The 72,089-nt window shown below is 38.3% G+C and overlaps 5 protein-coding genes across 5 annotated transcripts; 3 read left to right on the plus strand and 2 right to left on the minus strand.

Annotated features, from left to right (window-relative positions):
* Positions 1-6,617: 6,617 nt before the first annotated feature.
* Positions 6,618-7,638, minus strand: LOC121785923 (zinc-finger homeodomain protein 1-like). The gene has a single exon (XM_042184407.1). The coding sequence runs from the start codon at positions 7,570-7,572 to the stop codon at positions 6,862-6,864; it is 711 nt and encodes a 236-aa protein (XP_042040341.1). The 5' UTR covers positions 7,573-7,638; the 3' UTR covers positions 6,618-6,861.
* A 9,098-nt stretch (positions 7,639-16,736) lies between these two features.
* LOC121785938 (putative GEM-like protein 3) lies at positions 16,737-20,779 on the minus strand. The gene is made up of 4 exons (XM_042184423.1): positions 20,206-20,779; positions 19,712-19,813; positions 18,494-18,765; positions 16,737-17,259 (listed from the first exon to the last, which is right to left on the minus strand). Exons 1-4 carry the CDS (start codon positions 20,585-20,587, stop codon positions 17,071-17,073), a joined length of 945 nt encoding a protein of 314 aa, XP_042040357.1. The 5' UTR covers positions 20,588-20,779; the 3' UTR covers positions 16,737-17,070.
* Positions 20,780-25,625: 4,846 nt separating this feature from the next.
* Positions 25,626-25,979, plus strand: LOC121787843 (classical arabinogalactan protein 2-like). The gene has a single exon (XM_042186683.1). It carries the CDS (start codon positions 25,626-25,628, stop codon positions 25,977-25,979), a length of 354 nt encoding a protein of 117 aa, XP_042042617.1.
* A 15,768-nt stretch (positions 25,980-41,747) lies between these two features.
* LOC121787652 (protein DETOXIFICATION 27-like) lies at positions 41,748-45,801 on the plus strand. The gene is made up of 8 exons (XM_042186455.1): positions 41,748-42,140; positions 42,498-43,039; positions 43,128-43,214; positions 43,659-43,715; positions 44,325-44,563; positions 44,838-44,956; positions 45,226-45,315; positions 45,618-45,801. Exons 1-8 carry the CDS (start codon positions 41,844-41,846, stop codon positions 45,672-45,674), a joined length of 1,488 nt encoding a protein of 495 aa, XP_042042389.1. The 5' UTR covers positions 41,748-41,843; the 3' UTR covers positions 45,675-45,801.
* A 13,598-nt stretch (positions 45,802-59,399) lies between these two features.
* On the plus strand, positions 59,400-60,542 carry LOC121787844 (transcription factor bHLH96-like). The gene is made up of 3 exons (XM_042186684.1): positions 59,400-59,675; positions 59,953-60,282; positions 60,444-60,542. The coding sequence occupies exons 1-3, from the start codon at positions 59,400-59,402 to the stop codon at positions 60,540-60,542; spliced, it is 705 nt and encodes a 234-aa protein (XP_042042618.1).
* The last annotated feature ends 11,547 nt before the right edge of the window (positions 60,543-72,089 follow it).

Here is a 72,089-nt window from a genome sequence, read left to right on the forward strand (position 1 = left end):
CTTAGAAGTAAAGCACACTGACAAAACATGAAACACAATGCACATTAATTATATTCTTCCTAAAAACAAGAGGGCCATCATTTGTGAACATAATAGTCATTTGTGGGGTGAGACATTTGACACCCAAATCTCAATCAGTTAACTGTATTAACGACAATAACCGTCGTTAGTTTATAATGTTGAACGTCGGCGTCATTACAACTAGGGAGACAGGTGATTGGTCGATAATCCCATCAGTCCTTGTCATCGTCGTGCTCGAATCTATATAAAAACTTTGTCGATCGCATGAAAGAAAAAAGGCATAACTTGAAAGAGTTGTACGTGAAACTCTAGTGTCTTTCTAGCAAAAGTGAAAGTGATTATTCTCTTGTGTTGTCTCTACCAAAGCTATTCGACTCGACTCGACTCGACTCGAACACTCGTGAGTTTACTCCATTTCTGTTGTATGTTCGTTAGTTATGTTCGTTAGTTCGCTTTTTTGTTTTTGTAGGTGTTCTGTAACTGTAATTGCTTTCGAATTTCAGTTTTAAATCATTTCTATTTGTGTATTGTAGATGGTAAAACTTTTACAATTAATGAGTTTAAAGTTCAGAATTCATTAATTCATACTCCCTTTGTCCCACTATAGATGATACATTTCTTTTCGACCATTATTTTACGACGATGATAATAAATAATTAAAGCGAAGAGAAAGTAAAGTAAGAGAGAGAATAATATAGAAGAGAGACGCATTTTACATTATTTTTTTACTTACTTTACTTTCTCTCCACTCTAACTATTTATTATCATTTTCTTGTACATTAAAGTTGTAATTAAACACTAGTAATATATACTAGAGCCACATAATGTGGCTCTTAAACTTGAATTTCTTTTTTTTAATAAATAGAATTATAAGTTTAATATCTTCTAAAGACAGAAATAATTATTGTAAACATAACCACCTTAATCTTCAAACATTAGAATTTTCATTCTTTGTAAAGCTATAAACATGACCATAATTACTATCTTTTTTTAGGGTGGCGAAATTCTCAATTGTGCCAAAAATGTCGTTGAAGGAGAGGAAGATTCGAGAAGAGCTAGAGAGAGAAGTGGAAAATAATTTGGAGAGAGAAATTAAAGAGGGTATACATGACTTAGCAATGAAATTGCACAATTTGCACCTACACCGAAGTCATACTACAACAATAAGACAATCATCCAATCAAAAAAGTAAAAAATTAACAAAGAAAGCAAGAAAAGGATTAGTGACTGAGGTGAACATTAACATAAAAATGGAGGGTGGAATCACAATCGAGATTAAGGAAAGCAAGAAAGAAGATTGTGGGATTAATCCTAATTATTACACTAATCCTAAACAACCTCGTAGAGTCAAGTTCGATTGGACACAAAGTCTTCGATCAGGGTCCCAAAAATATAGCCATGAATCGAAAATTGAGGGTAGGACTGCAATGTTGGAGCTTGGTTGGAAATATTAATTTGAGTTATTTAAGTAAATTTATGATTGTGTTTATATGTGTGATAATTAAATTATTGTTGTGAGAGGTGTGTAATATATTTGGAATTGGTTTATATATTGGTTTTGTAACATAGAGATGGTTCTTTTGTCCCTTATAAAAGTTTCAGTCGATTTCGGTATGAATGTATTGTGAGTGAAGAAGATGACGGTCAAACCGGAGGTTCGCAAGACTCAAGTGGGCTGATGGATCAAATGATGAGAATTTGGTCCAAATCCTCACGCTATGGGTTTTGGGCCCTTGATTTTTTGAACTATAAGCCCATTTTCAGAAAATTGTGTTCGTACATTTTATTACTGTATAGAATTATGTAATGGGCTTGTAGCATTAGCCCTTATATATATTTACAAAATGCTCATGGTTTTATTTCAGTTGAGATTAGCACCTTTTATCTTATTGTTGTATTTATATACTATACATTAAAAGTCCAATAAAGTATTTGACTTAAACAAAGTAATTTTGTCTTTTATATAAACTAATTTGAGACATACTAACTACTTATAAGTTAGAAGGTGTAAACCCTAAATTGCAGAATAATTATAATTATAGAGTAGTTTCCTATAATTATTTCAAATAATTTTTTATTGGATAATATAAGTGGGCCTCTCTGTCATCTGAAGATATAAGTTGTGATTTTAGATTTGAGGATGGACCACTTTAGCATGGACCAAGCTAAAATAATTAATTTCTAGGATAATACGTTACATTTCACTCTGTCAAGTTAATAATACATTTGTTGTCCTTTACAAAAACAACTTACTTAATAAGTAGTAATATTCTTACTAGCTATTAGAATGATTGTACTCCCTCCGTCCCTCTGTATCTAAGTCGTATTCCTTTTTAGGTTGTCCCACTGTAGTTGAGTCGTTTCCTTTTTTTGGCAAAAAGCAACAATTTTTTTTTCTCTCATATTTCACTCTCTCTTACTTTATTCTTTCTTCATCTCTCTACATTTTTCCTTTTCTACTTTATATTCATTTACTTAACTCATTTAACATAATTTTTTTTAAATCCCGTACCGAAAAGAAACGCTTCAACTATAGAGGGACGGAGGGGGTACTATTTAACAATATTTTAAAGGCAAATAACAAATAGAGTACTGACCTATTTAGAATATAAATCTATAGAATAGTAGTAGTTGTTTTAAGCATGAATTATTTTTCCAAAGGACACATGATAATGACATCCATCATGTTTTTTTTTTCATGTACAGATATTATATGTCATTGTCAGCCTTAATACACTGTAAATCTATAGTTTAGTATCAAATAGTACAATTGTACAAATCATGTATGAAATTCACTGTGAATCTATAGTTCCTATTCAAATTTAATAAAATTATATGATTTAAAATTTCATCATCTTCTTGGATCACCCCACTTTCTTAGGTTAAAAAAACTAGAATTATTGATAATAATCAATGCCTAAGCACGTGAAGAATATTGCAATATTTAATTATTCCTATTTATAGTATGATTTTATTATGTTTAGAAAATCCCCAAAAAAAAGTACATACACATCCAAATTCGGATTTGGTCCCAACCATATATGGACCATTATAATTTTAATAGATGTATTCAAAATTAATAAATAATTACTATTTGACTTCAGTTTGTTTCTTATTTCTTCACTAACATTATTATTTGTTCGTGCAATATTGGATCTGAAAAATTGATCGTTCTATAACTTTTAATCGGCTTCATTAATTATTCAAAATAAATATAAAAAAGTATACTAAGTTAAACCAAAATTTGATTTGGTCAACCCATTTTTCAATGATTAACCATATTAACCATAAAATGATGAAAAACACAAAAACTTTTGCACATATATCCAGTAGAATAAGAGTCTTACTACATGAAACAATTAGTAAATAGAGTAAAAACAAATTTTTATAAAATACTTACATAAAATTAGATAGGGTACCTGAACTTTCCAAAACAATTTATTTTAGTTTAACAGGGTATTTTATAGATTGATCAAAATTCGAAGTTGAGCCAATAAATACATTGCGACTAACTAACTCGCACTTTTGGGTGGTTTTAGATTTTTGATTTATTTAAAAAAAAATGTCATCATTGCTTGAATTTATTGGGGTATGTTGCTGATCTCGCTAGTTTAAATTAGTGAGTAAGTTGAGGTATGACAATATCTTGATTAGGTCCTCTTAGCTTTTGAATTACTCAGTTGTTAGAAACCTTTTTCATGTTTAAGTAGGGAGCATCTAACTTTTTTAGTCCGTGATATTATGTTTGGGTGGGCGGTGCTCAATTTAGGATTTGGTTTAATTGAATATTGAAGATACGATTCTCTTATGCGCCCTACAACAAAGTGTGCGGAATCTTAGAATTGAAAGCACACAATGCACGTAATTTGAATTTGCTTCTTTAAAGCATACTCCATTAATCATATAAGTCTTCATCAAATGTATATATTTGGGGAAGTAGTCTTTACTACTCTTTTTTATATATCCAACATTATAGTTTAAAAGAAAATACCCACAAGTATTTATACATAATCTTTTGGTAAAAGGACTTCGCTAATTAAAAGCCAAAAAAGGCGCACACACACGCACAAAAAAAGAAGGAAAAAACATGAAGATGGGAAGAAGAAAATTGATGAAAAAATTTCAAACAAAAATGATAGAATTATTTAACAAAAATAAGGGTTATGATGTAGACCACAATTATGATTTATCATATAGATAAGCAGCTTTAAGTGATATACAGAATCATCACCCAGAACAGCAAATTTGCAGTTGGCAGGTAAAAGCATGGGCTACACCACATATTTCAAATTATTTAATTTGAATTTCCCATCTCCAAACAAAGGATGAACACAACATGACAAATTCTTACACAACTTACTTTCTTTAGCCATATATTTCAAAAGTAGAGGACATTCCATTACTATCCACAACTAGTGATGCATAATTAATCCAATTTCACATACTTGGTCTAGTTAAGGTTCCAAAAAATTTGAACCCAAATTGGCGGTTAATCGACGGTTTTGGCTCAAAATTGGATGCAGTCTGGGAAATCGTGGAAATATAGGTAAAAACAGTGGGTTTTGAATCGAAAATTGGTAGTTACAAGATCAACATCGGAATCGTGAATTTACTTGCCGGGACGGTCACAATTCCAATTTCACTAACTAGTAACCGGGATGAAAATTGTATCACATATCACTTGTTATGAGTTATGAATATAATATATGTACATATAATTTCATAAAAAAATTACGAAATGATTAGAAATTTAGGATATAAAGTTCCGTGTAAAGGATTTTTCAAGTAATTTATAATATAAGTGAAATGATAAAATATTTGGGTGAGAAATCATTATCTACTATTCATAAAATTTACTGATATTATTTTATTTTATGTTACTTTATATGAGAAATTAACATTAGATGCACTAAAAAAAGGGCAATAAAATTTTTAATATACTAAATACAGATATAACTTTTACATATCTTAATACTACTACTACTCTTATCATTTAAACTCTCGAGACCAGTTCAACTGTTGCCACCATTATCATCAGACATAAATATAAACACATAAACTCAAACAAAAAAAGAAATGTAAACACCCTCATCAAGATTCTTGCATATTTTAAAAAAATTGGTACCCAAAAATAGGGGGTGGGTGGAGAGTGCAGTTTTAGAGCAACATAACATATGATTGAACTTCATCTCATAACTAAAACAACTCAAAAATAAGATATGTAACGCATCGTAAAACATCGCACGATATAGAAACGAATAAATCAACATTTGATTTTGAATTTTTTAAAAATTTGACGACATTAATTAGGGCTGGCAAAATATACCGAAATATCGAAATACCGCATTTACCGTATCGAAAAATACCGAATTTTCGGTATGCCGCACTTTTCGGTACGATATGATATCTTACCGACTGATTTAGGTACGACAAATGTATGAATTTTGTATATACCGAAGTATACCGCATTATAAAGCAATTACGGTATATACCGCAAAATTAACGGTATATACCGCAAAGTTACGATATACCGCAGCACGGTACGGTATACTGAAATGTCGGTACGGTAACGGTTTTCATATTTTCATATACCGAATTTTCGGTATACCGAAAAATCGGTATCGTGTTTGCTCATACCGTACTTTTCGGTACGATATACGGTATGCTCATTTCGGTACGATATACTGTACCGATCCAACCCTAACATTAATAATGATTTTTAAAGTAGAACCAAACGAGGACGGAATGCAAACGATGCTCACGGATAATGCTCAAATAAACATGTTATTTAATAACAATGACATTGATATGGCTGTATATGCGTATGTTGGTGAATATTGAAGCATTGGTGCTCCATTTCAAGTGCCCACATGTTCCCCTTACAACATCACAACCACAACAAAAGTCGGAATATTAAAAAGAAGAGATTTGTAAGAAAATTTTTAGATGGAACAAAGCCTTGGATTCATCGAACATCAACCTTCCAATTGTAGCACACACACTCATACACATGTATACACACTTGGGCAGTACTACTTGAGTAGAGATAACACTATTTGGAGAGAAGAGAGGAGAGAGAAAGTGTTACAAAAGGAGAAGAAGACAATGGTGGTAAAGAAAACAAGTCATGGAAAGAAATACACCATCTACATGTTTCGTCTCTCTTTTGATTTCCTTCCCAATGTGCACACCCTTCTATGATCAAATCAAACACTTTTGGTTCCTAGCTACCTTCTTCATTTATTTTTCCAATATGCATGCACAAGTTGTTACTATCTCTCAATTTAATTTATACACACTACATTTCATTCACCATCATAGAAATTCATTGAAGAAGAGCACATGAAATCAGATGTGCAACAGTGAGTTTGAATCCAATTCAATGCCTCAAAAACAAAAAATGGAACCTAACCCAGAAAGGAAATTATCAAATTAACCACAAACAGATAACATAAGATAGAGATAGACATTGTGTGTGTGTGTGTGTGAGAGACTGGAAACTTTGAAACCCTATACCCAATCATAATGTACATCAAATAACTCACTTCCAATTCCTCATATGACTGAAATTGAAGATAAATTGTAATCAAAATCAATTAAACAAACCCATAATTCACCAATTAAAGCAACAAGCAAGAGACATTTTAGCCCAAAATGGGGAAAAGAAAACCCTAGTTGGAAACTCATGGATCATCATCATAACATTAGCTAAGCAAGAATGTTGAGGAATTGAAACACAATTTCCATACCCTAATATTACAAATTTAGCAAAGACAAACACCTAGACACACATATATAGAGACTGATGATTAAACAAAAAGAGGATGAATTAAAAATTGACTAGGTTTTCTTACCAAGAGTGTGCTTGTTGTTATGCATCCAAACCTTAAGCACATGTCTCTTGATCCCCAATTCATCACAGAAATGCTGCACAATCTCCTCATCCTGCTTCTGAATCTTCCACCCCAACCTCTCTGCAAAGCTCAGCATCCTCTCCTTCTGCTCCTGGCTGAATTTCGTCCGAAACCGCTTCTTTTGGGACCCTCCCCCGCCTCCCCCGGGCCCCGAGTAATAATTATACTCGTCCGCCTCCTCCCTAGATCCCCCACCCCCTGAGCTAGAGGGCAGCGCCAGCAGCGCTGCCTTCTGCTGGGGCACGTGAAGGTACCCGCCGCCAGTCTCTGCTGCGCGGTACCCAAAGTGCCCATGGTGGGCCAGCACCAGCTGATGATGATGCTGATGCTGGTGGTGCTGGAAGGGGAAGAACGCTGCGCCGCCGGCGCTTCCGTCCGCGACCTCCTTGCGGTGGAAGTTGCGGTGGCAGGAGCAGGCAGCGCAGCGGAGGGACTCGAGGGAGCCGTCCTCGCCGTCGGCGATGAACTCGCCGCAGCCGTCGACGGCGTGGCCGCCGATGCCGACGGCGTGGTTCTTGAGGCACTCCTTGTAGCGGGACTTGCGGAGGGGGGGCGGCGCCGCCGAGGGGGGGGAGGCGGCGCGGGTTGACTCGTCGTAACTCGGGATCTCGCCCTCTTGCTCCTCTTCATATTCCATCTTTTTTCTTTTTTCTTTCTTCTTTACTTTTTCTTTTTCTTAACTTTTAAAATTCACCAACTTAATCATCATCTGTCTCCTATATATAATGACTAACAATTTTTGTCAGATTTTTATTAATATTTGTTTATTTATTTATTTTTTAATTTCGAGCAGTACTTAGGTTGACTGTGATGGAAAATGGGAAATGAGTGAGAGAGTTAATTATAATTTGATGTGATTTTTGAATGGAATTTTTATTGAAAAAATATTTAATTAAGAGTAGTTTTGGTACTAGGTTTTACTTTTTGAAGTAAAGTGAGTTACTTTCATGTATTTGTATATATATGACGTCACTGTGTAATTACTAGTTAGATCAATTATGGTATATGTATATAGGTATATGTGCATACCTCATTTTATTAGCTTCACATGTCTACCTATCTTGTTAAGGATAAGTACGACATATTATTTTATGTAGTTATAAGATATATCAAACATATTTAAATGATTATTTATGTAGCTTGTGTATTGTGTGAGCATTATTTTCTATTAATGTATGGTATTATTGTTTATTTATTTATACACTACTTAGTTTAATTTTAATTCATTAAAAAGTGTTAATTATATTTTTTATTTTACAAACTACACAAATTTAAAGTTCCATTCGTTATGAGGGTATGAGGCAGTTTAGCTTATGGGAAGTGATTTTATACTACAAAGCTAAATATTTGGGCTAGGATGTTGGCACATTTGGAAAGAGTTGTGGTTTTATCATTACAAGGATTAGGAAGAGCCCAAAAGGTGTAATGGCACAGATCAAGAATTATAAGCAGACCACACAGTGAAGATATAAGTGGGGCAAGTAACAGTATAATTGTGTTGAGTGAATTCAATCGCAGCAAAAAGACGATTCCGTCGTCTTGGCGGCCCCCACACTCCGGCTCAACATCATGTGAGTGGGTTCAATCAGGGTACGCAGTAGTCCGTTGAGGGGGAGGCCTTAACCCACTGGCTGCCAGAAGCCCATCTTCCAAGGGCTCACACTTGTGCCTGAGAGATGGAAGCAACTGCACGACAGCAGTGGGATTCGAACCCAAGCTCATTGCAGAAAGATCTGTCCCTCCGTTGCCAACTGTGCTACGTCCCTGCGGGATGTGTGGAGTGAATTCAAGTTACGCAGTTTGGAAACTGGTTTTACGTGTTACAGTGGATTATCTGAATTTGTACTTCATAAATTTGATAAACAAGTTATGTGTATTAAATTCCATATTTTTATAGTATTAGTTTTATAAATAATTAAATTCAGTGGGTCCAAGTGAAAAAGTTGAAAATAGATCGTAATATCGTATAAGTAGTTGGAAATTTAATTATTCCAAGTTAGTGAAGTGTTAAATGTATTTTGTGTTATTTATTTATTATATGTTGCTAACAATTATGGGTTGTTATATCAATATATGAAGCGATTTTATTTAATTATTTTTGTTTGGAGGAAGTGAAATTTTATTCCTTTAAATTAAGAACTATACGGCATCTTTTTCAGTTATTAATTTGTCTTCAACAAAAAAACAAACCACAAAACTCCAAACACATCCATCCCAACATGGTCGAATTTTGCAGATCCCCTTGAGAAAAGTGAATTTTTTTAATTAGTTTTGGTTTCCCTTTGGTAAAACAGAGTAATAAAATATGCTATTTATGATCTATGGTGGCTCACAGTATTATACTCCTATATAATACTTGTATTTATTAATTTGACCTAATTAAATTATCCATATGAATTGATTATCAATTCAATTCTAATTTCGGCCGACATTGAAATTTGGCCCGACAAAGTCGCAGGTGAAAAATGTCACCTCGAAAACTACTTTATGTTTGCATTTGTTATCTTTTTTTTTTGAAAAAATGTTGCATGGGTCCAACCCTGTAATTTCAAGTTTAAACTATCGTGTTTAAGTTGCGATTAAGTTGAGCTTTTAATTTCAATTATCATATAGTACTAATTTGTTGGACTTACGAGTTGATAGTTCGAGACTTCGAGTTTAATGAAATCTACAACGAGTTTAATAAAATTGGATCCATGTTTAAAAATCAATTATTATATTCTGAAATATTGACTACTTTTATTTTAAAATAACATAAAACATATGCATCGAATCATAACAAATATTACTAATTACTATATAATTAATTACAAATGACAATATAATATACTCCATAAATATAAATTGTAATATCTAGTTAATTGCTCAATTTTAATAAAGTCATTTAGAGAACTTCCTCATTACCTACACCTAATTGGATACAATCAATTTCAAATAATTCAATCAAATTTTGGTTCTTCCAACAATTTTAAAAACTGACTAGCAAATCATAGATTTAAATGTTTAAATTTTTTTTCCGAGTATAACTTGAATAAAACTATATCTGATGTGACATTCAAGAAATTTAACAAGAGCGAGACCGTTAGTTAATTTTATATTTTTTCAAATACACTTAGTAAACAACTCAAACATGTTATTAATTTGAAGCATGTATGTTTCAAATTAATAATATAAAAATCGGAATATTTAATAAATTCATTTAGAAAAAATGAGAATAATGTTGCAATTCATTATTTTTACTACTGATTTTTTATAAACTAGAAATTTGGAAAAATTCATAATCAAGTAAAAACTTAATTATGAGCCATACTATTAATTTAACATGCAAACTAACAGAGCTATAACAATTTCATTTAACTCGATAATAACTACCAAACCTTAAATTTTCAATTTATATAACTCGATAATAATTACCAAACCAAACCAAACCAAACCAAACCTAATCTTAAATGTTTACTAATTCATTCACTACTATAATTCTTCAGCTGTAAAGCCATTTATTTCATCAAACGCTGACACTACATAATAGAGCCACGTCAGCATTAGTTGAGTTCGAGGTAGAGGCATAAATTTGTACAGTCGTATTATGTGAGAATATAAGCATCTCCTAAAGCGAAAATCCTTAGTTGAAGTCTCAATGAGAATAATTTTTTAAAATTTTAATGGACATTACATCTTATTTCCTACTCATCAAAGTAAATCTTTACAATAATTTATACTCCCTCCGTCGTCCCAAGATAAGCGAGTCACGTTCCTTTTTGGGACATCCCAAAATAAGCGAGTCATTTATTTTTTTGACATTTTCTCTCTTACTTTTTTCTCTTTCTTACTTTATTCACTTCTCACTTTACTAACAAAACTCATTTTCTTAAATCCCGTGCCGACAAGTTTTGTCTCACTTATCTTGAGACGGAGGGAGTAAGATCTATTAGTAGTATATTTTAGGAACGGAGGGAGTACTTATTTAGTACTTTTAAATCAAATCAATTTCCGTATACTACCATTGATTATCATAGCGGACAACGGATTACATATATACTAATGTAAATGGACCACGAACCCTACAAGTTTAATTTCGTTTGTCATCCATTATATTACGGACTCAATTCTCACATTGATTGTAAGAACAACTGATGTGGGGTATATAGACTAAATGTGTTCTCTTTCTTAACAGACTAGTCTTTTGGGATGAGTTCTCCCGTTTGACCTGTAGCACATTATCAGCAATCACATCTTACTATATCCTACCATTAGACATGATTGAGGATCTGTGTTTCAATTCCATTCGTCATCCATTATCAGCAATAACAGCTTACTATCTGCACAATCCATCAAACACGGTTGAAGATCTTTGCAATTGAATCCAAAATTGGATCTAATTACTTTTCTAATTAATTGAAGAAATGTTGAACAGAAATAAGTAGAGAGAGGGAGGGAAAGGGGCCCCGGTTCTTACGGTGTTCATGTGATTCTTTTATGGAGATGGAGTGACGTTTGAGTTGACGTCCTGACACACACACACCACACACTTCTGTCAGCTCCAAGGAAACCACCATTGCAATTTCCTCTATCTCCCCTGCCTTCCAAAATTATTGGATTCTTTTCTCTTTTTATATATATATATATATATATATATATATATATATATATTCCATGTAAAAGAGATTATATGTATACATTATCATCAATAAGAGTCAATAACGATGATGGACAAATAGCCATGGTTTTTTTTAATCAACATGGGTTTCATCTCTTGATTTTGTTGGATATTGTTATTGAAAAAGAATTTTGAATTATTGATTTTCTTGAGATCGATTGTATTAGGAAATAAACGTGCAAGTAATTAGGATATACATGGAAAAAGTGAGAATTGTTTAGCCAATACGTGTATATGTTTGAGGGTGATGTTAAACTAAGAATTTCGCTGTATAATTTTCGGATGATGTTAGAGAGCCCTAATCCGGGTAAGAATTAATGGGAAACGTACAAGGATCTTTTGATCGAGTTTATCATCGTGATTGTAGACTGATTTACTTCATTTCAGGCTCTATACTTCAACTATCTCGTGTGATTTTATACTGGTTGTTGGATTTTATGGAAACCAGTTACAATTCCATTTATTTCAATGTATGAGGTGAGATCAACCAAACCCTATCGAGATTTTATCGCGAATCGATTTGGTTGGTCAAGTTTTTTTCATGCTTAATTTCTCTATCCTTCCCTTATATTTATCTTAATTATAGGAGTATTACTTATAAAATAAAATATGAAAAGTTAACTTGTGGAAGTAGAATATATAGGTAGGTAAAGCATGCATGCATGATGAGTGAAATAGGGGTAGGGAAAGATAGCTCTAACTTTAAAAATGTATGATCAAACATTAAGGCATAGTGTTTTTTGTGCGTGGTTTCATAAAGTGAGGGAATTGCGGGAAAAAGATAAACTAGATAGCGACTACACACACCACACCTACCCCCCACGGTTAACCTTTTGGGCTCCACTTAACCTCCTATGCCATCCGGATCCCCATATACATTGGTTCGATCGAGTGTTCAGGGGCGGAGCCAGGAATTAATACTTATGGGATGGGGCAAAATTATATGCGAGGGCGGAGCCACGAATACAAATGGGACGGGGCAAAATTATATGCGAAGAAATTTTGAGAAGATTTTCCGAATTAGAAAATAAAATAGTACTATAGCATTTATCCCCCGTTATTTATCCACTTTTCCATTTTATAATGTCTCCACTTCATTCGTTATATGAGGCATCTTATAACAGTTTTGTCATTTTACCTTCATTCTCTTCGCCAGTGGCGGGCATACATGGTATGATGGGGCCACCGGAACCCCCAACAATTTTAATGTTTATGGACATATATTATCCATAAATATGCCTAAATCATTGATATTCGTATTTTGATTTAAAGAATTTGATGGTTAGTAATGTACTAGTTGGATGATTGAAGGTCCTGAAATCAAGATAATTACTCATGATATATGGCCTTGCATTATCTCCTTGAAGGTGTATATTTTGCTAGCAAATGCAAACCATTTTGATTTGAAGGCTGATATGATATGTTGAAAATAAATAAAATATATTTGATCGACAATAAATGCAATTTACTCAATTGTTGAGTGTTTAATGCAATTATTCACTACTTTATTCAAGCATTAATATCAACAACTACCCTAATACAGTGAGCAGTTCAATTTCATTTTAATTCCCAAACTTTGTCGTGACATTTAAAAAAGAAATACAAATCATTTAGGTTGGGACAGATAATTTTGTGTTATTTTAATTTATTTAATTTCCTTCTTGATATATACGTGTCTCCGATATTGCATCTGCCCCTTTTAAGGCCCCCAAACTTTCTCATTTCATTTTAGCTATATGCTTTGACAAGACATCAAGCAAATGGTGAATATGATTTTGCAAATCTTGCTCATCATCATAGGGTTTAGACTTTTTCTTTGAAGGCCTACCCTTTTTTTATTTCAATAGGAACATGCTTTAGTGATTTAAATAATTGAAAGGGAAAGGGTTTTAGATCGATCTATAGTTGAATTTTATGATGTGGTTTAGGGTTATATATTTTGCACATAATGTTGGCGTACATATGACAACAATTATTGTGGCCAATAGCCTATAGGACTATGTAATTTCATAATTTCAGTATGTATTTCAAATGCATATGTTGTGTTTTTTAATGATCATAATTAATAAATGGACTATTTTTCCAATTTGGCTCATTTCTTTTCACCGAAGTATTATAAAAGATGAGAAGTTTGCAAAAGTTTAAATTTTGGTCAAATTCCGATATGTCTTGTAACTTAACAATTGATATTAAAATTTAGAATTTTAACATTTATTTCTCAATATTTTTAAAGATTTAATTTAGATGAAACGGTATCGAATGCGATATACAAAGAATTCTAGTAGTATCATTTTTCTCAACACACATAGCACATAACTCAGTCACGTCATCAATTCATCGTCTGGTCTCGTCAATGTTAAATTTTTCGGATGTTACACTAAGACAAATTCACCCAAACTACATATCATGGTAAAATTGAGAAAAATATTAAAATTCATCATGATAAAATTTTAAAAATATTAAAAATAATCATTTTTACTACAGATTCTAAAAATTGTGAACATGCAAATTTTTTACCAAGATTAGTGATAAGATTGAAAATAAATTGTGGCTCATATATTATATTGAAAGTAAAGTGATTACATTAAAATTAACATACCAAGTCAAATAGTACAATTGAAAAAGAAATATGTCAAATCAAAAGGGACAGTGCTAGTCTTTGATGTAAATTAAATCCAACACATTATTAAACTAGCAATATACTATTCTAAGCTTTTTTTTGAAAACAAATAGATATGCTTCTATTGAGTTGCATAGACATCTAAGGATCTATGGTACTCCTATAATAGTGCCATAATATTATTAATATCAATAGTAAAGTAATTCTATGTAACAGTGAAAGAACTGAATCGTGAAATATTTGGTCAAGAGCTACTAGCTATAGTCAATGGTTTGATCGATTTAAAAATGTTAGTCAAAGAGATGACGTGAGACACAACATGCTATTATGTGTCTAGTTTCAACGTTGTACCTATGCAATGAAATATAGGTAAAATATACTGGTAATTGAGTACATTTTGTTAATTAAATCATTACTTATGATTTTTATATACGTAAATGCATGCATATAAACTTCGATAAAATCGATCAAAGCAATCATTTTTGATGGACTATCGATACTTTTAATTGATTATATGAAGAACATAGTTTGTGAATTTACAATCAATTTATCCCTTCATTCATATATACTATTAAAATAATAGGCTAAATAGCCAAATACGGAAATATACCAATATCAATTGTGGATATTGATTTAGTAAATTATACTCCAACAACGGATAATTTTCAATGACGTAATGATCGCTTAACTCACAAATATATTCTCTATCTTGATTTTGGATTCTTTTTTTCTCCCTCTTTTCCATTTTCCTAAATCCAAACAAACCAAAAATGATGATGCCTATGTCAAATAATTATACCACCAATTTCAGCATTGCAATTTCATGACACAGTTGGAGCATGTGACTGTTGCAGAGAAACAGATTGAGTACTTCATTAGATTCTTGGATGCTTATATCTCTGATATTTAAGTGCTACTAGTCAAAATAAAACTGATTTACATGTCCCATTTACTTAGATTTAGTTACCATACTAATGAGTAATGATACAATACAAGTCACTCTTGATCTTCATCTAGACATGAGTCTTAACCAATTGTTACAATAGAGAAAATATTATTACGAATCCCAAAAGACTAATCTATTAAGAGAGCAAGCTCGTTCGATTTAGTATTCTTATTAAACGATACACAATAGTGGAGTTCGTAACAATTGGCTGCCTTTATAGGCCAACGACCTTGTTGGTCACAACTGGCTCATTTTTAAACGTCCTCGTTGGTATTAACAACTCATATGTTTCCTTAAACAACGGATGCACAACATTCGAGTACATAACAATTGCCCCACTACTGGGGACAATGTACTGGTCACACATGGCTCCTTTCTCAGGCCACCACTTTGAGTTGGCTTCCAAACATCCTCGTTAGTATACCAAACGATTAGCCTATCGTGTGAAAGAGAGAGCTCATTTATGTGAGAGAGTCCAATCGCCCCCAACGCCCTCTTTAAGGGCCTACGTTCTCGTTGATCACGATTATCTTGTTTCTTATACCTCCACTCTGAATTGGCTCCCAATCATCCTCTTCGGTAACAACAATGCTAGTCATATTAACTCCTTTCCTAGATTGTCACTTTATGGGCCATCAGGACAACTTGTTGGACTTTTCAATGAAAGCACCAATGTTACAAACTTACAATCCAATATAGAAATCATTCCAAGAACTAGTTTATTGGGATATAAATTCCAAGTCTATTGACATACACATTCCATTTGGAACAACACTAGATGTAGCTTAGCATTTATATTGTCAAAACACGATAATTGTTGGTTTAAAATTTAGCAAACATAAAGTTTGGGATACCATCATTAAATTTCCTGATCTATAGCTTATGGCATGAGCATTTGCTCATATTTAATCAATCATTGATACACATTTTTACACATGCTTTTTTTAAAAATAGGACATAAAATAGAAACCCCCTAACAAAAGAAGGGTCCCCTCTATGACAACATTTACTACAAAGCTAAAATCTTGCAAAGGCTGCCATGTTTGTGCTGACAGCCTCTAGTGTTTCCCTCATCAGCATCAAGATTGCACTAGAAAGGAAATTTTTCCATTACCATTCTAATTCATTGTTGTCAGATTAAATAAAGAAGAACACACTTTCCCTAATTCCTCATCCATTTCTCATCAACCAATTAAAATATCTGCTTTTCTTCATGCCAAATCATTTGAAGAGAAATGATACTGTCCTTTCTTACACTTGCTTTTTTGAAATAAAGAAAATTTATATGTATGTTTGATTTTTAAGATTTAAATTCTATAAGCCCATAACCAAAAACCAATACGAGGTGTTGGGTGGTGTACAATCTCTGCATATGTAGTCCATTTCTATCAAATCCAAGAACAACTTGGGCCAATACATTGAAAGAATCAAAATTGTGGAAAATGTCATTTCATATTTCAATGTGATGTTTGGCTCTGTCATAATATGACAGGACGTTACCAATGTCGTGCACATTCAGACCAATAAAAAAATAAAGTGTCTGAAATTAATTTGGATGTACAAACAAGAGCCCAATAATTGAAGACAAACATCAGACATTTTCATCAAGTTTTCAGCAAAAAAACATAAATGGTAGAATCCAGCAAAGAGTGAAGCCCTTCGAAATATGTAAATGTGTCATTGGAGAGTAGCACGAAATATTGATCACAACGATGTGATAGAAAAAGCATTTCAGGAGTTAATAATATCTGTAATGTGCAACTTGAGAAGACATGTTTAACTATGGTAAAGCACGATTCCCGAGACCTCGTCTTTCAGTTTTCATAGTGTGCTATCAATGTTGACCAAACAAAACACATTGGTTGTATGAGCGAGAGCCATTTCGTTGTGATAGGGAGAGGGTGGTGGTATTTTACACTGATTGAGCGTCTCGGCTGATAAATGCCTGCTCAAGGCATTCGACTGCGCTGTTGTAGTTTAAAAAACCCATGTACCAGAATTCATGGTCATCAATGGATATCACCTGCATATACTTTTCGGCTGGATTTGTTCTGCTTGTTGAAGGGTTGATGGCTTTGAGTTGATGCAACGGGATAACAACCTGCCAAAGATTATGACAAAGAAAGGTGCCGTTAAATTACCTGATTCATACTATGATTTATAAATTATCTAAACACATGTTGTGACAAACTGGTACTTTGCTTAGCAATGACAAGGCATATGCCATGGGAGATGAATACAAACAACATTTTTCATTGTTTTATCAAATTGGTCTCATGCATACTTAATAATGGTCCATTTCTTGAAGATCTTCACTGTAAAAGCACAAAGGAATTTATTGAGATGATTGGCAACTCAACCAATACAGAATGACCAGTAGTTATATATAACATGTCACATACATGCTTCATAAAACAACCACAAATTTGAAATACCCTCTTGTCATCCAGAGGCTACAAGAAATAATGCAAGTAAAAATAGTCCACATTGAACTTATGTGATTGTCACCCACATTAGCTTCACAGAGTTAACAAAATATCCCCCCCCCCCCCCAAAAAAAAGGGGGGCATCTATAGGTAAGGAATATCACACATAAACATGAAGATAACAGATAATGATTGAACACGATCAAGTAACTTGTTATTGCAGAATCTCTGATATAAACTACAACTAGCAGCCCATTATTTTCAATAATGAACAAACACTTTGTTTCCAATATTTTCTAGAGGTATGTTGTTTCTCCAGCCTGATAATTTTATATGAACATGAAGATGATTCATGTACTCACAAATAGTAAGGAATTAGACAATACCAGAGTCCAATCAAGATAACATAAACTGTAAACTCCGAGATTTGGTAAAAACGATTAGGTCAGTGAAGCAGAATAACGCAATACAGACACATGGGAATGAAAGAAAGGACTAATGAACTTTGAGGCCAATAAAATATCTTCACAACTCGGTTATAGAGTTATGCTTGAGCTTTAGGGAGTTTACAATCCGTCAGTGCTATTACTTCTGTTTCCAATAGATGATGTAACCAATATATTTCCATCATTATCTCTTTCAGAAGTTACAGAATCTGGACACTGAATTGTTATCACATATTTGCAATTAACAGGATATGCAAGAAGAAAATAAGAGGTGAAGAGAAGGATTAAGAATGAGAGAAAGCTGAACTTCAAAGCAGCAACTAGTCTAATATGTTACTCACTTGTACAGTCTAGTTTCATAGGATGAGTGTCTTTTAGCGAGTCTTCATTTGTTCAATATAAGTTAGAGAGAGTGATATTATGGGGAAAACAAACATCATACCAGAAGGGGATTCAGACATACCTTATAATAGCTCCATTCGGTCTTATCAGAACCTTGATAGGAAAGTGGAGTGTCACTACAGAATGCAAGCTTTGCAGTTGAGACATACAAAACACCCATGACAGGACCAGCTGAAGTGGATAAGTAACATGCAAATGAATTTTTTAGTTGCTCCTCTGGAACAGTCTCAAATGTTTGACGAAATATTTTTTCATAACCGCCTTCAGCTAGAACCTTTGTTCCTTGCGCAATTCGTCCTAAGGCAGCATCCGCCATGCTTGGGCTTGTTTTCACTATATCAAAAAAAGTAAATTTTGCATAATTTTGTTACAAAATGCATACCTTACCCTATGTATAGCACATAATATATCACCAAAAGGAAAACAATTCCAAGAATACATGGATCTCATGCAACGACCTGTTTAGTGGATATGCAAAGAGCTATTCTCTAGTAAGAGATGCTCTTGGCTTTGTGGTTTACTTAATTCTTCCCTAATAATTATCAATGTCTTTCAGAATTTCGAAGCGTCTTCAAGTCACCACTGTCAAGCATGGTAAACAGTTGTAAATATTTCCCCAAAAATTTGATCACATAAATCCATGGATTCGGAAACCTATATATACGAATGAATAGCCACTAGTCACTTCCAACAAGGCCAATCCAACATTTTATAGTTAATACCCTATATCAAGACCTCAATTTCAGCTAGTATTGCAACTTACATTGCCATTGAATTCATTTCTCCCTAACACATGTTTTAATTTAGGGTGCGTTTACTTAGAGTGATAGTGTCCATTGATAAAAAAAATCCAAGCTAAATCACTGTTTACTTTGATGGATTGATTATTTCTTTGCTCGTTTCACCATCTTATCCTACAAATAGTCTAATCTCATACTATTATCAATCTATCCTATCACTCTAAGTAAACGCCCTCCAAGCTAGATTACTTTGATTGATTAATTATTATTCCTGATCTTGTTTTACCATCTCATCCTTCATATTGTCAACCTTATATTTAAACATCTGTCCTATCACTCAAAGTAAACGCCCCTCTTAGTGTGTGTTTGCTATGTCTACAAGTCCAAAGTGCCATTGATCAAGAACCAAGTACTTTTGACAAGCGTCTTTAATCAAAAGAAAAATAAACATTCAACAACACATGCTAAGCATTTATTAGTTCTTATATTTATTAACGGTGAAGGAAGTTTGTGTTGTTTCCAGCAAAGGAAATGCTTACAGTGCTGCCAAGTGTTCCCAGCAAATTCCTCAGCCTTTTGGGATGCTTCCCCGACTTTCTTCCTCCATCTCCCCAGCACATCTTTCACGCTACCCATAGTTTCTGAAAACCAAAAAAATCCTCATTCGATCTGCTCTCACAAACATAAATTTAGCAATCCACAACCACTCAAACAATTTATAACACTTAATCCAGCAGAAAATAAAACGATTGTACAGGAAATTATAAGCCAATGAGACTTACTACTACTTCAGAATAGATCGAGATATATCAATACAATGATACATAACCCACCTCACTGCTGCTATACCTAGGGTTTTAGTTCTGTATATGGAAATAACTAAAAAAACTCAATATATAAACACGTGTGCGTGCGTGCCAGTGTGTAGTGCGGATTAAACCTCTACTTCATCGAAAACTAATACGCAATATCCAATTGAAAAAATCCAATCACAAAAATCCAACATATGTGCAAATCAGCTCCAATTCCAAACCTTTGAAATTGAATGACGAGGAATCATGCGCCGGCGACGGCGAGTAACTCTCGTAGGGATTGGCGGATCCGCGATCAGAATCCCTAGGCACCGGCGTCTCCGTCACCAGTTCCTGGCTCCACCGCACCGATTTCTTCGCCCTCACACCCTCCGCGCTGCTCTCCTCTGCTCCACCAGTACTCGGGTCCTTCAAATCTGAATCACCGATACTAGCTAGGCCTCGAGCATCAGTATCGCCATTCCCCGCTGGCTTCGGGGCGGCGACATCTGGAATCGGGTGGGGGCCGGGGGCCGGATCCTTCGGATCCGGATCTAACGGTACCGATTTCATTTCGTCGCCGATTTCTTCGACAGCATTCACATTGATCTTCGGCAGCTCCATGATTTTTCCGGAAATGGAAAAAAATCCGGAAAAAGTTCAAATAAAGTGCGAGAAATTAATTACGAAACTATAAATCGCGGCAGCGCGTGGGATGGCGCGTGCGGCGAGGTACGGATGAATGAGAAAGGTTACCGGTGATACCGGTAGCAGTGGGGTTTGAGTGGGAGAGGGGGTAACCGGTGAATTTAACGCGGGAAGGAGTTAGTGAATAAGGCGTTATATATATAATCTAAGTTTTCTTTTTCTTTTCTTGACTTTTTTGTGATGATAATGATAAAGTGTATCTATCCACTTCTACCGTAATAGAGTCATCTTGTCATTTTGATATGTTCCGTGAGAATAGAATCATTAAAAATCTTGTCATTTTGATATGTTCCGTGATAATAGAATCATTTTCTCTTTTTTAATAAAAGTAACACATTTCTTCACACCGATTTTACTCTCTCTTACTTTATTCTTTCTCCGTTTCTCTACTTTTTTTCATTTTCCACTTTATTCTCTCTTTACTTACTTCACATGACACAATTTTCTTAATTTCCGTGCCAAAAAGAAATATCTTCATTATTATGGAACGGAAGGAGTATTAAAGTTGGCCTCCTTGTTTGGAAAACTGATATATTCCTTCTTTGCTATATTTCTAATTGTTAATTAACTTTATAAAAGGTATTAATAATAGTAAAATCCAATTGAAATTTTAAGAGTTTGATATTTTTAAATTTAAATCGGTGGCTCTAAATTAAAGAGGATTATAGTATTTCCTTTTCCTTTCGAAATGAAACTTGTATTAACTCGTATTGACCTATATAATTTTATGACGTTGTGTAATACTCTAGTATATTATTATGAAATTGATATTTACTCTTATTTATGTAATTGGTGAAAATAATTGTAATAGGAGTATTTTTAAAGCCAGAGATGCAGTTAGAAATTAGATCGAGTTGAGATAAAATAAAAGAAAAGAAAAGACAAAACTAAAAGAAAAGAACAAAGGATAAAATCGAAAAAAATGAGAGAGAGAAATGAATTTGAATTGAAACTTAGGATAAAGTCTAACTTGGTATAGTGACAGAAAACCTATGGACTAAAATTAATGGAGTACCACTTTATATATCCGATTTTTCTCCTAGATTAAGAATAATAAAAGTGTATTTAATTGGACATTTTTCGATGATTATCCATATTTCCGGTTATAGGGTAAGCTTTTGCTTTAATTTATCATTCCAAAATATACATATAATATCATCCACTTTTTAGCCCATTAGTTTATTTGTAAGGCCCAGTATTTTTTGAACCAAGTCCAATACATATAATATCAACCATTTTTAGCCCATTAGATTATTTTCCACTTAGGGATTACATTAATCCATTAACAACATTCAATTTTGCAAAATTTGGAATTTTAAAATTTTTAGGTGCTGAGATTTTCAACGGCACCCTTATTAAAATTGGTATAGATCCAAATTAAGTTAGCTAATAGTAAGAAATAACTTGATTCTTTAGAGTCCAATGTAAAATCCAAATGTATCATTCAAAAATTGATGACAACCTTCTAATGTTACTTGTAATATTGAGTTGTAGTAATAGAAAATTAGTAGTAAAAGATTCTTGAAAGGTGTTTCCACGACGGTATTGACTAATAGAAAATAATGTCTAGTTACAAAATATAAAGCATTCATGTACTTTTATCAATGAAAAGGGTTGGATAAAAACTAAAAATGTGGTATACTTTATAAAAAAAATTGGAATTGTAAACTAATTTGTGTTTAGATTTTAATAAAAAATTTATCAAAAAAGGTAGTATATCTCTTCTTAGACTTGCAAAGTTAAATATTATGGGTGTGTTAAAACTCTTAATTCTTGTCCCACGTCGACTTGATGATGATCCTAGCTCCTCTATATAAGTGTGGATAACTCTTCCTCTTATAATTCCTTTTAAGGGTGAGTAGCTCATTTCTAACATGGTATTAGAGCGGGCCCAAGTCGATGATGGATTTTATCTCTTTATCTCTTCTCTTGCCTACCCACGTGATGGAAGTCCGATGTGTCATTCATGCCCACACGTGAAGGGGCGTGTTAAAAATTCTTAATATCTCGCCCACATCGGCTTGGTAACGATCCTATTGTTAGAGTTTGTATACTAGAAATGATCATATTGTTAGAGTTTGTATACTAGAAATCACCGTTCGAATGATTGAATACTGTAAAACTCTATATGTTATTTTTCAAAGAAATGAAACAGATTATTTTTGTCATAATGTTGTTATGTTTTACATTTAATGAATGTTTATCGCATATTTAAATGTATAAGCAATGTAACAAAGTCTAAGTCTTTGTTTTAGTAGACCGGTTGTGGGCGTCGTCCACTTTAAGGTAACACGGTCAGTTCTGAACAAAGAAAAACAAGAATTTCACAACCTAGATAGGCCTAGACTACCTATCGTGAAAGGTTGCAATGTCAGTCTGCATATTTCTAAGGCTTACTGAAATAAGATGACATTGATGTGGTATAACACTGAATTGGATCTAACAGCAAGACGAGTCTTTATGCTATCTACTGAAAGACGAGGTCTTGATAATTAATTTCTTAATCAATGTACGTTAGCATTGAGCATATAGTATTGATTATGCACTACTTTGACTTACCAAAAGGTGCGGGTTTTCCGCAACCCAAGAATCCTAGTATATTGGGTAGTGGTGATTAATATCTAGCGGTGCTAGGGTTGCTATTATATTGAATCGTGCGCGAGGTGAGTCTCGTTTGATAACGTCCACAAGAGGCGTTCGAAACAAGGTTTTATTATTCGGAACCTAGCTAGTTGTAGTTTGATTACTCTATGAATAATAAATAAGTGTTTCTTGCTAAGTCCACTATTGGAGATAATAATATTTTAATTAATTAAGTCCATAGCAGACATTGATTAATTAATGGACATTTCTATCTTAAGCGCGGGAAATTGATGACAAACAAATGAAAACCTGGAATACTTGTAATTTCGGAATTGGATGTGCAGTGCAATATTACTTCTGTAGTGGCTGCTCGTAATATTCCAATATAAGCTTATATTAAATTGTGAGTTCAATTTAATTAGTAAAAAGCTAACTGGGGGAGGCCATATCCAAATTCTTCCATATATCTCTGACTGGACCAAATATGTGAGTAAATATAAATAGAAGAATAAAGGAGACAGAAAATACACTTGTATTTTCATCAAAAATTTCGTCCCCCTCTCTTTCTCAAAGAGGGAAGATTTTCTTCTCCTCCTCCGTGAGGGATTTCTGCCTTCTTTATTTAAGTCCTAGTATTCTGGTGAGATCAGTCCACACTGATATCAGACTACAGTCTGTGAACCAATCAGAAGAACTGTGGTTTAGTACTCAAGATCTTCACATGGAGAAGACGCGAGCCATCTTCGATTATTCAGTGAATCAACGAGGTAAATTGGCTAACTCCGTAACAGGTTTAAATTCAAGTTATGAGCATGATACATGTGAAAATTACGCGAATAGAATTTTCCTAAATAATCAGCTAAATAAATCAGAATTTTATGTGATCCGTTAGAGCGCACGCTTCCGTTGTCAACCCTTTCACCTAGCTCATAAAAATATGGATAACCCTCCCCCTTATAAGGCCTTTTAAGGGGTGAGTGACCTATTTCGAATAGGTGCATGCGTATACCTACTTGCATTTTTTCAACTTTATTTGTAATTTTTTTCCTATTCTTTTTGTCTCTAAGTATATGATACCGTTAATTTAATATTATATACAATAAGGACAATCATAAGTTATTATAATAAATTTTTAATAAGTCGGCGCAGTTGTCATTTTAACCAAATAAGTATTAAATTAATAATAAAGAATAGTTATAGAAGCATAGGTTAAGATAATGAGCCAATCATTTGTGTGATAGCTCAACAATTCAAGATCGAAAATAATATTTCCATGTTAGTTTGTGTGAAACCACGAAGATGTTGAGTAGGTTTTCCACACATAGAGATATTAGTAAGACTACATCAAAATATATTATATTAGGACATATTTAAAAAATTAAATTTATACGATCGAAATCAATAAAGAAGATCGTTGATGATGTCAATAGTGTTGTAATCGTTGCTAGTAATGAATAAGGAATAAAACACATAAATTTTCTATCCCTCATAAGCTAACTGTGAGATTGATCGACTTTGATCCTGTCTGGATCCATCATTATCTCTATTTTTACTCAAAGAAATATAATCAGCTAATGAAATTTGTCAATATACAACTAAGGGTTTTTTTGGATTATTCTTTTAAAATAAAATAAAATAAAATAAAATGTTTTATGAAATGAAAATAACACTATTTCTGTTATTTGCTCTCTCTTCATATATTCTCACTTAAGTAGCTCACGAAATAAAACTAATTAAAATCTCATAGTGAAACAAATGTTTCAGATTTAATGATACGAGAGTATAAATACTACTAGCTAGTACTTGTATATACGTCTGTCTATGTCTAAGCACATTAATATAAAACGTATATATTGAGGTGTAATCATTTGGACAAAAGTAGAAGGTACAGCTCACCAAAACATTTATTTGCATATGTTTTCTCAAGTGCAGCAAGAAAGTATTGTAGTGAAAGCAAAGATACACATGATGATGAGTAGTATAGTCCATAACATTATAAACTTTGATCTAATTTGAATATTCCTTATTAATTTAAAATTTAGTCACAAAAATTATGAACTTAATCATTCCTTATAGACTGCATGAAAAGTTCAATACTATAAAATTTAACTTCATGATTTATGCTATCAAAATTAAAATTTATAGAAAGGCCAAATTTTGGCTAAATTAATTTATGAAAAGGAAAAATTAAGTATGAACAAAAATGACACCTCATATGCACGTCTGTAACATGTTACTCTGTTTCAACTTTCAATCATATTCATAAAAATTCTAATCTTTTTTTGTTTAATTAATTCCCCCCTCTCTCTATATATCTTCACCTTTCAGGTTTCTCAGCTCCATCTCTCTTTAACGCATAAACACAAACACCATGGCTGCATCTTCATCATCTCTGAAGCTTTTCCTCCTCTTAGCACTGATCGCCACTTCCTGCACGGCCCAAGCCCCCTCAGGCGCCCCAACCGTCTCCCCCAACGCCTCCCCGGTCTCGCCGCCCACTTCCACTCCATCTCCGTTGCCGTCGCAGGCTTCTCCGGCACCAACTCCAGGCTCCGCCGAATCCCCAACACCTTCCCCTGCCCTTGCACCGGGCGCCGCTTCCCCAGCCGCCCCCGTCCCCAGCGCTGATCATACGCCGGCCAACGGAAACGGCGCTTTCTCCAGCAGGGCTGTATTCGGCGCCACCGCTGCCACGGCGGCGCTTGTTGCGGTGGCGTTGATGTAACTTCTCCACGTGGCGGACTTTGCTGGATTTTGCCCCTTTTGTCAGGGGCTTAGTAGTCATTTTGTTAGTCGATATTTGCCGTCATATCTCTTTATTTCATTGTATTGTATGTATGTTTTATTTTGATTATTAATGTTATTGTTATTCGAATATCTCATTATTAATTTATGTGAAAGGATTAATTAGATGTTTTGATTGAATTCAATGATGATTAACCGGATTCCGGATTTGTTAATCATACAGAGAAATCCATCGACATGATAGATTGAAGAATGCCTATAAACTAGGGGTGTTCATTCGGGTTTCGGTTCGGTTTTTTGTTAAAACCGAACCAAAACCGAAAAACCGAATTTAGTTCAAAATCCAAACCGAACTGAACCCGAAAAATTGAAAAACCGAAACCGAAACCGAAAACCGAACTTAAAAAACCGAAAAACCTGAACAAAACCGAAAAAACCGAAAAACCCGGAAAAATAAATATAATATTAATATATATGTATATGTAATTTATTTTATTTTATATATACTAATAGAATATTTATATATAATATAAAATTAATAATACATATAATATATATAATATAGTAGAATTTATTAAAATAATATACTATATATTATATATAATATAATATATTAAATTAATAGAATATATATATAATTCGGTTTTTTGGTTTTTCGGTTTTTTTCTTCGCCCGAACCGAACCGAAAAACCGAATTTTTTGTATTTTCAAAACCGAACCGAACCGAAAAACCGAAATAACCGAACCGAGTTTCAAAATTTCGGTTTGGTTTGGTTCGGATATTCGGTTTCCGGTTTTTTTGCTCACCCCTACTATAAACTTTGAATTACAAAATTGAACAGTATTGCCAGAAAGGATTATTTAATAGTACTACTGTTTTAAAAAATTGTAAATTTGAGATCAATTTTAAAGATAGTGAAAAATAATTCTTAATTTTATGGACACAGTTTATATTGAAAAGAAACCCACCTTAATTACAATTTTCAAAATGCAGGCCCAGTTAAATTGGGCTTGTGGGCCTTCTACTGATGGGCCTTAGTAAGCCTCAATATTCAGTTACTTAGATATCAATTTTCAATGTTTTCTTGAACACAAATAAAAAGCTTTTCACAATAGAAATAAATCGGCAATTTAGTTTAAGTAGAAAGATGGACACATAATACTCGGGGGAAATTATCAAAAATCAAATAAAAATCTCTCTTAATGTAAAAATTACAAAAACCACACCCACTTAATGTATAAAGAAATTAATTACGCTTAACTTATATAGTGACTAAATCTTTGTTAATATTCTTATTTGTATCATTGTTAATATTACTATGAGTATTTGGCGGGAAAAGCAGATGTACGCTTATGTAGCTTCCATTTTGTAAGAGCATCGATAATGATTCCTTATTTATCCCATGAGTATGTTGACTCGAACTTTGATTTATTAGTTAGAGAGAATGATAATTCTTACCGATTAAGTTACATTTTATCGTCATTTTACGCTACTCCTTATTAGCGTTGATGCATAATATATAGTTTAGCTAAAAGCAAATAATTATTTAAAATACAATCATAGTCAATGATGTCATATTGCTTGTTGGCGATTGTTGTTTTTTTAACATGTATCATGTTCTCGCAAGTTATTGGTTAATGCTTGATTTTACTGAACTTTTACTTTTGCTATACATTCTATATGTACAAAACAATATTTACATATAAATAAATTTACGTGGGTGTTACTCTTCCTATATGTGTGTATATGCCAAATAATGTGTCGCAATTGCTTACGTGATCAGATCGAGTCATTTTCATTTTTTTAAAAATTATATTTCTTGATTCTTGAGGATTACGCATACCTGTAAAACCTTGATCACCAAACCTTTTATATTTCTTGATTCTTTTATGTGAGTCTCCACTGGGAGACAAGGAAAGACATACAAATGATAATCAGTAAATTATTGATGGGGTACGAACTAAACCCTAATGGCAAGCCCAATAACAGTGACGGCCCATCAGCCCAGAGCCCAAGAAAGAGTATCTGTTCGGCACCAAAGAGTTCGGCACGACCAAAGAGTTCGGACTCAGCCTACAGCTCGGTAAAAGCCGACCAGTCAAGCTCTCCTCTCAGATCGGCAAGAGCTGATCGGTAAAGTCCAGCAGTTTGGTCTCAGCATTCGACCGAACTAGGAGTTAGTGGACTCATGAAAGGCCTCCACGACCTCCACTATACCCACGATCTATTTAGTGGTACGAAGCAGTTATTGAGCAGTTATTGCTCACCCACGATCTTGTTAGTGGGGCTGCAAACCACGATCCTAGTTCAATGTATAAATAGGACTTAGATCATATAGACAGGGTTAAGCTCTCTAGAGATAAAATAGCATATAGCAAGTCTGTGTTGTAAGCTGTAATCCCAGATCAAGCAATACAATCTTGCCCTCCCTTCTTCCCGTGGACGTAGATTTACTTCAGTAAATCGAATCACGTAAATTCATTGTGTCGTAGTCTTTATTCTCTACCAGCATTTACTAACGTCAGAAATTCGCGGATCCATCACTGGCGCCGTCTGTGGGAAACAGAGAACAAAATTTGTGATAAAGCGAATTTTTGATCCATTTTTTCCACCCAAAAAATGCATACCAGATCGCAGAGTACCCGTATTCCTGCCCGTGAGAACCAGGAGGAAGCCAATCCATCCCATAGATCTGGAAAACAGCCTAGGGATAAATCCACCACCAGTTCTCATGGCGAAGGAACAAGCCGCTCCAAAAATCGTCCCACTGAGTCTTCCCAGCAGCCCGATTTGAATGAGGCTGTCAAGCAGTTTTTGGCGGCGAAGCAGGAGGAATTCTTAACCTTCCTGCGAAAAAGCCAAAAGCAGCCGGAGACGAAAACGACGGATTCTCCTTCTCCCTCCGCACAAGAAAGTCACTACCGCAGTAGTGTCGCATCTCCCAGGAGAAAGAATCCCCGACCCCAACATGTTCCAGTTCCTCCTCGGTACCGGAATCACAGGAGAACTCAATCTCCTCCATACCGACGAGATATCGGATTCGCCGTGTACGGAGCACTGAAGACTCCGTTCTCGGACGACATCACCCGAACTCCCCTACCACAGAACTACCGAACTCCGTCGATGACTTACGACGGGCTCGTGGACCCTCACGATTTCTTGGGGCGCTATCAATATAACATGGCGAACCAGGGTCTCAACGAGGTCCACATGTGCAAGCTGTTTCCCGAGCTGCTCATCGGGAACGCGAGAAGGTGGTTCGATAGCCTCCCCCAGGGCAGCATCAGATCTTACCGAGATCTAATGGATGCCTTCCACAGGAGGTTCTTTCAGAAAGCGGAAGCCCGAATCACTTCGGCTCAGCTGCTTTCCATCCGTCAGGGTCGCGACGAAAAAATCAGCGACTTTATGACAAGATTCCACAAGGAATGCCTGCAAGTAGACGATCTCAACGATCTGCTTGTCATCTCGGCATTCCAAAATGGAATCCTGCCCGGAGCTCTCTACAGGAAGCTCGTTGAGTGCGGTCCGCAGACAGCTCAGGAAATGTGGGACATTGCGGACCAGTACTCCCGGGCCGATGAGGCAGACCGTCGCAAACGGTCGTTAGACAGCTCATCGACCCGAGGAGACAGAAGGAAGCCCGGTCATAGCGATCAGGGGCATCCTCGCCGGACTCCATTTGAAAGAATTCAAAGGGCTCCGGTGCAAGACAGATTGGGACCCCGTCTCAATCCCGAGAAGCCGCCCGCTCAGTTCGTACCGCTGAACAAGCCGAGAGCGGAAATTTTCGAACTGCACTCTGACCTATTCGAAAAGCCAAAGCGGATGACGAAATCAGCCGCGCGCCGACCACAGGATAGCTACTGCTCCTACCATCAAGACCACGGTCACGATACTGAGGAGTGCAGAAACTTGGCTGCAGGTATCGATGTTCTTGTGAAGGCAGGGACATTGAAAAAATACCAAAGCAAGCAGCCAAAGAAGAATAAGAAGCAGAGTGGTGCGAACTGCGCTCCTCAGGATCCGAAAAGGCAGCCGGATCCCGAAGACGACGACGAGCCGCAATATGATGGAGTAATCCAGACTATTGACGCTCTCCCTGCCGGGAAGACCAAGTCGTCCCTAAAGTCAGAGCGCAGAGGCTCCAATCGAGAGGAGCCAACACATAAAAGGCTGAAGCAGGACGAAGTGATTACGTTCTCGGATGCTGATCCCGTCCCGGCCATCTCTCCTCACCAAGACGCCATTGTCATCCAAGCCGGAGTGGCAAACAAACTGATCCACAGGGTGTTTGTGGATACAGGAGCGTCGGTTAGCATTCTTTTTAAAGAGTGCTTTGACAAACTAGAAGTGGACCCAGCTCGGCTCAGTCCGGCTCCGCTTCCCCTGAAGAGCTTCGCCCAGGAGGACACCCGCCCTGAAGGTATTATCAGCCTTCCGATCACGGTGGGGAAAGCGCCTACTAGCTCCAGTACGATGATTGAGTTTTTCGTGGTGAAAGCTCGGTCCCCGTACAACATCATCCTGGGAAGAGACTGGCTCAACACAGTTCGGGCCGTTTGCTCCACTTATCACCTCACCATCAAGATCCCTACTAAAGGAGGGATAGCGGTCATCCGAGGTGACCAAAAGAGAGCAAAGGAATGTCTGCAAATTGCGCTTAGAAGTGCCGAGCAGTCAGATCGGCACCACCAAGCATAGCAATCACAGCAGCCGGAGTCAGAGGCGATGACCGAAGTCCAACCGGAGCCGAACTCGATGACAGTTCAGCTGTACGAAGACGATCCATCCAGAACGGTTAAGATCGGCTTCGCGGGAACGCCCCTACTTCGGGAAAAAACCATCCAGCTCCTCAAGGAGTATAAAGACGTCTTTGCATGGTCTCCGTTGGACATGACCGGAGTGCCCCCCGAGGTAATCACTCATCGGTTAAATATTGATCCTTCAGTCCGGCCGATAAAACAGAAGCAAAGACTCTTTGCGGCAGAACGAAGTCAAGTCATCCATGACGAAGTCCGTCAATTATTGAAGGCGGATGTGTTATTCGAAGTGAAGTATCCTTCGTGGGTGGCCAATCCTGTCATGATCAAGAAAAAGGAAGGAGGATGGCGGATGTGCATAGATTTCACCGATCTAAATAAGCACTGTCCCAAAGATTGCTATCCCCTTCCGAACATAGATAAAAAAGTAGAAGCTTTGATAGGCTTTGAAATTTTTTGTTTTCTTGATCTGTACAAAGGATACCATCAAGTTTTAATGGATGAGATTGACGCTTCAAAAACGGCCTTCATTACTGATTTCGGCATTTTCGCTTATAAAAAGATGCCATTCGGTTTAAAGAATGCCGGAGCCACTTATCAAAGGATGGTAGACAAGCTTTTTCGGCACCTGATTGGAAAGGAGGTCGAAGTGTATGTTGACGATATAGTCGTCAAAAGCAAAAGCACTTCGGAGTACGAGCACAACCTCAAGTCCACTCTCAACGTGCTCAAGAAAGCCAACCTCAAACTTAATCCCCAAAAGTGTACCTTTTTGGTAGATTCGGGAAAGTTTCTGGGTTGTTGGGTTTCAAAGGACGGACTCAAGGCAAACCCCTCAAAAGTTCAAGTTGTTCAAAACATGGCGATGCCGAAGTCCATACATGACGTGCAAAGGCTAACCGGATGTCTAGCCGCACTGAATCGATTCCTTTCTCAAGCAGCCGAAAAGCAACTGCCGTTCTTCACGGTGTTGAAAAAGGCACCAAAGTTCGAGTGGGGAGCCGAGCTTCCTATTCTCTCTGCTCCAACCGAAGCCGAAGTAATATTCTTATACTTAGCGGCATCGGATCAAACCATCAGCGCGGTGCTTGTACGAGAAGAAGGCCTAAAGCAGCTTCCCATCTATTTTACAAGCCGAGCATTACGAGGTCCAGAAACCAGGTATCAACCTCTGGAAAAGATTGCTCTAGCATTAGTAAATGCAGCAAGGAGACTGCGGCCATACTTCTATGCTCACAAGGTATGCGTCTTAACTGATCTGCCACTTCGGCAAGTGTTGACCAAACCAGAAGCATCAGGCAGAATCGCCAAGTGGGCTATAGAGTTGGGAGAGCACACAATTGAATATCTACCTCGGAAAGCCATCAAGGGACAAGCCTTGGCAGATTTTCTTGCAGAAGCAAAGTTCGATCAAGCAATTCCTGTTATTGCCGAACAGAAGAATTCTGCCAATGCCGAACTAGCACAGCCCTTGGAATCCGAAGTAGAGCCGCCGGACTGCTGGAGCGGATTCGTAGATGGAGCTTCAAACAAGATGGGAAGTGGAGCTGGTATTCTACTTGTCGCTCCCGACGGACACGAGGTAACCTACTCACTTCGGTTCCTATTCCCCACTACTAATAATGAAGCCGAGTACGAAGCCCTCCTGGCCGGACTCCAGTTAGCGCAAAGTCTGCTCGTCAAATCTCTCAAAGTCCATTGTGATTCACAAGTCATAGTAAATCACATGTTGGGTACAAGTGAAGCTCGTGACGAGAGAATGAAGAAGTATTTGGACAAAGCGCAAAGCATCAGCCGAAGTTTCTCCTATTTTCGGATAATCCGCATTCCCAGAGCGGAAAATAGCCGAGCAGATACCTTGAGTAAGTTGGCCTCAGATCCGAGCTCAAAGGCGGAAGAATTAATGCATCGAAGCATTGATGAAGCCGAGGTACATTCAGTATCCAGCTCGCCGAACTGGATGACGCCGATCTTGCAGTATCTGGATCAAGGACAATTGCCCGAGGATAAGAGAGAAGCTCGGAAGATCACGTGCCGAGCACTTCGGTACGAACTTCATGAAGGAGTCCTTTTTAGAAAGTCTTACCTCCAGCCGTTATTGCGGTGCGTAGGACCAGAAGAGACGGACTACATCCTCAGAGAAGTCCATGAAGGATCGTGCGGTAGCCACATCGGAGCCAGAGCTTTAGCTAAAAAAGTTCTGAGATGGGGATATTATTGGCCAACCATGGTACAAGAGGCAGTGCAGCTCGTCAAGAAGTGTACGAAGTGCCAAATTCATGCAAATGTCCCAAGGATGCCGCAGACCGATCTATACACTATGCAAAGCCCTTGGCCTTTCATGCAATGGGGCATAGACATAGTGGGACCGCTTCCTCAAGCTCCTCGGCAAATGAAATTCCTTATCGTTGCCGTGGACTACTTCACGAAGTGGGTGGAGGCTGAACCATTAGCTACGATAACGAGCTCAAAGGCATTGGACTTCGTCTGGAAGAACATAGTGTGCCGATTTGGCATACCCCACATCCTCATCTCGGATAATGGGACTCAGTTCACCGACAAGACGTTCAAGAATTGGTGCCAAGAGCTGAACATTCAACAGCGGTTCACTTCGGTCTCCCATCCCCAAGCAAACGGACAAACGGAAGTAACGAACCGGATTCTGGTGAAAGGGTTAAAAGCTCGGTTAGAACAAGCCAAAGGACAATGGGTAGAAAATCTCCCTCAAGTCCTGTGGTCCTACCGAACTACACCCAAAACCTCCAACGGTGAAACTCCGTATAGTCTGGTGTACGGCACTGAAGCCGTAATTCCGGTGGAGATCGGCGTACCCAGTCCCCGAACTCTAAATTTCTCCTCAGAAATGAATGACGACGGACTGAGAGCAGAACTAGATCTCGCCGAAGAAAGAAGAGAATTGGCGTGCATAAAAGCAGCCAAGTATAAGGAGCAAGTAGCCCGGTATTATAACCAAAGGGTGAAAAAGCTTCAATTTCAAGTGGGAGATCTCGTCTTGAGAAACAACGAAGTAAGCCGAGCAGAAAAGCTGGGCAAACTCGAACCCACATGGGAGGGTCCATATCGGGTGTCAGAAGTCCTCGGCAAAGGGTCTTATAAATTGACTCACATGTCAGGAGAACAAGTACCCCGAACATGGCACGTCTCCAACCTCAAGAAGTTCCACTTGTAAGAGACAAAAGTCCGGTCAGTCCGTCTCGTGTCTAGTTCGGTCATAGGGGTATATGTTTTTATTTGTTTGTTTCTTACTTGTACCTTTTACTTGTCGTTTTTTAAAAAAAAAATGTTTAAAGTTTTTTTCCTTCATCTTTTTCATTTTTTCTCTATGTGTTTTGTCTCTATGTGCTTGTCGTCTCTTGCAAATGGTACCAAGGTATATCGTTCTTTAAAGACTGATCCCCTTTTTAGATCGATTATTAAAGACTATTGTGAGTCCAAGCTTCTAAGGAGGATATAAGACCACAATTCAGCTTAACAAGCAGTCCGTCTGAAACGAACTGCAATAAGCCAACGATTGTGAGTCCAAGCTTCCAAGGAGGATACAAGACCACAATTCGGCTTAAGAAATAAGCACTTCGTCTGAAACGAACTGCAATAAGGGAAAGTCCGATCCACGCGATAAACCTCGCCGAATTAGGACGACCAAGTTCGGTCAAAGAAGTTTACCTCATAAGACCGGGGACGACCATGTCTAGTCAAAGAGGTTTACTGCATAAGACCACTTCGGTTAACTGGGAAAGTCCGATCCACGCGATAAAACTCGCCGAATTAGGACAAGGGAAAGTTCGATCCCGGCGACAAAAATCGCCAAATTAGAACACAAACCAAGTCCGGTCAAAGATGTTTATTTCATCAGACCAAAGACGAGTCCGGTCAAAGATGTTTATTTCATCAGACCAGAGACGAGTCCGGTCAAAGATGTTTATTTCATCAGACCAAAGACGAGTCCGGTCAAAGATGTTTATTTCATCAGACCAAAGACGAGTCCGGTCAAAGATGTTCATTTCATCAGACCAAAGACGAGTCCGGTCATAGATGTTTATTTCATCAGACCAAAGACGAGTCCGGTCAAAGATGTTTATTTCATCAGACCAAAGACGAGTCCGGTCAAAGATGTTTATTTCATCAGACCAAGGACCAAGTCCGGTCAAAGAAGTTTACTTCATAAGACCAAGGACCAAGTCCGGTCAAAGAAGTTTACTTCATAAGACCGAGGACAAGTACGATGAAATTTTTTCGCTAAGCTGTAAATACAGTGTTAGAAGCGAAAACAAAATTTCATTTTTCAAATCTTGTTCGGCATACAACTCCGCTACCCTACAAAATGGCGTTACGCTATTACAAAGGACTATTCTACTGTCCAGGGTTGCTGAAGTTAAGCCACCTATCTGCAAAATCCTCTGGAAGCCGAGTTCGGTTGTTCCGAGCAGATGAAGAATAAGCAGGTCGACGAGATGCTATCCTCGACCCAACACCTCTTCCGCGAGCCCCAGAAGCTCTAACCCCTCGGCGATGAAGAGTCTCTGCAATAAGCATCTGCTGATCTTGCTCGCTCATAGTCACAACTCCTCGGCGAATTTCAGTCCGTCCCTGTCTTGACGATTCCGGTTGCTCCTGAGCCCGTTCTCGTCTTGACGTTTCCGGCTGTTCCGGAGTTCGTTGTTGACTGGGAGTAGGATTTTGAACAAGGGAACCAGAGGCTTGATCTGGAGTGCGAGCATCTGTTGGCGGGAAATGCCTAAGGAATCTCCCGATTGAGGGACGCCGGGAAAGAATGATGTCGTACCGAGAAGCCCAGCGCCGCAATGATTTCACAACTTGTTGGCAAGCCGAGCTCTCCAGCGCATTGTTCCTCCGGAGTACATGATATTCCTCCCACAGTTCGTCAACTCGACTCTGAACATCTGATATGGTCACTCCCCCGCGCACACGGATGTAATCCTCGTACGCAGTCCTCTCAGCAATGGTCGTATTCAGCTCGGCCTCCAGATCCTTCTTATCGGACTCTAAGTCCTTATTATCGGCCTCCACCTTCACTAAACGAGCTAGAAGCTCGTCATTCTTCGTCTGATCGGCTATAGCTCTTTTCTCAGCTTCGTCTAAAGCCGAAGAGTACAGCCGTTTCCAGTGAAGTATCTCCATCTCCTTGAGTACAAAGCAGCTATATTAGTTCGGCAGCTGTACCGAGCAGATAGTAAAATACAACAGGAATAAAGGCGAATACGAAAAGCTATACGAAGACAAGTGTAGAGAATTTTTCATTCACAAGGAAAATTTTTACACTAGGAGGGCTTCAAGGCCATTTTACAAGGAAGAAACTAGACTAAGAGAAGGGAGACGAAATCATACTCCGCCAGCTTCGTCTCCGGCTCCTTGGTCTGGTTCAGCTTCTTTCTCCTGAGCTACCTCAGCCTCGGCCTCGCATCCTGCCGGCCTCGCATCCGCCTCCTGATCGGCTTCCTTCTCCGGATGCCCGGCCCGCTCGACTTCGGCCTCCCGCTCCAGCGGCTCGGCCTCACCCTCTCCGTTGTAAGTCGAAGCGGGTGAAACGGGTCCCACGGAGGCAAAGATAGCCTCCAGGTTCTCGTCCCGATCAGCTCGACAACTCCGGACTCGGTCTGCAGAAAGCAGGACCGAGGATGAAGCGAGCTCCTCAAGGAGCGGCAGATTCTGAAGCCGAGCTGCTATCTCTCGGCTGTACAGAGGCAGCACGACGTCGGCCCCCTGCTCGCCCTTATCGGTAATTAGCCTTACCAGACTACCGACAAAGGCCGAGAACTGGCTGCTCAAAAAGAGTTTCTCCGTGTAAACACGGAGAGCCTCCCCCTGGGCAGCCACGGCGGCAGCCTCCTTCTGAGCCTCCCGGTGCTTCGTTTGCTCTTGCAGAATGATGAGCTGGTTTTTGGCTGACCGGGCTTCATCCTGAGCCGAGATCCTAGCAGCTCGGGCCCTCTCAAATTTGGCCTCAGCCTGTTCGGCCAGACTACGAGCAAGATGCAACTCCTTCTGCATCTCCTCGTAGTCGTGGGATGCTTTGGAGAGCTCCACGGAGACGAGCTTGGCTCTCTGAAGATGAACAAGGAAAAAACTCAACAGAATGGCCATCAAAAAATGTGGAAAAGAAGCCAAGTCAGAAAGCTTACCTCCACAAAATTCGTCGGCCATTGAAAAGGCTCAGGGACGTGTTCCGGGATGTCTGCAACCACCTCGGAGATGACCAGGTCTTTCCCCGGCACTCTTGGGGACTCATGAAATTTCCCCTTCCCTTTAGCCGAACACGACTCCGGCACTTTCGGATCCGAAGAAGAGGTTTTTTGCCTCTTCGGATTCTTCTCGGCTTCAGACGCCGAGCGAGGGGCTCTCTGCCTCTCCGGCTCCACAAGCTCGGAGGACTTTCGGATAGCCTTATTCAGCATGTACACTGCCAAAAAGCAAGAAAGCAAAGTCAGATTTTCTTCGTTAAAGCAGTAGAGCATAAAGATAAAGAGAAATCCTCACCCTCGGCCTCTTCGTCCGAAGACGAGATGTCGAACACGACGTCGCCCTTGACGAGCTCAGACTCCGTGTATTGTTTCCTAACTATGGGAATCTTGTTGAGCTCGCCATCGAGCTCGTCCAACGGTTCAGGCCGAGGATGACGGATAACCGACTTCAGCCCTCTCCAGGGAAAACTAGGAGCCGCGGTCCTATCATAATAGAAGAAGCGGTTTTGCCACTTCGGCCACTTCGTTTTACAAAAGGCCCTAAAGGGCTGTACAGGGGTCAAGTAAAACCAAGACCCCTTCCTCTTAAATTGAAAGAATTTAAGGATCGCCTTCAAAGACAAATCCCTTCCTAACTTACGGAGTTCGGCAGCGAAGGCCGACAAGTGCCTCCAAGAGTTCGGAGTCACCTGGCCTAAAGGAAGCTGAAAAAAATCTAGTAAATCTATAAAGGCAGAAGGGAGGGGGAAACGAAGCCCGCATTCTAAGCAGGCCTCGTACACGGTGGCGTAACCCTCCGGCGGGGAGTCAGCCCTATGATCACCGTCAGGTACCACCGCCTTCCCCCCAGGAAAAAAGTATTTTTCGGGTAGGGACATCACAGTATCCTTACTCAAAATACTATGGAAATACTCTACGGTCTTCTCCCCGGACTCTTTCCGGCCAGAAGACCCCTTACCGCCTCTCCTACCGCTACCCGACTCCGAAGAAGAAATAGAAGCCATTTTCCTTACTTTTTGAAGGTGAAGAAAGTCTGAAGAAGCTCTTGAAAGCGGAAGAAAATTTCTCGAGAAAGAGAGAGTATAGAAGACGCAACAGCAAAAGTGTTCAAATGAGGAAGAAAGAGCATATTTATCAGATTCGGGAAAGATTTTGAGATCGTTGCGCTGTTTCGAATCCCACCTTTTCAGGATTCAACGGCCGGATTTTACTGTCGCATTTAATGCAGGCACGCGCAAGGCACGTCCCCTGACGTCAGCCTCCCCCTTACCGTTATCCAGAATGCCGAAGTGACTCACCTCGCCGAAGTGATTCACTTCGCTTTTCGGGGGGGGTAGTGATGGGGTACGAACTAAACCCTAATGGCAAGCCCAATAACAGTGACGGCCCATCAGCCCAGAGCCCAAGAAAGAGTATCTGTTCGGCACCAAAGAGTTCGGCACGACCAAAGAGTTCGGACTCAGCCTACAGCTCGGTAAAAGCCGACCAGTCAAGCTCTCCTCTCAGATCGGCAAGAGCTGATCGGTAAAGTCCAGCAGTTTGGTCTCAGCATTCGACCGAACTAGGAGTTAGTGGACTCATGAAAGGCCTCCACGACCTCCACTATACCCACGATCTATTTAGTGGTACGAAGCAGTTATTGAGCAGTTATTGCTCACCCACGATCTTGTTAGTGGGGCTGCAAACCACGATCCTAGTTCAATGTATAAATAGGACTTAGATCATATAGACAGGGTTAAGCTCTCTAGAGATAAAATAGCATATAGCAAGTCTGTGTTGTAAGCTGTAATCCCAGATCAAGCAATACAATCTTGCCCTCCCTTCTTCCCGTGGACGTAGATTTACTTCAGTAAATCGAACCACGTAAATTCATTGTGTCGTAGTCTTTATTCTCTACCAGCATTTACTAACGTCAGAAATTCGCGGATCCATCAATTATCATTATTTGGTTGTAATGTCTAACTAATAGTAGTGCTAGTTAAACGTGTAAAATTTAAATTTTCAATTTGTCAAAAAAGAAGACATGATGATTCGGATTGGGTTACCTGGGATAAGCTTATCTTAATTAATATCATTACCACTACATGAATTTAAATCATGTCAATATGATTAAATTGGGTAATTGATACTTTTATACAATTCCAATGTACCAATTGCAAGTAATTAATGTCACATTTTCATGTTAATATAGTTTATTATCCCAAGGAATGAAATGGATGACACTGAGTGCGCGTGTGTTGATCTAGTGTTAAAATGGTTAAATTTGAAACCAAAGGTTTCGTATTTGAATCCATGTGACTCAACCTTTAAATTTCTATTCATTTACCATTTTTTTAAAAAAAAGAGAATACTTAAGTTATGTTTAAGAAACACATGATGCTATTGATTTACATATTTATAAAACTCATAAATTTTAATTTGATTGACACATAATTTGTTCATTCAAGTTCGCAGTTTTCATTGCAATCTTTGTATTATCTTCGACGTATTATGAATTGTTTAATTACTTCTATGGATTATTATAGTAAAAAGGTTAATTTTAGGTGTTTTTCCCATTTTCAAAGTTTAATTACGTACATCAATTTGTACTTAGTTACTCTCAATTGCAATGTGACTCTCAATTATTGTAAGTTTGGGCAATATGTCTAGACAATTTTATGGAAAATACATGTTACGTTTATATCTTGAACTCTTGAAGGCCTAAAATAGGCCAAGAAACTAGCTAGATAGACTAGACGATGCCTAATCACTTACTACAAATAATTATCATACACTAATTTAGGTTTGATTTGATATAATCAATTAATCATTCACCAATTTAGTTAACACAACATTACCAAATAACAGCATATATCCAGCACTTTTTTCCTATATTTTCTATCGGAATCTTTTATGTGATACTCAATTTTTTTTTTTAAATTTTTTTCCTGAACAGAACATATATGAAAGAGTTCAAATCATAGTATTTCTCAATTACTGTAGTAACAAAGTAATTCATTTTATAGTAGTAGTATATAAAAAATTTAATAAAAAAAATACATAAAGTTTCATTGAGTGAACATGAAGAAAAAAGACTACATGGATTTTGAAGATTAAATATATTGTGTGTTGTGATGTGATCTAATTGAATATGTGTATATGCAATTATTATTAATTGAAATCTTGAACTGAAAAATGATAGTGATAGACATATTCACTATCGTCACGGCTTATGCCATTTTATTATGCTAAATATGTCATCTCTTCTGTCGTCGCATCTCTCTCACATCTTATGCTAAGATATTATTATCATTTATCGTAAATTCATAATTATCGAGAATTGCCAAAGTATTTGTTTTGTCTATGGAGTCTTCAGACATATATGTACTTATCTTTTTTTGTATGTCTTCTAGTTAATAAAAAAATTAGTATCTCTGTACACAATTTAGTATCTGTTTTTGTATGTTTTCTCAGTCCGTATTCGTGTCGAAATTTTAATTCCGTAAATTGTTTAATTTGGTGAATTTGTGAATTTTTATTATTGTGGATGTCCGTCGGGATGTCCTTGGGGATGTCCGTCATTGTGCAGTGGGATGTCCTTATGACGTGGCAGTGCAGTAAGAGGTCCTTATGACGTGACATGAGGTGTTTTTGGGAAGTCCGTCGGGATGTCCGCCGGGACATCCGTCCCAGTGTTGATGCTCTTGAGAGACGTGTCACATATTTATCTACATTTATCTTTATTCTAACTTCTTAAATAAATTATTAGTTATCATGTGTTATAATTTGATAAATTTATTATAATAAAAACATTATCAAAATAATTAATTATTATGACATGATAACTGAAACACAAAAATTGGGACATTTAATCTACATTATTCAGACATCTATAATTATTAGTTGAGCATTTTGCCTTTGATTTGAAGGCTCTCTTGTTCAACTATCATGTCAATTTTAATAATAAATTCGTAGTAATAATCAAAGAAGAACGTGAAAAATGAAAGAAATGATAGTAAAATTTGTTTTGTTTGGTGCAAAAAGAAATATTCTGATAAAAAACTTAAATGATGTGAGATATGCATTTACGACTTTAACTAACACAAAAAATTAATATGAAATCAAAAGTTCAAATCCATATTCTTAATTAACCAAGAAACCAGCCTATACTATTTTCAATTATTTGTGCTAATCCCTAAACGTAAATTAAATGCCTTTTTAGGGAAATACTTACATAATCATGTTGTGATCACATGGAACAATATTTATGATCACTAGAAGATGAGGAAATTATCTAGCCACGAATAATTGTTAGGTACAATAATAAATAATTTTAATAGAATTATCTATTTGTCCGTCCTACTTATGAGCATTGGAATTTGAATACGATTTTAATTTAGATCACGTTATATCAATTTTTAGTAATTCGGTTTTAAGTTCTTCAATAATATATTATTTGGGTCCGAATTCTATAAAAGTTAAAAACTTCATTTTTGTAATACCATAAATTTCACAATCAATATATTACTTTACATGTTCAACTTTGTGATAAACATCAATGAACGTATATATAGGTCTAGTATGTTAATACAAAGAAAAAAACTTACTAATACATTGTATATATAGGTCTATCTATATACTCCTTATAGTTACTTTATGCAAATACATATCTAGTAGATCACGTGACCAATGAAGATGAGATCAATTTTTTTGTTTTGTAAAAATTGCATTTGCTGGGGCCATAAAAAATTAAAGCAAAATACGAATTGATGACTAACGAGGTCCAAGAATATGCTAGTATTTAATTACAAGATCTCTTATAAACAAGTACTCTCTTCTCCTCTTCTCTTCTCTTCTCACTCAATCAAGAGAGAGTGAGAATGCCAAACACAAACGAAAATGATGAAACACAGCTCAAGGCACCATTGCTAGAAGACATAAGAAAGAGCACAGAATTAGTAGAAAGAGAAGATGAAGACAACCCTAGGCTGAGTAGCAGAGTTTGGGTGGAGACGAAGAAGCTATGGCGGATCGTGGGCCCCGCCATCTTCAGCCGCATGACGTCGTACACCATGTTCGTCATCACCCAGGCCTTCGCCGGCCACCTAGGCGACCTCGAGCTCGCCGCCATGTCCATCGCCTCCAACGTCATCGTCGGCTTCGACTTCGGCCTCCTGGTAATCCGAACCAAACATCTTGTTACCGACTCCAATGTCCCACGTCAGTTGTGTAATACAATTGACATGAGATTTATAGACCGGTCTTTTAGGATGAGTTTGTAACATTAATATTTTTCATAATGAAACCAAACTAATAGAAATGATGGCAAAGCATTTAACATGACCAATTGAGAGTCAAATCAAATGAAAGGGGAGTCTATGTAGTCTTAATAGACTAGATTTTGGAATTTATGTCAAACTAAATCTCTTCTCCAATATATTAATTGGTCAAAATTGGTCAATTTGGTCAAATCTAATGAAAAATTAGATTATGTCTGAATTCTCATGTTTGGTCTGTAAAAATGACAATGACAGTTAGGGATGGCGAGCGCGCTAGAGACGCTGTGTGGGCAGGCGTATGGGGCGAAGAAGTACTACATGCTGGGGATCTACCTGCAGCGGTCGTGGATCGTGCTGACCGCGTGCTGCGTGGCGCTGCTGCCGCTCTTCTTCTACGCGACCCCGATCCTGAAGGCGGTCGGGCAGCCGGATGACGTGGCGGAGCTGTCGGGGACGGTGGCGCTGGTCTTCATCCCGCTCCACTTCAGCTTCGCCATGACGTTCCCACTGCAGCGCTTCCTGCAGAGCCAGCTCAAGAACAGCGTCACCGCGTACGTGAACCTCGTCGCGTTCGTGGTGCACGTGCTCATGAGCTACCTCCTTGTGTACCGCCTCGGCCTCGGCCTCGTAGCCACCGCCTTCACCCTCAACATCTCGTGGTGGATCACGGTGCTTGGTTTGTTCATCTACGTTGTCGGTGGCGGATGCCCCCAGTCGTGGACCGGGTTCTCGACCCACGCCTTCTGCGGTCTGTGGGATTTCCTCAAGCTCTCTGCTTCTTCGGGCGTCATGCTATGGTCTTTCTCCTTCTCCATTTCTGTCTATCTTGACTACTTTTGTTTATAAAATATTGATTTTTTTTTTGTTGTTGTTGAAATGGAATAGTTTGGAGAATTGGTACTACAGGATTCTGATTGTGATGACCGGAAATCTCAAGAACGCGACGATCGCGGTGGATGCATTGTCTGTCTGGTAAGTAGATGACGACGAATCACAACTTAATGAATAAAATTGCATTGTAGAACAATATGAAGTTAAAAAGTAGTATTATTGTGAATAATCGATTTTGATACGTTATCTGTGTGGTAAGAAGACGACGAATCGAAACTTAATGAATAGAATTGCATCATAAAAAAATGAAGTTTAAAAAAATAGTACTATATAAGTTTAAATGTGACTATCAATTTCTAATTTCGTCTTCAACATTGCTACAACTTTGACAAATATGTCTTTTTCTCTTTTGGTGTCTTAATTTGTCGCATCTCTCTCGTGGTACAGAATATTCATATTTATCTTAATTCTATAGAATTGTCAAAATATATATTGAACTGTATTTTGTTACATATTGTATGTCTTCTAGTTGATAAACTGTAGTAGTATATTTCTATATAATTTATTTTTTCTGTATATCTGCAGCATGAACATCAATGGCTGGGAAATGATGATTCCTCTTTCATTTTTTGCTGGAACCGGGTAAAACTCATTGCCTTTTATCAATTACTATATTTTATGATTTCTAATCATTAATCAACAAACATAGGATTTCTTTAGTCATTACTGTGCCAATATCTTACCAAGACTGAAATTGTAGCATTATTTAGGGTCAATGCAATGACACATGTATCAGTACTGCTGGTCATATATTGATTGAATTAATAAAAATTGCTGACACGTGGGTAAATTGAACAATACTAGTATTAAATAAATAAAATGGAGGGACCAATGTTTTAGAAAAGGTTGCGACATGTGTTAGTAAATTGAACAATGAGGGACCTATGTTTTATTAGAAAGTTATTCAAGAAGGTACTCAATCAAAGCAGTAGCTATGCTGGGTTTGGTCAAACCTTACATTGTCAGTTAAAAATTTAATAGTCCAGACATATTATTCGTCACGTGATATCTACAAATAATTATAATTATAATAGAACTGTTTAATATTTACTCTGCACAAAGTGATGATGTTTATCCAAACTTCTCTGTTATAGATAGGAGGTTTCACCATTTAGTGCCCAAAGGAAAAGTCATTCGCTTTCTTAGTACATGTGATTCGACTGCTGACGACACATTTGGAAATGCATGCAGGGTAAGGGTGGCTAATGAGCTAGGAGCAGGGAATGGGAAAGGAGCCAAATTTGCAACCATAGTATCAGTGTGTGAATCAATGGTGATTGGGCTAATATTTTGGCTACTTATAATGGCATTCCACAATGAGATTGCTCTCATTTTCACATCAAGTCCACCTGTCTTAGAAGCTGTCTCCCACCTCTCTCTTCTTTTAGCCTTCACAATTCTTCTCAACAGTGTTCAACCAATTCTCTCAGGTAAGATTTAATATGTGTCATAAAATTTGTTACACTTTGTGGCCATTCATAATATTTATCTCTTTTAAGTACCTATTCAATTATTGTCATTAAATTTTGTACTCCATATGTTTTGATTTTACTTTGACATGGATAATAAAACCCCCATTTTTCTAGTCATCTTTTTAGGGTCACAATCCTATTAAATCAGAGTTGATAAATGTTTGCATCATTATTATTGAATAGAAAAACATGATGACAACATGAGATTGAGATGATGTTTTGAATGATGAAGGGGTGGCCGTTGGATCTGGATGGCAATCAAACGTGGCATACATCAACCTTGGGTGCTACTATTTGGTGGGAGTTCCACTTGGAGTTTTGATGGGATGGGTATTTGACCAAGGAGTTATGGTAAGTATGAAAATCATACTCCCTCCGTCCCGGACTACTCGTACATTTCCTTTACGGCACGGAGATTAAGGAATGAGTGTATAGCAAAGTCAACAATTGCGGCTGTAGGTGATAATTTTTACTAAAAATAGAAAGAGTACAAATAACTTGGGACGCCAAGAAAGGAAATAAGTGCAAGTAGTCCGGGACGGTGGGAATACTAATTTTTAAATGAATACACATAATTAATTAATAATTTTGGATGGATTAATTTTTCCTATTTTTTTCAGGGCATTTGGGCTGGTATGATATTCGGTGGAACTGCAGTTCAGACACTAATACTTGCTATTATTACAATAAGATGTGACTGGGAAAATGAGGTAATTAGTTTAAATATTATTTAATTTTTAGTGTTTCAAAGTCTAATGTATTACTATAAATAAACATTCCAATATTATGTCAATAAAAAAATGTAGTTGTGTTATAAGTGTACTAGTAAATAGTCTAGGTGCCTGATGAAAGGTATATATCTGACATAAAAAAGATAAAAGGAAAAAAACAAATGTATATGGAATATTTTTCAGAATGAAAAATGGAAAAAAAAAATAGGTCAAATGTGTCTTATTATCCTATATATACTATTATTGTTCATAATTTGATAATGTATGTCTGAATTCTGCAGGCGGCTAAGGCAACTATGCATGTGAACAAGTGGTCAGATTCAAGAAACACTGCATAAACAGATAAAGTGAGAGAACCAACATCTAATTTTTTGTAATAATATCTTCTTCAAGTACTTACTAAAATTGTAATTTAAGTGACACCAGAATTCAAGTTCATATATAATGATGATATATTTTATTGGATTTGAGGTTACATTTTTTATAAAGATTTTGGTTATTGCTTGTACAAACTATAAACTAAGTAAGATATGTATGTATTTTGTATATAGTGTGATGGATCCGCGAATTTCTGATGTTAGTAAATGCTGGTAGAGAATAAAGACTACGACACAATGAATTTACGTGGTTCGATTTACTGAAGTAAATCTACGTCCACGGGAAGAAGGGAGGGCAAGATTGTATTGCTTGATCTGGGATTACAGCTTACAACACAGACTTGCTATATGATATTTTATCTCTAGAGAGCTTAACCTTTTTCTATCTGATCTATGTTCTATTTATACATTGAACTAAGATCGTGGCTTGCATCACCACTAATGATGGTTGTGGATGTCGTGGAGGTCATGGCCTAAGATCGTGGATGTAGCGTAGGTCATGGCCTACGATCGTGGCCTGAGTTGACACCACGTGGTAGTGGGTGTGTTGGAAGTTGTGGAAATCCTGTATGGGTCCACTAACTCCTTGTTCGGTCGAATACTGAGACCGAACTGCTTTGGTTGCCGATTTGAGAGTAGAGCTTGATGCCGACCTGAGAGCAGAGCTTGATTGGTTGGCTTTTACCGAGCTGTAGACTGAGGCCGAACTCTTTGTTCGGTCGAATACTGAGACCGAACTGCTTTGGTTGCCGATCTGAGAGTAGAGCTTGATTGGTTGGCTTTTACCGAGCTGTAGGCTGAGGCCGAACTCTTTGGTAATGCCGAACTCATACTCTTCCTTGGGCTTTGGGCTGATGGGCCGTCATTGCTGTTGGGCTTGTTTAGTACGCACCCCATCACTACCCCCCCCGAAGGGCGAAGTGAATCACTTCGGCGAAGTGAGTCACTTCGGCATTCTGGATAAAGGCAAGGGGGAGGCTGATGTCAGGGGACGTGCCTTGCATTAAATGCGACAGTAAAATCCGGCCGTTGAATCCTGAAAAGGTGGGATTCGAAACGGTGCGACGATTTTGAAATCTTCGCCGAATCTGATAAATACCTCCTTTCTTCATCATTGAAGCACTTTTGCGACTGCTTCTTCTGCACTCTCTCTTTTTTGCGAAAATTCTCTCTCCGCTTTCAAGAATTTCTTCAGACTTTCTTCACCTTCAAAAAGTAAGAAAAATGTCTTCTTCTTCTTCTTCGGAGTCGGGTAGCGGTAGGAGAGGCGGTAAGGGGTCTTCTGGCCGGAAAGAGTCCGGGGAGAAGACCGTAGAGTATTTCCATAGTATTTTGAGTAAGGATACTGTGATATCCCTACCCGAAAAATACTTTTTTCCTGGGGGGAAGGCGGTGGTACCTGACGGTGATCATAGGGCTGACTCCCCGCCGGAGGGTTACGCCACCGTGTACGAGGCATGCTTAGAATGCGGGCTTCGTTTCCCCCTCCCTTCTGCCTTTATAGATTTACTAGATTTTTTTCAGCTTCCTTTAGGCCAGGTGACTCCGAACTCTTGGAGGCACTTGTCGGCCTTCGCTGCCGAACTCCGTAAGTTAGGAAGGGATTTGTCTTTGAAGGCGATCCTTAAATTCTTTCAATTTAAGAGGAAGGGGTCTTGGTTTTACTTGATCCCTGTACAGCCCTTTAGGGCCTTTTGTAAAACGAAGTGGCCGAAGTGGCAAAACCGCTTCTTCTACTATGATAGGACCGCGGCTCCTAGTTTTCCCTGGAGAGGGCCGAAGTCCGTTATCCGTCATCCTCGGCCTGAACCGTTGGACGAGCTCGATGGCGAGCTCAACAAGATTCCCATAGTTAGGAAACAATACACGGAGTCTGAGCTCGTCAAGGGCGACGTCGTGTTCGACATCTCGTCTTCGGACGAAGAGGCCGAGGGTGAGGATTTCTCTTTATCTTTATGCTCTACTGCTTTAACGAAGAAAACTAACCTGGCTTTCTTGCTTTTTGGCAGTGTACATGTTGAATAAGGCTATCCGAAAGTCCTCCGAGCTTGTGGAGCCGGAGAGGCAGAGAGCCCCTCGCTCGGCGTCTGAAGCCGAGAAGAATCCGAAGAGGCAAAAAACCTCTTCTTCGGATCCGAAAGAGCCGGAGCCGTGTTCGGCTAAAGGGAAGGGGAAATTTCATGAGTCCCCAAGAGTGCCGGGGAAAGACCTGGTCATCTCCGAGGTGGTTGCAGACATCCCGGAACACGTCCCTGAGCCTTTTCAATGGCCGACGAATTTTGTGGAGGTAAGCTTTCTGACTTGGCTTCTTTTCCACATTTTTTGATGGCCATTCTGTTGAGTTTTTTCCTTGTTCATCTTCAGAGAGCCAAGCTCGTCTCCGTGGAGCTCTCCAAAGCATCCCACGACTACGAGGAGATGCAGAAGAAGTTGCATCTTGCTCGTAGTCTGGCCGAACAGGCTGAGGCCAAATTTGAGAGGGCCCGAGCTGCTAGGATCTCGGCTCAGGATGAAGCCCGGTCAGCCAAAAACCAGCTCATCATCCTGCAAGAGCAGACGAAGCACCGGGAGGCTCAGAAGGAGGCTGCCGCCGTGGCTGCCCAGGGGGAGGCTCTCCGTGTTTACACGGAGAAACTCTTTTTGAGCAGCCAGTTCTCGGCCTTTGTCGGTAGTCTGGTAAGGCTAATTACCGATAAGGGCGAGCAGGGGGCCGACGTCGTGCTGCCTCTGTACAGCCGAGAGATAGCAGCTCGGCTTCAGAATCTGCCGCTCCTTGAGGAGCTCGCTTCATCCTCGGTCCTGCTTTCTGCAGACCGAGTCCGGAGTTGTCGAGCTGATCGGGACGAGAACCTGGAGGCTATCTTTGCCTCCGTGGGACCCGTTTCACCCGCTTCGACTTACAACGGAGAGGGTGAGGCCGAGCCGCTGGAGCGGGAGGCCGAAGTCGAGCGGGCCGGGCATCCGGAGAAGGAAGCCGATCAGGAGGCGGAGGCGAGGCCGGCAGGATGCGAGGCCGAGGCTGAGGTAGCTCAGGAGAAAGAAGCTGAAACAGACCGAGGAGCCGGAGACGAAGCTGGCGGAGTATGATTTCGTCTCCCTTCTCTTAGTCTAGTTTCTTCCTTGTAAAATGGCCTTGAAGCCCTCCTAGTGTAAAAAATTTTCCTTGTGAATGAAAAATTCTCTACACTTGTCTTCGTATAGCTTTTCGTACTCGCCTTTATTCCTGTTGTATTTTACTATCTGCTCGGTACAGCTGCCGAACTAATATAGCTGCTTTGTACTCAAGGAGATGGAGATACTTCACTGGAAACGGCTGTACTCTTCGGCTTTAGACGAAGCTGAGAAAAGAGCTATAGCTGATCAGACGAAGAATGACGAGCTTCTGGCTCGTTTAGTGAAGCTGGAGGCCGATAATAAGGACTTAGAGTCCGATAAGAAGGATCTGGAGGCCGAGCTGAATACGACCATTGCTGAGAGGACTGCGTACGAGGATTACATCCGTGTGCGCGGGGGAGTGACCATATCAGATGTTCAGAGTCGAGTTGACGAACTGTGGGAGGAATATCATGTACTCCGGAGGAACAATGCGCTGGAGAGCTCGGCTTGCCAACAAGTTGTGAAATCATTGCGGCGCTGGGCTTCTCGGTACGACATCATTCTTTCCCGGCGTCCCTCAATCGGGAGATTCCTTAGGCATTTCCTGCCAACAGATGCTCGCACTCCAGATCAAGCCTCTGGTTCCCTTGTTCAAAATCCTACTCCCAGTCAACAACGAACTCCGGAACAGCCGGAAACGTCAAGACGAGAACGGGCTCAGGAGCAACCGGAATCGTCAAGACAGGGACGGACTGAAATTCGCCGAGGAGTTGTGACTATGAGCGAGCAAGATCAGCAGATGCTTATTGCAGAGACTCTTCATCGCCGAGGGGTTAGAGCTTCTGGGGCTCGCGGAAGAGGTGTTGGGTCGAGGATAGCATCTCGTCGACCTGCTTATTCTTCATCTGCTCGGAACAACCGAACTCGGCTTCCAGAGGATTTTGCAGATAGGTGGCTTAACTTTAGCAACCGAGGACAGTAGAATAGTCCTTTGTAATGGCGTAATGCCTTCTCGTAGGGGAGCTGAATTGTCAGCCGAACGAGATTTAATAAATGAAATTTTTTCCTTTCGCTTTTATCACTGCTTACTTACAGCTCTGCGAAACAATTTCATCGTGCTCGTCATCGGTCTTATGAAGTGAGCTTCTTTGATCGGACTCGTATTTGGACTTTGAAGTAAGCTTCTTTGACCGGACTCGTCTTTGATCTTATGAAGGAAACTTCTTTGACCGGACTTGGTTTGTGTTCTAATTTGGCGATTTTTGTCGCCGGGATCGAACTTTCCCTTGTCCTAATTCGGCGAGTTTTATCGCGTGGATCGGACTTTCCCTGTTAACCGAAGTGGTCTTATGCAGTAAACCTCTTTGACTAGACATGGTCGTCCCCGGTCTAATGAGGTAAACTTCTTTGACCGAACTTGGTCGTCCTAATTCGGCGAGGTTTATCGCGTGGATCGGACTTTCCCTTATTGCAGTTCGTTTCAGACGAAGTGCTTATTTCTTAAGCCGAATTGTGGTCTTGTATCTTCCTGAGAAGCTTGGACTCACAATCGTTGGCTTATTGCAGTTCGTTTCAGACGAAGTGCTTGTTAAGCTGAATTGCGGTCTTGTATCCTCCTTGGAAGCTTGGACTCACAATCGTTGGCTTATTGCAGTTCGTTTCAGACGGACTGCTTGTTAAGCTGAATTGTGGTCTTATATCCTCCTTAGAAGCTTGGACTCACAATAGTCTTTAATAATCGATCTAAAAAGGGGATCAGTCTTTAAAGAACGATATACCTTGGTACCATTTGTAAGAGACGACAAGCACATAGAGACAAAACACATAGAGAAAAAATGAAAAAGATGAAGGAAAAAAACTTTAAACTTTTTTTTAAAAAACGACAAGTAAAAGGGACAAGTAAGAAACAAACAAATAAAAACATATACCCCTATGACCGAACTAGACACGAGACGGACTGACCGGACTTTTGTCTCTTACAAGTGGAACTTCTTGAGGTTGGAGACGTGCCATGTTCGGGGTACTTGTTCTCCTGACATGTGAGTCAATTTATAAGACCCTTTGCCGAGGACTTCTGACACCCGATATGGACCCTCCCATGTGGGTTCGAGTTTGCCCAGCTTTTCTGCTCGGCTTACTTCGTTGTTTCTCAAGACGAGATCTCCCACTTGAAATTGAAGCTTTTTCACCCTTTGGTTATAATACCGGGCTACTTGCTCCTTATACTTGGCTGCTTTTATGCACGCCAATTCTCTTCTTTCTTCGGCGAGATCTAGTTCTGCTCTCAGTCCGTCGTCATTCATTTCTGAGGAGAAATTTAGAGCTCGGGGACTGGGTACGCCGATCTCCACCGGAATTACGGCTTCAGTGCCGTACACCAGACTATACGGAGTTTCACCGTTGGAGGTTTTGGGTGTAGTTCGGTAGGACCATAGGACTTGAGGGAGATTTTCTACCCATTGTCCTTTGGCTTGTTCTAACCGAGCTTTTAACCCTTTCACCAGAATCCGGTTCGTTACTTCCGTTTGTCCGTTTGCTTGGGGATGGGAGACCGAAGTGAACCGCTGTTGAATGTTCAGCTCTTGGCACCAATTCTTGAACGTCTTGTCGGTGAACTGAGTCCCATTATCCGAGATGAGGATGTGGGGTATGCCAAATCGGCACACTATATTCTTCCAGACGAAGTCCAATGCCTTTGAGCTCGTTATCGTAGCTAATGGTTCAGCCTCCACCCACTTCGTGAAGTAGTCCACGGCAACGATAAGGAATTTCATTTGCCGAGGAGCCTGAGGAAGTGGTCCCACTATGTCTATGCCCCATTGCATGAAAGGCCAAGGGCTTTGCATAGTGTATAGATCGGTCTGCGGCATCCTTGGGACATTTGCATGAATTTGGCACTTCGTACACTTCTTGACGAGCTGCACTGCCTCTTGTACCATGGTTGGCCAATAATATCCCTATCTCAGAACTTTTTTAGCTAAAGCTCTGGCTCCGATGTGGCTACCGCACGATCCTTCATGAACTTCTCTGAGGATGTAGTCCGTCTCTTCTGGTCCTACGCACCGCAATAACGGCTGGAGGTAAGACTTTCTAAAGAGGACTCCTTCATGAAGTTCGTACCGAAGTGCTCGGCACGTGATCTTCCGAGCTTCTCTCTTATCCTCGGGCAATTGTCCTTGATCCAGATACTGCAAGATCGGCGTCATCCAGTTCGGCGAGCTGGATACTGAATGTACCTCGGCTTCATCAATGCTTCGATGCATTAATTCTTCCGCCTTTGAGCTCGGATCTGAGGCCAACTTACTTAAGGTATCTGCTCGGCTATTTTCCGCTCTGGGAATGCGGATTATCCGAAAATAGGAGAAACTTCGGCTGATGCTTTGCGCTTTGTCCAAATACTTCTTCATTCTCTCGTCACGAGCTTCACTTGTACCCAACATGTGATTTACTATGACTTGTGAATCACAATGGACTTTGAGAGATTTGACGAGCAGACTTTGCGCTAACTGGAGTCCGGCCAGGAGGGCTTCGTACTCGGCTTCATTATTAGTAGTGGGGAATAGGAACCGAAGTGAGTAGGTTACCTCGTGTCCGTCGGGAGCGACAAGTAGAATACCAGCTCCACTTCCCATCTTGTTTGAAGCTCCATCTACGAATCCGCTCCAGCAGTCCGGCGGCTCTACTTCGGATTCCAAGGGCTGTGCTAGTTCGGCATTGGCAGAATTCTTCTGTTCGGCAATAACAGGAATTGCTTGATCGAACTTTGCTTCTGCAAGAAAATCTGCCAAGGCTTGTCCCTTGATGGCTTTCCGAGGTAGATATTCAATTGTGTGCTCTCCCAACTCTATAGCCCACTTGGCGATTCTGCCTGATGCTTCTGGTTTGGTCAACACTTGCCGAAGTGGCAGATCAGTTAAGACGCATACCTTGTGAGCATAGAAGTATGGCCGCAGTCTCCTTGCTGCATTTACTAATGCTAGAGCAATCTTTTCCAGAGGTTGATACCTGGTTTCTGGACCTCTTAATGCTCGGCTTGTAAAATAGATGGGAAGCTGCTTTAGGCCTTCTTCTCGTACAAGCACCGCGCTGATGGTTTGATCCGATGCCGCTAAGTATAAGAATATTACTTCGGCTTCGGTTGGAGCAGAGAGAATAGGAAGCTCGGCTAGATAACTTTTGAGCTCGTCAAAGGCCTTTTTCTGCTCGGCTCCCCACTCGAACTTTGGTGCCTTTTTCAACACCTTGAAGAACGGCAGTTGCTTTTCGGCTGCTTGGGAAAGGAATCGATTCAGTGCGGCTAGACATCCGGTTAGCCTTTGCACGTCATGTATGGACTTCGGCATTGCCATGTTCTGAACGACTTGAACTTTTGAGGGGTTTGCCTTGAGTCCGTCCTTTGAAACCCAACAACCCAGAAACTTTCCCGAATCTACCAAAAAGGTACACTTTTGGGGATTAAGTTTGAGGTTGGCTTTCTTGAGCACGTTGAGAGTGGACTTGAGGTTGTGCTCGTACTCTGAAGTGCTTTTGCTTTTGACGACTATATCGTCAACATACACTTCGACCTCCTTTCCAATCAGGTGCCGAAAAAGCTTGTCTACCATCCTTTGATAAGTGGCTCCGGCATTCTTTAAACCGAATGGCATCTTTTTATAAGCGAAAATGCCGAAATCAGTAATGAAGGCCGTTTTTGAAGCGTCAATCTCGTCCATTAAAACTTGATGGTATCCTTTGTACAGATCAAGAAAACAAAAAATTTCAAAGCCTATCAAAGCTTCTACTTTTTTATCTATGTTCGGAAGGGGATAGCAATCTTTGGGACAGTGCTTATTTAGATCGGTGAAATCTATGCACATCCGCCATCCTCCTTCCTTTTTCTTGATCATGACAGGATTGGCCACCCATGAAGGATACTTCACTTCGAATAACACATCCGCCTTCAATAATTGACGAACTTCGTCATGGATGACTTGACTTCGTTCTGCCGCAAAGAGTCTTTGCTTCTGTTTTATCGGCCGGACCGAAGGATCAATATTTAACCGATGAGTGATTACCTCGGGGGCACTCCGGTCATGTCCAACGGAGACCATGCAAAGACGTCTTTATACTCCTTGAGGAGCTGGATGGTTTTTTCCCGAAGTAGAGGCGTTCCCGCGAAGCCGATCTTAACCGTTCTGGATGGATCGTCTTCGTACAGCTGAACTGTCATCGAATTCGGCTCCGGTATGACTTCGGTCGTTGCCTCTGACTCCGGCTGCTGTGATTGCTATGCTTGGTGGTGCCGATCTGACTGCTCGGCACTTCTAAGCGCAATTTGCAGACATTCCTTTGCTCTCTTTTGGTCACCTCGGATGACCGCTATCCCTCCTTTAGTAGGGATCTTGATGGTGAGGTGATAAGTGGAGCAAATGGCCCGAACTGTGTTGAGCCAGTCTCTTCCCAGGATGACGTTGTACGGGGACCGAGCTTTCACCACGAAAAACTCAATCATCGTACTGGAGCTAGTAGGCGCTTTCCCCACCGTGATCGGAAGGCTGATAATACCTTCAGGGCGGGTGTCCTCCTGGGCGAAGCTCTTCAGGGGAAGCGGAGCCGGACTGAGCCGAGCTGGGTCCACTTCTAGTTTGTCGAAGCACTCTTTAAAAAGAATGCTGACTGACGCTCCTGTATCCACAAACACCCTGTGGATCAGTTTGTTTGCCACTCCGGCTTGGATGACAATGGCGTCTTGGTGAGGAGAGATGGCCGGGACGGGATCAGCATCCGAGAACGTAATCACTTCGTCCTGCTTCAGCCTTTTATGCGTTGGCTCCTCTCGATTGGAGCCTCTGCGCTCTGACTTCAGGGACGACTTGGTCTTCCCGGCAGGGAGAGCGTCAATAGTCTGGATTACTCCATCATATTGCGGCTCGTCATCGTCTTCGGGATCCGGCTGCCTTTTCGGATCCTGAGGAGCGCAGTTCGCACCTCTCTGCTTCTTATTCTTCTTTGACTGCTTGCTTTGGTATTTTTTCAATGTCCCTGCCCTCACAAGAACATCGATACCTGCAGCCAAGTTTCTGCACTCCTCGGTATCGTGACCGTGGTCTTGATGGTAGGAGCAGTAGTTATCCTGGGGTCGGCGCGCGGCTGATTTCGTCATCCGCTTTGGCTTTTCGAACAGGTCAGAGTGCAGTTCGAAAATTTCCGCTCTCGGCTTGTTCAGCGGTACGAACTGAGCGGGCGGCTTCTCGGGATTGAGACGGGGTCCCAATCTGTCTTGCACCGGAGTCCTTTGAATCCTTTCAAAAGGAGTTCGGCGAGGATGTCCCTGATCGCCAAAAGGAGTTCGGCGAGGATGTCCCTGATCGCTATGATCGGGCTTCCTCCTGTCTCCTCGGGATGAGCTGTCTAAAGACCGTTTGCGACGGTCAGCCTCATCGGCACAGGAGAACTGGTCCGCAATGTCCCACATCTCTTGAGCTGTTTGCGGACCGCATTCCACGAGCTTTCTGTAGAGAGCTCCGGGCAGGATTCCATTTTGGAATGCCGAAATGACAAGTAGATCGTTGAGATCATCTACTTGTAGGCATTCCTTGTGGAATCTCGTCATGAAGTCGCTGATCCTTTCGTCGCGACCTTGACGTATAGAAAGCAGCTGAGCCGAAGTGATCCGGGCTTCCGCTTTCTGAAAGAACCTCCTGTGGAAAGCATCCATTAGATCTCGGTAAGATCTAATGCTGCCTTGGGGGAGGCTATCGAACCACCTTCTCGCGTTCCCGATAAGCAGCTCGGGGAACAGCTTGCACATATGGACCTCATTGAGACCCTGGTTCGCCATGTTATACTGATAGCGTCCCAGGAAGTCATGAGGATCCACCAACCCGTCATAAGTCATCGACGGAGTTCGGTAGTTCTGTGGAAGGGGAGTTCGGGTGATATCGTCCGAGAACGGAGTCTTCAATGCTCCGTACATGGCGAACCCGACATCTCTTCGGTATGGAGGAGATGGAGATCTCCTGTGATTCCGGTACCGAGGAGGAACAGGAACATGTCGGGGTTGAGGATTCTTCTTCCTGGAAGACACGGCACTACTGCGGTAGTGACTTTCATGTCTGGATGAAGGAGAATCCACCGTTTTCGTCTTCGGCTCTTGGCTCTTTTGCAGGAAGGCTAAGAACTCATCCTGCTTCTCAGCCAAGAACAGCTTGACAGCCTCATTCAAATCAGGCTGCTGGGAAGACTCGGTGTGTGGACCTTTTGAGCGGCTTGTTCCTTCATCGTGAAAACTGGAAGTAGCTGTCTCCCGAGGCTGTTTTCCGGACCTGCGGGCTGGACTAGCTTCCTCATGGTTTTCACGAACGGTATTGCGGGTAGTGTGTGATCTGGTATGCATTTTTTTGGGGTGGAAAAAGGGTCAAAAATTCGCTTTATCACAAATTTGGTTCTCTGATTCCCACAGACGGCGCCAGTGATGGATCCGCGAATTTCTGATGTTAGTAAATGCTGGTAGAGAATAAAGACTACGACACAATGAATTTACGTGGTTCGATTTACTGAAGTAAATCTACGTCCACGGGAAGAAGGGAGGGCAAGATTGTATTGCTTGATCTGGGATTACAGCTTACAACACAGACTTGCTATATGATATTTTATCTCTAGAGAGCTTAACCTTTTTCTATCTGATCTATGTTCTATTTATACATTGAACTAAGATCGTGGCTTGCATCACCACTAATGATGGTTGTGGATGTCGTGGAGGTCATGGCCTAAGATCGTGGATGTAGCGTAGGTCATGGCCTACGATCGTGGCCTGAGTTGACACCACGTGGTAGTGGGTGTGTTGGAAGTTGTGGAAATCCTGTATGGGTCCACTAACTCCTTGTTCGGTCGAATACTGAGACCGAACTGCTTTGGTTGCCGATCTGAGAGTAGAGCTTGATTGGTTGGCTTTTACCGAGCTGTAGGCTGAGGCCGAACTCTTTGGTAATGCCGAACTCATACTCTTCCTTGGGCTTTGGGCTGATGGGCCGTCATTGCTGTTGGGCTTGTTTAGTACGCACCCCATCATAGTGCATTTTCTAAATAAATATATATGTATTGACGCAAAGTATACACTAAATCCGTATCATATATGATGCATAAGCTATACATGAATTTATAGTGTAATAATCAGAATAGGTGAATAAATAGGCGATAGCAAAGAAGTAGAGATGCATGGTTAAATCGAAATTCGACCCGGAATCAATTGGTCGCTATAATTTTGAAACCAAAATAATTGTAAAGGAGCTGAATCGGAACTGATTACACCGTTTATACGACCCACTTTTGGTTTCAATATTTTTGAATAGTGAACTAGCTAGTTTTTTAGATAAAACAGGGCAAAGCTCAATGCTCGAGCCAAAATGCTATGCGAGCGAGAGAACGGGCCGGAAAATCGCTAGTTTTGAAGCGTAAGCAATTTCCGGCCCGGCGGATATCTACATAGAATTTCTTTCATGGGCTATGATCCAATACTCATGCCGTACAAAAGAGCCCAATACTCCAAAGCCCAATATTCATATGGGTATTGCATTCATACACCTCTCTAGTATATAATAAAAAATACAAGAAAAAAATGGTCCAAGCAGGAATAATCTTATAATATTATATATTATTATATTTAATTTAACTCAGTTGTATTAATATTTTCATTTACATTTTTATCGCTTTATATGTCTTGTGGGCCTCCGTTAACATTTTTGAAGCTTGAAGAAAATCTACTATATAGTCTTAATGTCTACATGAGTAATATTTTATTTTTTAAGTTTGTATATTTACTAAACGTAACACACGAAGAAGAAAATATATAATGAAGTACACTCTTTGATAAGATATGATATACACTTAGCAATATGCCATCCCTGAGCTGATTTGCATGTTCATTTTGAATATGTTGTTTATAGAAAAAGATCAATTAAGTATATTCATATGTTAATTTACCAACTTTTGCCTTAGAGTTTAACAACTTGAATGAACTTCCCATCATATCGTTAATCTCGTCATTATCGGCCTTTATATTCAAAAGGTGATTCCCTTGCCCTCAGGGCGCCCACACTCCAGCCCGACAAAATGGTGAGGGGATAAATCAAAATCTCAGTCTGTTTCTCAAAAAAAACAGTCTCGTACGTACCTAGTGTGGCTGGATAAGATCGTGACTAGATAATCTTAATAATAAAAGTCTATATAGAATTAAGTTTTTATTTTGGATATATTATGTGTATAAGATGCCAATAAAACTATCTAGGGAGGCTGGCTTTGTTGAAATTAATAATTAATAAGCAATTAATCTAAGACATCTGGATTTGGATGGAAATAGACTAGGCTTTTTAGTAGTGTTTACTCAAACTCTATGCTTAATTAACCTTTTAATTATCTGTCACGGAAGAATAATATGAAGATGCATGTGAGTGAGGCCAATTGAAGGAATTAAGTAAACACTTTTAATTTTGTGATTAGAGTCTAGGCAAAAAAAACCCTAATCCAGCTGTAAAAATTCCTTCATTTGTTTCCGGTAATTTGGGGACTAGTTGTTATTTTTCAATATTAATCCGACAACAACACAACATCAACACCAACACCGACACAACGTGGTAGTTGTGGATATACTTAGAAGTTTGTACTTATTAGCATACTTGTAATTACTATTAAAAAAATTAAAATATATACGTCTCATATATCAAATTTATTTTTAATTTAAATCTATCCTATACAATTTAATGCGGCGGCTGTTGCTAGTAATGAATATTAGAAGAAGAACGGAATTACACTATCAAAGGATTGAGGTAGAGCTGTTGCACTGTAGAATCAAAAACAACTTTAAATATCAACACTAATTGAAATTTAAAAAAAATTAAGAAAGAAAACCACACGTTTGTGGACTTCATTCAATTGTTGGTGTAGTTTCATGAATTTATGCAAAATGAAATATTCCATACCTAGAAGTTGTAACCATAGTAAGTAATAATGTAAGAGAAAATATGCTTGTGCAAATTTAAAATATGTCTGTGCAAATTGATGAATAGAAAATATTCCTATACAGAAATTTGATGTAATTGGGCTATTCCGAGAATAGAATTTTGATGATTTTTGCAGTATCGTGAATTTATGTAAGATAAAATATTCTTGTGCAAATTGAAATATTTGTTTTTGGTTTTTTATGGAACATAAATTATAAGAAAATGTTTTAGTTGTCCTAGCTTTCTAGTGAGAAGACATCGGGAATGATAACAAGCATATGCTTCTTCACATAAACAGAAATTAATGCCGAACGATAAAATTCATAATATTTAGAAAATAATATTTTATTTTGAAATGAACATCAATTTTACTCTCAAAACTTGATCATGGTTTGCATAGACAACTAGTCTTCAATTTTAGAAATTAGGCACGTCAAAAGTTGTAGTGCGACCCATGAAATGGGTATTGTTTATAAAGACTCGAACCTCCAACCTATTGATTAAATTAATAGTGGTTTACAGACTAAGTTGTGCTTGATATCTAAATCTATAGTCTCTTCTTCTCCTATATATGTGCTGCCTCACCAACACAATTTAGAGAGAGAGAGAAATAATGGCTATGGAAGCAGTGATTTACCAGCAAGATCCATTCATCTATGGCTACACAGATTACAACTACAACACTGAATTGGCTGAGTTTGGCATTGAAGAAAAGGTCAATGTTGATAAGAGCCGCGGTAAGAGGCGGCGGAGCAAGCCATCGATGAACAAGGAGGAGCTCGAGACGAAGAGGATGACTCACATCGCCATAGAGAGGAATCGCCGCCGCCAGATGAACGACTACCTCGCCGTCCTCCGCTCCTTGATGCCTCCTTCCTATGCTCAAAGGGTAAAACTATTTCAAACCATGGAATAATTATTATTATTATTATAAAATAACTAGTCTTAATATTTTTTTGCATATATTTCTGTGTATGATTTTGTTAACCATTATGTTAAACGTTGTCGTTTGATAATTATCATCATAATTTTTCAGATTGAATTTCAATATTTTGAGACAGATCATAATTTGACCAAATTTCATGAAATTTCCGATGGTTAGCCATAAATACTATAGTACTATTACAATATATGTTACTCAAATTAAATTTAATGTCACGTTGTAGGGAGATCAAGCATCAATAGTCGGTGGTGCTGTCAATTTTGTGAAAGAACTCGAACATCTACTCCAACTCTCCACTCTTCCTCAATTATGCACAAGGAGTTCAAGTAGCAACTCTTGTATCACGGCGAACGTCGCGACAGAGAGGAGGTCGAGCATTGCGGATATCGAGGTGACGATGATGGAGGGTCATGCAAGCATCAAGATCCTAGCAAAGAAAAACCCTAAGCAACTCCTCAAATTGGTGGCCGGATTTCAATCCATTTGTCTCAACATTCTCCATCTTAGCATCACAACCCTTGATCAATCGGTTCTATACTCTTTCAGTGTTAAGGTGTGTTTTCTACTCATTTTATTTCAGATTTTACATCCTCTAATTAAAGAGAAAAATGTCAATATATATATATGACGTGTTGGTCACATGCATACATTAGTCAAATTCATATTTGAAAGAGTGAAAAATGTTGTTATACAATTAAATAAAATGAAATGCAGGTAGAAGATGAATGCCAGCTCATCTCAGTGAATGAGATAGCCACAGCAATACAAGAGATGATTGGAAGGATCCAACCAGAATCTACCTTTTTAGCTTAGAAAATTGTCTTCTCTCTTTACATTTTGTAAAACTTAGTCTTAAGATGGAAGTATTGTGTATGTTATTTCATAGTACTATTATAGTTTAATACTAGTCTAATTTAAGAATGTCACATATTTTAATACTCAATATTTATAAATGGTTTGAAAATCTTGGGAACTTAAAAGGAAATAAAATAAAATTATAAAATAAATAAATCCAGAAAAATAATAAAAAGACTATTTCACCCTTTAAACAATGTCCGAAGTTTGTTTCAATAGACCAATCAATCCGACATAGTTAACGTTTTGGGTGTCATCAATATCGATGAAACTGAATCACCTAGTTAGATTCGAGCTTTTGTTGAAGAGACAATTTAACTCAATCAGTTTTATCCTCTTACAAAATATAGCAATTTTACATAAATTTTAGTATCAATATTCCATGTATGGACTATGAGATAATCAGATCATGGATGAGGATCGATATCGTAATAGCATTGAAGCCATTTTATTTTAAATCTAATAATTCAGTCTCCTTCTTTAACTATAATTTACTAGTTTTGAAAAAGGCAATACTTAGTCAATATATAAATTAGCAAAGTCAATCATTTATACTACTAGGAATGTCAATTTAGCCCGCAACTCGTGGGCTGCCCGAATTGCCAGCCAAATTTATAGGGTTAGGACTGAAAATTTCCAGCCCGATAAAATTACAGCCCGATTAGCCCGCACCGATTAACCCGCAACCCGTTAGGGCCAAACCCGAAAACCCGATAAAATTTATATTGTTCTATTTGTTTGACTCTAATTCGACACTTCATTGATTATTTTATAATATAGATTACTGAAAAAATAACTTTCCATTATATATATTAAATATATAAATTATATATTAAGTTTTTATTAATATAATAATAGATAAATGAATTAGAAACTTCAAATTCACTAAAAAATATATTTAAATTTCTAAACATGCTTTAAAATTTCTTGATATTTATGTTTTATTTTGCATAAATCTCAAATATTAGTATTTGATCATGTTTATGTTTGAGTTTAAGCATATATCTCAAATTTATCATAATTAAATATTTTACATTTTATAAATATAACTAATTTTTAGCATTATTTATTGGATTGATCGCTTGTTAATTTTATCAGTAGCAACCCGATTAACCCGATGGGCTAGTCCGAAACCCGAGCTTTTAGGGTTAGGGTTGAACTTTTATAACCCGGAAAAATAACAACCCGATTACCCCGCACCCGATTAACCTGAAACCCGGTGGGCTGGCCAGATTGACATCCCTATATACAACATAAACCATAGTAGAAAAAAATGAAAAATGGTCCTCTTCTTCCCTTCTAAAGTGATGTTACTTGTCTTGATCTTCTCGATCTCACTCATCGGTTTTAGTTCCTCAGACAACATTTACGACTACGACATTGAGATCTACAATGGCTCGCATCAAACATCATTGGTCACCACATGCACAACGAGCTACATGCCTTTAGGAACCGTGACCATAAAGCATCGTTCACCGCAAATATTCCAATGTGGGTATCTCGATGGGGAGATGAGCATGTTAACGTGCAACGTGACCATGGGAAAGTTGCACGGAGGATTCACTTTTTTCGATTCGGATATAGATCATTTGGTGAATTGTAAGGGCCTAATGTGTTCGTGGATTGTCGATGAGAGCGGCTTGTCTATGAGAAAGGATGGTCGTGAAGTGGTTCATTATCGATGGCCTTAGAGTTATGTGTGTGTTATTAACTTCTCATCAATAATATAGTGATTGTATACTACTATATGATATATGATTACTCAATCATTAAAGATAATGTTTATTCTGTTCGACATGTTACTGTAATGTTATACATTACGTGAATTATATGAAATTGTATCTAAAGTACAACTCAGTTGGTAATACGAGCAACTCAATTGTTAGAATCCGACCAATGAGTCTTTCAGATGAAGACACATCAACTCATTAGTCACAAAATTGGATATCTTCACACACTACACTAATTCTAGCTACTATCTTTCTCTTCCTATCTCTTTGGGATGCTCCCCAAAAAGCCTCATACTAACAGAGTTAGGATAGCCTTGCAACTCTTACTCATTCTCCGATATAGGATATGGTTTGCACCCCATTACATCTTACAATTCTTGTATCCCAAATTATGCATATACCGTAATTTTTCACAATCAAATGGTTGAGAATAGTTACTCCATCAGGTCCACAAAAATAATTTAATTCGTGAAAGTTTTGTGTTTTAATGCCTTCATCTTCCCTTCTAAAGAGATGTTACTTGTATTGACCCTCTCGATCTCACTCATCCATTTTGGTTCCTTACTCTCCCTTTACGACTACGACATTGAGATCTTCAATACCTTGTATGACGCGTCGTTTGTCAGCCAATGCACGATCAACGGCAAGCCAATGGGAGCCATGACCTTGTAACATGCGATATTACCATTGGAAATTTGCGTGGACGATTCGATTTTTTTTATTCGAATAGAGATTTGAAGATGTGTGAGGACAAATATTGTTGGTAGAGCGTTCATGAGAGCGGCGTGTACGTGAGATTGGTTGGTCGTGATGAGCTTCAATATCGATAGTCTTAGAGTTATGTATGTGTCAATAACTTCTTAGCAATAAATCACGATTTTTGTGATATGATTACTCAATTAATGAATAAATATAATGTTTTAATGTTCGTCACATTACTATAATCATATAGATTACGTGAATAATTATGTGAAAGGGTACCTGTTTACATGAAACGCGGCCCAGTTGGTAATATGAGATGAATTAATGAATTATGTCGAATAAAAATAATATCTGAATTTAAAAGTTGGTAATATGAGATGAATTAATGAATTATGTCGAATAAAAATAATATCTGAATTTAAAAGGTATCGATCGATCGGTATAGTTTTTTGACAATTTCTTTGAAATAGTAAATGAACAAATTAATCTGGTAAATTACATTAAAAAGGTTTATCTAAAGAAATCATAATTGTACGATGATTTTATGTTTCTTAATAAATGATATTCAGATGAACGAAAAATCATGTTGGTCTTTAACAATAATGATATTGTGTCGGATTAAAAATGATATTGTATTGTGCTTTAGATAAAATTATATTTTTAGCAAAATGAGACTTCCATGAAAGAAAATGACTTTGGTCTTCGACAATAATGCTCTTAGTGTGTGAAGGAAAAATGATACTATTATTATGTTTAGCTTTAGGATATAACTAGGGTTGAAAACGTATACTATTGAAATATTATATAATGATACTAATGAATAACACTATATTTTCTTAAAGGAATGCGAATAATTAATACTCCATGTCTTATATTACTACAAGCAATAACTTTGAAGTCAATAGCATTCGTTCTTTAAAATTCAATGAAAATTAAAATACGTCCATGCCAAAATTTTAAATTGAATCAAAATTTTGTAAGGAAATAATTTCAGAAGACATTAAAAGGAAAATAATTTTCAAATAGAATCCTCGAATCGAATAAAATTGTACAAGGAAATAATAACAAATTTTAACTACAACGTTAAAAGGAACGAGAAAAAGAAAAATGCCCTATATAAAATTGAATCCAAATTCTATAAGGAAATAACCACAAAAATAACTTAAAACATTAGAAATAACAAGAGATATGGAAAAAGCTAAAATTGAATCAAAATTGTAAGAAAACAATTAAATCTCATGTTCGTTTACACAAAGACTAGTTCTCTATCAATGAAACGAAGCTTCCTCTATACTCAAAATTATGGGACTCATCCGAAAAGTAGTAATTCTTGTACCCTATATTTATACAACTATAGTAGTACATAAATAGTCCAAAATCGATCCAAAATCGATGACATCTGTGGTTAACAATCGATGGTTTCGAGTTACATATATACAGATAGATTTTGTGTAGCCTAGTTAGATTCGGATGGGAATAAACATATACGATATTTATTTTCCATAATTTTACATGGAAAATAATACTATTCCATAATTTTACATGGAAAATAATAATACTACTACAACAACTGTTGTTTCATCGAAATTATTTTCCAAAAAATCCAGAATTCTTATGAATTTAGGTATTTAATTTTAGTACTATATATTTTTTTTATTAAAATACAAACTACACCATTATATTGGCATAAAACAATATCACTTTTTTTTTATTTCAATATAATGGAAGATTACATCTTTTAAACAGTACTATTATCACTTTGAAATTTGGTACAAGGCTCACCTGACTAATGGGCTGGGCTACACGTCAAAGCCCAACACTAATTTACAAATGCACCCCTTTTCTCATCAAATTATTTAAATGGAACGTTATTTTACCACTATAACTTAGTTAGATATGGAGACACAAATAAAAATAAATAAATATATATATATAGATTACTTATGGAAATACACAAATTAAATATGGGAACATCTAAGCCAATAAACCTTCATAATACCTTCTTAATCAGACCTTAATTAATTATAGATTCGCTTATTTAATTATTAATTGATATTTGATCATTACAATTACTTCACCAAGTACTGGAAATCTAAATATGTTAATACAACCAAGCAACGTGATTCATTCTTTCTCTTCTTTATTTGGACATCCAGCTACAAAATTTTTTTTCTCACAAAAGAAATGACATAATTTCAATAAAAAAGTCATGATTGGAAATATTAAAAAAGAAAAAAGAAAAAGACAAAGGTCTTTATCAAGATTCTACTTTTCCAAACTTTTATAACATAAGCTTTGGACACCACTCACAAAATGAGAAAAGAGAGCCAAAAAAGAAAAGCTGCCCACCATTAAGGGGTCTACTTACAAAGAAATGCACTTTAATTTGCTTTCTTAACTAATTTTATTTAATTGTGTTGGTTTCATATTTTACTCGATATAATCTTACGGCATGTTTCAATGTTTGCGGAGAAAATAACTGATTTTGTTAAATTATGTTTGTTTCATATTTTACTCGATATAATTTATGCCACTTCTCATTTTTGTGGGACAATAATTTTGAAGAGTCTTTTTCGAAGATATTCGATCGAGCAGTTAATATATTCTATGCTTAAACGATAAAAAAAAAAGAGAGTTTCAAGTTTGAGTTTATACAATTTCTCCAACTCCAAAAAATGAAGGATAAGTGACAAGTAATCCAAATTAATCGTAGTAATTAAATTATTACATAAAATGTAGTATATAACAATTATAAAAGTATACCAAACAAGGTCAACACTGATAGTATCACAATGATAGCTTGTTATTTTTCTAGTACAACATGATAATATTACACAATAAAAAAAGGAATGTGCAAACTTTAGGCTTTGTTTCAAATTTGATCTAAAATTTATTGTGTTACAAATTAATAAGACCCAACCTTTTTATATAAAGCAAATTAGATCCGACTTTGCAATTTGCATCAAAAGGCCATTATATAAATGAGCATGTTTTTTGGAGATGGGATTTTGATATTCATAATGCACTAAAACATAAAATTGATTGATGCCTAGAATTTATATACGATCTCTCTGAAAGCTTTAACTAATTCACTGCATATATAGACTTTCAATTCAATTACTTAACCGTCAAACATACGTAATAAACCTCACAATTTTATTTTCAGATGATGTCGAGGTAGAATACAACACTATCAAATGCAAGAAGACTTCCAAACCGAAAGCAAAATGCCCCATCACACCAGGCACAAAGCTCACACAACATACTTTCTTTTATTGAAATTATACATTATATACAAATTATAAATATATAAGTATAATAAATTAATAAACTTTTAATATGATTATGTTTTTCCCCCAAAATATTCCAATTTACATAAATACATAATGTTGACAATTGAAACTAAAAAATAACATATAACTGTCTCACGTCGGTGTCAAAAGAAAACTGAAACTAGCATATAATTTTAATGGATCACTTCTCTTATCACCAATTGATTTTAAGATGGAACCCATGGATTTATATCACATAAGTTACATATATCTTTGATCTTTGATAACTAGTTTAAAATTGTAGTATGAACTAAATGTAAACGAAATAAAATTCTTAAAGACAACATATTACATTTCTTTCACTTATTGTTTTTATTCTCCTTTTTTCCAATATCAGCAAAAAATCAACGCTATATTGTGCTCAATATATATTTTTATGGTAAATTGTTAAAAATATGAAGTTTGATCAAACTTTGTATGCCTCACAACTGAGAAAATTAGTAAAAATAATTTATGAATTTTGGATTTTTTTTTCAATTATCTCATGATAAATATTTTTAGTGAAATTATATATGAGAGCTGAAAAATCATACATGGCCATCATTACCAATTAATTAAATAATATTGTCAATCCATTCAGTTTTACGGCATCGTTTGGTTGAAATTGATAACAATTTATACGTAAGGACGATCTCAATTTTTCACCATTGAATGATAGAGGGTTTAAATCCAAACTTATGATGGTCTGAAATTTTGACCAAACTTAATAATTTTTTTAAATAATTTACCTTATTCCTTATCAGATAAACTCTAGTGCGGATATAGATAATTACTCATTGGTTTATAAGATTTAATTTGAATTTTAATGGCGTGTAAATGTATCGTATATATAGATTGGTGACCACATCATTTATATATTGCTCGTTTTGAATGCAAACTGATAATATATTTATGCGACATTTTAAATTATACTACTTGCATCATATTCATTTTATATAAAATTGTGGATATATACAATAAGAAATGTCTGAATTATTTACTTATATTTTACATATAGTCAAACCAAAATAAAGTAGCACTAGTGTTTTTTTTATAACCAAAAGGTCTCCAGCCACTTGGGTGGTGAGTAAAAGTTCACATTTCCGAAGTCATGTAACAAAAAACCGAAACAAGTAAAAAGAAAAAGAACTGAACGACAACTAACAACTATCATGAACACTATATCTCAACCGGCAACGAAGTATAAAATGATAAATAGATTTAATTGATCAATTTTTCATATATGTACCTTAATACTATCTCATTATAACTTGAAGCAAATGCACACACCAAGACTAGCTAGTTGTGTTACCAATTTTGATTACCCACGTTTTAATTAATTAAAATAAAGATATTTTGACAAACATATGAAATAGAAAAGCCAGATGCAACCAACCTGCATTAATGATTAAGAATAAGTCAAAATATATTACTCCATGTTTCTAAGGCTTGCTCGTGCGGCCTTCATAATAAAATTTAAAATTTCACAAATTAAAGCAAGTGTTGAAAAATTGTTTGTGTTAAATGTCATGACGTGACCTAAAGGCTATGGGACCCCATTTTTATTTTATTAATTTCAGAGTATATAAAAGCTGTCAGAAAATTGTGAAAAATGGGTGATAAGCACAAGCATGTAGTAACTTTAATTATATTGGACAAAATACCTATCATTGAATATGAAACACTTGACTTGTTCAACTCTTTGTGTTTGTACAATTGAGTGCTGTTTGGGTTTTGGTGTTCAAACTTCAATTTGTAGGGTTGTGAATGTAGATATTAAGGGATAATGTTATTGGATGATAAACTGCGGTTCAATTGGTAAGATATTTCCTCTCGATCATCTAATACGTATTGGGGTTCGAGTTATCTCAAGATAAATGAGGAGTACTATTAATCCTCTTTAACTAAAAAAGGTAGCCATATTATTTTACCATTCTCTCATCATATTTTATTTCAAAATATAAATAATTGACTACATACATTACATATTTAGAGTATGTATGAGCTAAAAAGAGATGTTGAAAAGTTTGTTTGGAAGTCATATATTAGTGGAAAATAAGCAAACCTCCACATGCCTTGCCTTTTATGTGGGGTTCCTGTGGAAAGTTGAAACAATTGTACAACTCTTTTGTTGGTATCTCTCACTACATGTGTACACATTAATTTTCAAAAGTGCAACATCTACTTCTTTCATGTGTACCATTACATGCATAACTTGGATAATAGTATATATTTATAATTATCTATTAATTTTTGCTTTCTGCATTCTCATGTAAAACATAATCAGTCTAATTTGTGTAAAAGTGCTAGGAAATTGGAAGACAATATTAGGATACATTGGATATCATTGTTGAGTTCTTCTTTAGTTTAGTCCACCTCAATACTTACATTCTTCACTCTTAATAAAAATAGATTAATTATTTATTATGGGTAAAATGATAATTGGATTTACGAGCTTCTGGGAGGAGAGATATTATCTTTTGAAGCAAAAAGAAAGTAGAAAAGATTTTGAAACTTCACATTGGATTTGGATTCCCCACACTATTATATAAAACTATGAGCCTTGAAAATGAAAACTTAACATTTTGAACTTGTGGATTGATGGGGTACGTACTAAACAAGCCCAATAGCAGTGACGGCCCATCAGCCCAAAGCCCAAGGAAGAGTATCAGTTCGGCATTACCAAAGAGTTCGGCCCCAGCCTACAGCTCGGTAAAAGCCAACCAATCAGTTCGGCATTACCAAAGAGTTCGGCCCCAGCCTACAGCTCGGTAAAAGCCGACCAATCAAGCTCTACTCTCAGATCGGCAAAAGCTGCTCGGCAATAGTTCAGAAGTTCGGTCTCAGTATTCGACCGAACTGGGAGATAGTGGACTCATGCAGAACCTCCACGACCTCCACTACACGATCTATTTAGTGGTGTCAACTCATGCAGGATAGCGGACCAAACAAAGAGATAGTGGACCCATGCAGGATCTCATGACCTCCACGACATCCACTACCTAGTTAGTGGTGATGCAAGCCACGACCTAGTTAGTGGTGATGCAAGCCACGATCTTAGTTCAATGTATAAATAGAACTTAGATCAGATAGAAGATGGGGGGCTAGACATCAAATATCATATAGCAAGTCTGTATTTGTAAGCTGTAAAACCAGATCAAGCAATACAATCTTGCCCTCCTTTCTTCCCGTGGACGTAGATTTACCTCAGTAAATCGAACCACGTAATTCCTTGTGTCGTGATCTATATTTTTCACCCGCATTTGTTACCATCAAAAATTCGCCCAACCATCACTGGCGCCGTCTGTGGGAAACAGAGAACCAAATTTGTGATAAAGCGAGTTTTTGATCCTCTTCCACCAAAAAAATGCATACCAGATCACGTAACACCCATAATACCGTTCGTGATAACCATGAGGAAGCTAGTCCAGCCCGCAGGTCTGGAAAACAGCCTCGGGAGAAATCTACTTCCAGTTCTCACGGAGAAGGAACAAGCCGCTCAAAGACTCATCGCACCGAGTCTTCCCAGCAGCTCGATTTGAACGAGGCTGTCAAGTTGTTTTTGGCCGAGAAGCAGGAAGAGTTCTTAATTTTCCTGCAAAAGGGCCAAAAGCCGGAGACGAAAACGGTGGATTCTCCCTCCTCATCCAGACATGAAAGTCACTACCGCAGTAGTGCCGTGTCTTCCAGGAAGAAGAATCCTCAACCCCGACATGTTCCTGTTCCTCCTCGGTACCGGAATCACAGGAGAACTCCATCTCCTCCATACCGAAGAGATGTCGGGTTCGCCATGTACGGAGCATTGAAGACTCCGTTCTCGGACGATATCACCCGAACTCCCTTACCACAGAACTACCGAACTCCGTCAATGACTTATGACGGGTTAGTGAATCCTCATGACTTCCTGGGACGCTATCAGTATAACATGGTGAACCAGGGTCTCAATGAGGTCCATATGTGCAAGCTGTTTCCCGAGCTGCTTATCGGGAACGCAAGAAGGTGGTTCGATAGCCTCCCCCAAGGCAGCATTAGATCTTACCGGGATCTAATGGATGCTTTCCACAGGAGGTTCTTTCAGAAAGCGGAAGCCCGAATCACTTCGGCTCAGCTGCTTTCTACACGTCAAGGTCGCGACGAAAAGATCAACGACTTTATGACGAGGTTCCACAAGGAATGCCTACAAGTAGATGATCTCAATGATCTACTTGTCATTTCGGCATTCCAAAATGGAATCCTGCCCGGAGCTCTCTACAGAAAGCTCGTGGAATGCAGTCCGCAAACAGCTCAAGAGATGTGGGACATTGCGGACCAGTTCTCCCGTGCCGATGAGGCAGACCGTCGCAAACGGTCTTTAGACAGCTCATCTAGAGAAGACAAAAAGAAGCCCGATCATAGCGATCAGAGGCTTCCTCGCCGAACTCCTTCCCCACTAAAGAAGGGATAGCGGTCATCCGAGGTGGTCAAAAAAGAGCAAGAGTGCAGATTGCGCTTAAAAGTGCCGAGCAATCAGATCGGCACCATCAAGCATAGCAATCACAGCAGCCGGAGTCAGAGGCAGGCGAAATGACCGAAGTCACACCGGAGCCGAACTCGATGGTGTACGGCACTGAAGCCGTGATTCCGGTTGAGATCGGCATACCCAGTCCCCGAACTCTTAATTTCTCAGCAGAACTGAATGAGGACGGACTGAGAGCCGAACTAGATCTGGCCGAAGAAAGAAGAGAATTGGCCTGCATAAAAGCAGCCAAGTACAAGGAGCAAGTAGCCCGGTATTATAACCAAAAGGTGAAAAAGCTGCAATTTCAAGTGGGAGATCTCGTCTTGAGAAACAACGAAGTAAGCCGAGCAGAAAAGCTGGGCAAACTCGAACCCACATGGGAAGGTCCATATCGGGTGTCAGAAGTCCTCGGCAAAGGGTCTTATAAATTGACTCACATGTCAGGAGAACAAGCACCCCGAACATGGTACATTTCCAACCTCAAGAAGTTCCATTTGTAAGAGACAGTCCGGTCAGTCAGTCTTGTGTCTAGTTCGGTCCTAGGGGTATGTGCTTTCTTTGTTTTTTACTTGTTTTTCATGTTTGTCTATGTGCGTTTTGTCTGTCTATGTGCGTGTCGTCTCTTACAAATGTTACTGAGGTATCTTGTTCTTCGAAGGCTGATCCCCTTTTTAGAACATATATAAGCCAACGATTGTGAGTCCAAGCTTCTAAGGAGGATACAAGACCACAATTCAGCTTAAGAAACAAGCAGTTCGTCTGAAACGAACTGCAACAAAGGGAAAGTCCGATCCACGCGATAAAACTCGCCGAATTAGGACAAGGGAAAGTCCGATCCACGCGATAAAACTCGCCGAATTAGGACAAGGGAAAGTCCGATCCAAGCGATAAAACTCGCCAAATTAGGACACAAGCTTAGTCCGGTCAAAGAAATTTACTTCATAAGACCAAAGACGAGTCCGGTCAAAGAAGTTTACTTCATAAGACCAAAGACGAGTCCGGTCAAAGAAGTTTATTTCATAAGACCAAGGACCAAGTCCGGTCAAAGAAGTTTACTTCATAAGACCAAAGACGAGTCCGGTCAAAGAAGCTTACTTCATAAGACCGAGGACGAGTCCGGTCAAAGAAGTTTACTTCATAAGACCGAGGACGAGCACGATGAAATTTTTTCGCTGAGCTGTAAATACGCAGTGATAGAAGCGAAATGAAAATTTCATTTATTAAAACTTGTTCGGCATATAATTCTGCTGCCCTACAAGAAGGC

Source organism: Salvia splendens, chromosome 22 (assembly GCF_004379255.2).
Source record: "Salvia splendens isolate huo1 chromosome 22, SspV2, whole genome shotgun sequence".
Taxonomy (NCBI): domain Eukaryota; kingdom Viridiplantae; phylum Streptophyta; class Magnoliopsida; order Lamiales; family Lamiaceae; genus Salvia; species Salvia splendens.

Bases quoted from the DNA above. Each gene is read 5' to 3' on its own strand.
- LOC121787844 (XM_042186684.1), top strand. From the start codon at position 59,400: ATGGCTATGGAAGCAGTGATTTACCAGCAAGATCCATTCATCTATGGC. The intron at 59,676-59,952 runs GTAAAACTATTT...GTCACGTTGTAG, and splicing joins CTCCTTCCTATGCTCAAAGG to GGAGATCAAGCATCAATAGT. The intron at 60,283-60,443 runs GTGTGTTTTCTA...AATGAAATGCAG, and splicing joins TATACTCTTTCAGTGTTAAG to GTAGAAGATGAATGCCAGCT.
- LOC121787843 (XM_042186683.1), top strand. From the start codon at position 25,626: ATGGCTGCATCTTCATCATCTCTGAAGCTTTTCCTCCTCTTAGCACTG.
- LOC121785938 (XM_042184423.1), bottom strand. From the start codon at position 20,587: ATGGAGCTGCCGAAGATCAATGTGAATGCTGTCGAAGAAATCGGCGAC. The intron at 19,814-20,205 runs GTTTGGAATTGG...TTTGGTTTTCAG, and splicing joins CTCGTCATTCAATTTCAAAG to AAACTATGGGTAGCGTGAAA. The intron at 18,766-19,711 runs GTAAGCATTTCC...TTTTTGATATAG, and splicing joins TGGGAACACTTGGCAGCACT to TGAAAACAAGCCCAAGCATG.
- LOC121787652 (XM_042186455.1), top strand. From the start codon at position 41,844: ATGCCAAACACAAACGAAAATGATGAAACACAGCTCAAGGCACCATTG. The intron at 42,141-42,497 runs GTAATCCGAACC...TGACAATGACAG, and splicing joins GCTTCGACTTCGGCCTCCTG to TTAGGGATGGCGAGCGCGCT. The intron at 44,564-44,837 runs GTAAGATTTAAT...TGAATGATGAAG, and splicing joins TGTTCAACCAATTCTCTCAG to GGGTGGCCGTTGGATCTGGA.
- LOC121785923 (XM_042184407.1), bottom strand. From the start codon at position 7,572: ATGGAATATGAAGAGGAGCAAGAGGGCGAGATCCCGAGTTACGACGAG.